The sequence below is a fragment of the Gossypium hirsutum genome, chromosome A05 (assembly GCF_007990345.1).
Source record: "Gossypium hirsutum isolate 1008001.06 chromosome A05, Gossypium_hirsutum_v2.1, whole genome shotgun sequence".
Classification (NCBI taxonomy): domain Eukaryota; kingdom Viridiplantae; phylum Streptophyta; class Magnoliopsida; order Malvales; family Malvaceae; genus Gossypium; species Gossypium hirsutum.
The window spans coordinates 47,768,107-47,840,195 of NC_053428.1; the positions used below are offsets into that span (position 1 = coordinate 47,768,107).

Consider the following 72,089-nt stretch of genomic DNA (forward strand, 5'->3'; position numbering starts at 1 on the left):
ACCTTCCTTCAGTCGTGAACCCAAGTCATGGTATAGTTATAAGGAACGATCCTAGGGATGACATTTTGAGTGTAAACCTTGATGCGATGCTTGCACCTGATTCCTCGAGTATTTAGTTATAATACCTGCTCACCACTTGGAGGTAGATTCAAATTTTGGAGAGTTGTTCATAGGGTAACAGTTCAAAATAAGGCAGGCTGTGTATTTCCTATCAAGCGATATAACATGAAGGTGTTGGTGGACTACAAAGTGGCAAAGTCTACTATCACACCCCAAATTTGAGTAACCCAAATTTTACGCGCATAAGCGACAATATGTCTTTTATGTCGCACTCTGAAAGTTAGTTCGCCAAATTGTAGCTTCTGGCGAACTAATGTTTTAGGCGAATTGAGTATTCGCCCAGAGAAGTATATCAGGATTCAGTCTTGAATGTGTTCTTTAGTAAAGAAAGTAGATGATATATAGGAAAAGTAAGCTTATATAGGTAACTGTTAAATGTATATTACGCCTAGTTTGTTCCATTACTGTTAAAGGTAAGTCTTAGTAACTAAATCTGGTTATAAACCAACTAAACGGATTGGACAAATGGCATTTGGAAAATACTTTCATTTATGTTTTCTTCAAGTTCTATAGGCCATTATTAAGGGTATGTTCTGAAATTTTGGTACACTTGTCAAATTCCACTAAATGGACATGGATTATATATATGTGTGAGAAACGTTCGTGAGAATATTTTCTTCTTCCTTCAGAGTAATTCTTTAATTCTTTCTTTTCATAAATACTAAATGTTATTTCTAATTACTCTTCTTATGTGATATGGAAGCTAAGGATTCTTGAATAAGATTGAGGTGTTCTATCTCCTGGTAAGTCTGGTAACTTTGCATGTTACGAATAAGGATATTATGAAGTATATAGGTAGTAAGTTACGAATGAGAAACCCTGCATGGGGATTTTCTGTAATTGAAATGTTAGCAATCTATGTGTAAATGGGTTTAATGATGAATTCACGTTCTGTATGCAATTGTTGTTGCTGGTTCAAATTGGATGTCCAAGTTTGAAGCTAGTACCTGCAGTAGGTGAGTCTTAGGTGAGTCCCTAATATTTATTCCTTCATGTTTTTGTAGATAAGTCTTCTGTGATTGATGTCTAAGAAGCGGTGATTGTGTAAATGAATGGTTGCTAAAAATAAGTATGTATCTTTGATATTGGTCCCTATGAGTGTAGAACATAATAAACTGTGTGTATCAGTGGATATAATTTTGTGGAGCAACGACCTATATGTGTTTGGAATGTGTACAATGAGATATGATTGTGATGATGTGTGTGTAGTATGTAATGAAGTATGCTTTTCTTAAGAAGATGAGTTAGTCCACTTGAATGTGTAATTTATGATTGGAAATTGTTTGGGGAAATGGGGGTGTCTATGAGTTTGGAGAGGTTAAGTTGTGAGTTTGGTCATTGCGATGGTATACGATAAAGTTTGTTGGAACAATAAACACGAATTCTGATATGTAAATTCTGAAGAAATTCTATGGCTATGGCACATTTTGGAAAGGACGTATGAGCCGCATTTATCGACTAGGGTTCTCTGCATGTCCGAAACTAATGATGGGAAAACCTCACACGATGTGAGTTTAGGCAAATCCATATTGCAAACATGATAGTTATGGGGTGTCTGGGTGGCATTTTGCTGGCTTTTATGGCGTACTTTGATTTGGCCTTTATGGTGTATTCTGATATGGCCTTTGTGAAATTCTATTAGCCTCTGTGGTATTCTAATATGACTTTTGTAGCATTCTGCTAGCCTTTGTAGCGTAATTTATATGTCGCTTTTGTGGCGTATTTTGATTGGCCCTAGTGGCATACTATGGTAAATATGTAACAAGAATATGTTTTGTCTGAAGTTTTAATTTGTGAAGTTTGTGATAAATATGAATAAGTCTTAAACAAAGTATGATTCAACATATTCAATGAGAGTATTTGCTATAGTTATCTGCCAGCCTAGTATATGAGCATATTTGGTACAAGAGTTTGTCAATTCAAGTTACAGCTACTATGGTAAAATTCTGAGTTATCTAACATATTTGTTTAAAATTATGTCTTGTTTTAAAAACTGTTAGAATATATGATGTTCTATATATTGGATATCTAGTGTTCGTTACAAAGATGTGTATAATTTTTCCACATGATCTGGAGAAACTCTTACCTGTATTGTTATGCGTTTGGTTGAATCAAGGTTCAATTGGATTATGATTTGATTTATCAAGATCAGTAAGGGTATTTGCCAAAAGCATGACCAGTAAGGGTTTCTGCCAAAAGTATGATCAGTAAATGATATCTGCCAAGAATAGTGCTTGTGATTAACTGTTCGAGAATAACTATTGAAAAATGTTTTAAGGGAAATGAAAAGTGTGGTGTTCGAATGTCAAGACCTAGAGTTAGGTAATAGTTAAATGAATAAAGATATGGTATGAATTATGAGAGTTGCATAACTGAAAACAGGAAGGTATTCGACAAAGATAGATACAAGAAAGTCCAATTATTCAAGAGGAAGAATTTCATGAAAAGTTAAAATGGTAAGTTGTGTACATAACTTACTAAGTTCTTTTGAACTTACTAGTATTATGTTTATGTTTTAGGTATTGTTGTGTTAATGTAAATACTTGAGGAGATAATGCCAGGATTGTGCCAGAGAAATAATATAAGGGGGATACTATGCATACAATGGACGTATAGGAAGAACTTGCATTTAGTAGGACTATGCCATTTGAATCTGTCTTTTGTAATTTATGTGTTATAATAAAATTTTATCAAGACCGATACGATATGTTATTTGAAAATACTTCTTTTGTTCTCTAAATACGAATTTTTTAATCAAATTAATAAGAAATGTTTTCAGTAATGATTTTTGTCTTCTATTTCAAAAATTTTATTAAGTTTTTCTGTGAAGCAATACATAAAACCCGAACTTGGTGAATCGGGTAGGGTAGAGGGCGCTACATCTACACCGACTTTATATGTTTGGGAATGTTGGAAGGTTGAACAAGGATACAATTGGAAGGTTCAGGCTACATAATACATATGACTCAAATATGGACAATCTGAGGATTATAAGGTCCCCATATATGCATAGATGCACGTATGCACAAGACCACCGCAAACTGGATGCAAAAACAATCTGCAATTGCATCATGTCGTTGGTAAAAGACATTCTCACCATTCCTATGTCGTTCCTTATTGTTGACATGCAAACCCAATTCTAGTATAGGATGTCGTATAGGAAAGTATGATGGACTAAATAGATGGCCATGGAGAAGTTGTTTGGTGACTGGGATGCGCCATACAACAAACTTCAATGGTGGATATTCATAATGCAGAAGTATGTGCCTGGTACCATTGTTGATTTGCAAACCCTGCCTTGTAAGGGCCTAAATGGTGAACTACAACTGGAGAGAAGAATTTTCCACTAGTTGTTTTGGACGTTCGATCCATGTGTAAGGGCCTTCTCCCATTGCAAGCCGCTGATGCAGGTTGATGGCACTTGGATTTATGGTAAATATACACAAATACTCCTGATTGTAGTTGTATAAGATGGTAACCGAAATGTACTGCCAATAGCCTTCTCCATCGTGGAGTCAAAGAACTTCAAATCATTGGGAATTTTTATCTTATGAACTTGTAAAGGCATGTTGTCAGGTAAGGCAACATTTACATTATCTCCAACAGATTGAAGGGACTAGCTGCTGTGATTAGGCGTTCTGGGGTTCTATAGAGGTCCATATACTGCATCCACTACATCTCCATCAACTTTCACTGAGAGTAACAACTTGTGAACATGGGTAAAAAATCTCATTTTTAATTTTTTTTTAATATTTTGAATCACTTTACTAAAAGGAATGGTAATGTGTCATATTGGAATACATACGTAGGGTACAAGCTGGAACCACACCGGTTTAGGCATACTTTGGTGAGGCTAGAGGATGATATGGTGGGGGTAACGAATCCTTTACGAGAGTGTTTGAGTAGTATGAAGCCATGGTAATAAGCTCAAAGTTACAATGATGGGAATTGATATGGTCATATGACGACCAATAGAAATGGTTAACTCCGTCCTGAAGCATACACATCATTTTTAAATTATAGTTGTTTTCTCAGCTACATTTTACAGGCTGGCAACATTGATGTCAAGACTGGGATTGAGACATGTGAATCAGATGGAAGCAAGAAACATGTATTTGGAGGAGGTTAAGAAGGCCATGGAAGTTAATGCTCGGATGCCGAGGTCAATGAATGTATAACTATATTCCTCGGAACATAGAAACTTTTTAGGTGCAAGAGTACATCGACGGTCACGCAGGGTCCCGACTAGGTCCTACGGAGTTGATCTCTAAAATAAGCAGTGCGAATGCTAAAGGTTCTAAGCCTTCGATATCTGTAACGATCCGAAAGTCAATGGTGTCAAAAAATGTAGTTCCGGAACCTCATTTCTATAAATCAAACTTGTAAATATTTTATAATATTTATGGAACTATATGAAAAGTAGATTGAATTTCAATCAGGTAAATTTGGTGAATTAGGGATTAATTAAGGTGTAGGGGCTAAATCACATAAGTGGTAAAAGTGTAATTTGCTTATGAATCTATAATTAGAACTCATGTAAGGGGCTTATATAGTAAATATACCCTTAGTATATATAATGGTCAGTTGGGTAATTAATATTATGTATGTAAATATCATAAAATATTAGTTAATTTTATTATAAAATGAATTTTAATTAAATAAAAGAAAAAGATGTTCACTTGGGTGGAATGAAAGAGAAAACATATTTTCTCTTTACATTTACAGAGCTTTGAAACAAAGAAAAAGGGGAGAAGACGAACAGTTAGAGTTCCAAGTTTTCAAGCTTCAATTTGGTAAGTTCAATTTAGTCATTTTCTAGTCATTTTTATGTTTTCGGGGAATCCATGGAGCTTAAGCTAGTTGACCCATGTCTTATTTTTTGGTATTGTAAAAGGTTGAGGATGTTACCATTGTTGTATAGTTGAAGTTTTAGGTGTCAATTTGATAGATTTTAAGTTTAAAACTGAAAAAGGACTAAATTCTAAAGTCAATTGATGATTTTGTTCAATAGGGACTAAATTGCAAAAATTTCAAAATTTTTGGTGGAATTGAGAAATAGGAGGTTCAATTAGGATTAGGATGAAATTGACATGAAAAACGGAGGCTAGAATTGAAAGCTATGTTAGTCTTGATTTTAGGGATTAAATTAAATAAAATGCAAAAGTTGCATAAGTTAGCAATTGAATGTAAAATTGTTTGTGTATTAATAATTTTATATGTTTGTCTTAATCCATAGCTAACACCGACCCAAATTCCTTGAAAAATAAAAGAAAAGAAAAATCGTTGACGAATAGCTCAGAGTTTACAGTTTGTGTTTCTATAATCCAAACTAGTTTGTAATTGTTACGTATTGAATTTTTTGTGCATGGTAAGAACATAAGGTGAGACACTTTGTTATGATGTGATACTTTGGGATTGATTTGAATTGAATAAGTTTAGGGAGGACTAAATTGAATTTATGTGAAAAATGTGTATGTTTATATAAATGTGTAATTGAATGTATATAGAGATAATTGATATTGCCATGAGTATGGATAAATGATTTCATGATGAAAATATATGTGAATTGAGATGTTGATTGATAATAATTGAGTAATGAATACCTTATTAACTGGTCGGACAAAGTCAAATATAGTTAGCATGCTATAGGATAGGAAGATTTCAGGGTTATTTCAATTATGAGTCAGCGAGGCACTAGGTGCCAAATTGCTGCGATTATACCAATTAGACACTGGATGTCAAACTTATTGGTAAGCGTTAGGTGAAACTATTTACTTCAGATTTATCCGATGAGGCACTAGGTGTCGAACTGTGTGTTGGTTGGGTCCGTGTATCCGTCCGAGTCCAAGTCCAAGTCATGTTAATAGGCAAATAAAAGATAAAAATGAAATGTTCATAATTGAAATGATGATAATGAATAATACCTTGAACTCATGAGATTGGAAAATTGAATATGAGATGCGATATTTGATATTGCGATGGCAAATGGATAAGAAATGGAAGAAAAATGTGAAACAGAATGTCTATTTGTGAAATGAGTTGAAAAATGATATATATGTTCATTGAATACATGAAATTAGAATATGAAATGGAAAGTGCTACCTTATGAATTGAGATAACAAATGATATGTAAAATGGATTTACCATGTCTTTAAATTAGTAAATTGTGTTAGATTTGAACAAAAAAATGTGTGAATTGGTATAATTGACATGTTAATTGCATATCATCATTTATTTTTAACTTAGGCATTTTAAATAAATTATGTTATGTTTTAATATTCAGATTATAGAAACACCCCTGATTTATACTCAGTGTACGATTTTGTTTTTCGTGCACAGCTAGATTCTTTTCAATTTAATCGTCAACTTCAACATCCAGCAGCAATATCAAATTCAAGTGTTGGTGATGTTTTTATTTTGGTCATGGCATGTACCTAAGGTACCATTTGGTTATACAATGTTCTATTTGGATTTTATTGACATTGAGAATCTTGTGTATATATATATGTGTATGTATATGTGTTCGTAAAGTTGTAACATCCCAAAATTTGGGTTAGAAGTTTTGAGGTTTGTGGTTAAGATCAATGAGTGGGTTGAACCTTTGGGTTCAACTTCGCGTTTTAATGTTAGAATGGGCTTGTTGGTCTAATGGTTAGTTGTGTGTTAGTGTATCTCTGGGTCCCGTGTTTGAATTCCTGTGAGTGTTTTTGATAATTATTTATTTTTATTTTATTTTTTAAAAAAAAGGAAGTTAATTTTAGAATAGAAAATAAGTATATTCTTCATCTTTTACTTTTATTTTTTTCTTCCCATCGTTCTTTTTCTGTTCTCTCCAATTTTAATTGCGTTTTTTCTTGCTTATTCTTTTTTTCTTTGTAATTTTTATTTATCATTCCGTAAAAAAAGATTGATCATGTGTGTTTCGTGTTATCGGACGGTTAATCCTTGTTGTTGCAATTCTGATTTAAGGTTTGTTTCCGAAACTTTTTTTTTAAGTGTTAAAGTTGTTGATGGATTGCATGATATTCGGCATATTTCAGTATATTTCTGGATTTCTAAGGGATAGGGACTGTTTCGGTGTCAAAAACACAAATTTCAGGCTATATCGATGTGGTTTCGTGACTATATAGGTGGCCACACGGGTGTGTGCCCCATAAGGGTGGCTCACATGGCCGTGTAAAATTGAGAATTAGGGCTTTTGGGTGAATTTTGGTTCCACACGGCCTAGCCACACAGGCATGTGTTCCACATAGGCGTATGAGATCTCTACACAGCCATGTCTCCTCTGTTCTTAATTTTTAGCAGTTTTGGATAGTGAGTTACATGGGCTGCTCACACGGGCGTGTATAGCCTTCACATGGGCGTGTGGACCCCCACACAGTCAGGGCACTTCCACACGGCCATGTGGCCCTATTTTGCAGAATTTTTTGTTTTGATTCATAAATTGTCTATTTTATGTTTCTGTGTAATCCAGCCCTCGGTCAAGCCTCGGTAAGTGTGTTTGGTACTCAATTTAGTTTGGTTTGTGTATATATGTGCATTTATGGGCTTTAATTTTATTGCTCGTTTATGTGATGAATAAGTATGAGTTTATTGTTGTTGTCGTAACTGAATATTAGAATACAAGTGTAATCAAATCTGAATCTATTCCACTGGAACTGTTAATGTCCATTTCTGTATAATGACTGCATAATGTGTGCATTGTTACATAGCATGAAAATTTTGAGATCTGGTTATGAAAAGAAGGAAGACAAACTTAGCAATTTTAACTGCGATACTTTTGTATAGCGGTTTACCGCACTATCCTATGCGTATATTAGCTCAGCTGTGTACAGTTACTCAAGTGGCATAGTTCCACGTTGTGGTGTGTTGGGTGGATAAACCTATTATGGTTCTACGTGGTGTGCATGGTAGACGGGCCTACCATAACTCTTATGTGGTGTGCTAAATGGACGAAGTGGTGTTTGGTTGGTGGGGTGGGATTTTGACTTGTGCATTTGTTCGCATCTGAATATACGTCTATTTGTCAGAACATTTTTTCTGTTTGTGTGAACTTCTGGTTATTGACAATATAGTTAATGACATATAATATGACCTATTTTTGTACATGACTGGAAAATCATTTCTGTGATTTGATATTCTATTTGACATACCGACTAAGATTTTCGTAAGTGATATTTTTTATGCACATGCTTGTCTGAAGTATTTATTGTGTCACTCCGTCTTTTGTCGTCTATTCATGTTTCAGACTCACATTGAGCTTGCGTAGCTTATCTCTATAGTGTCTTTCCTTTCAAGTACTTTCCATGGTTTGGAGTTGGACTAGGCATACCGAAGGTCTCAGATAGATATAGTTTGATTCGGTTTAAGTAAAATCTCATAAGTTTTATATAGTAAACTTTAAGTCAGTTTGTAAGAAGATTATACAAACTATGGATTGAACTTTAGAAACTCTGGATTTTTTTTCCAAATGTTCGACATCGGATTAATATTGTTTCAAACATAACAAACAAAAAGGTTTTCTTGGTTTGAATTAAAGTTTTTGCTTCCGCCACTTTTGGTGGCCAATGTAACTTCTAAGATTCGGTCCAAACTTCTAAGTCGAGTTTTGGGCTCTTATTTGGTGGTGATCTTGATGAGTAGCTTAGGCATGTATGTTTATTTGCTTAAATGGTGATTATGTGATGTGCCATGAAATAGGTATAGAAAGATGAATGGTATGCCTATGTTGAGATGAAGTAAATTGGTAATATTACTGCATGCTTATAAGGCTGAATTTGAAGTTGATTGAATGACTAAATTTATGCAAATTTGTTGGTTGTATTGAACTGCCTTGGAAGGCATATTGGAATGGTTTGAATGTGGTGTTTTGGTTCATTTTGAATTGTTGAATTGAGGTTTCAATTGTGGCATATTGGTTAGGCACTTAGGATCATTTTTAAGTGATGTTTTTGGCATGATTTTGATGCTTTTGAATTGGTTGAGAAATGATATAATACTTGCTTGTGGCTTAAGTGAACTAGGACAAGAAAGTTTGTCTTGAAAGGTTTCTTCAGGTATACATGGTCATGTGTCGTACACAGGCATATGACATAGATGTGTGGTCTATATGTTTTGGATGATAATCAATGCACACGACCACAGCCTGTTACACGACCCGGCGACACAATCGTGTGACAACTTTTGAGTAATTACACTTTTTACCCACATGGCCTTAATGAGTTACACAGTTTGTTCGCACGACCATGTGACTCCAGCTCTACATGACTTCAGTCTGTTGCACGGTTTGCCTACACGGTCATGTGTCCCATCTTCACATGGTCTCATCCTTTCACACGGTCAGGGACACAACTGTGTGACCCTTGTTTACAAAATTTTACCAACTTTTTGTATGTATTTCAAATTTATCCTTGATTGATATCGAGTTAATTTTAAGCTTTAGTAAGCTCGATATAAACCCGAAATTGATTGAATCACATGTTATATATGATCATATGTGGAAAATTGATATTGAATTGAAATTTTGAACTATAATTTGTATGTAAATGTTTTGTATTTGTCTGTAGAATTTTATTAATTGGTTTCGACAACCAGACCAGGTAAGGGGTGTTATAATATCCATGTGCACACATCCATGTAGCGTGTGAGTCTATCAATATGAATGTTGAACAATATATTGACGAGGTGTACACGTTAGAGTGCACATTGCGTATTTAGGGGAACGAGTTTATCATACTACGAGACATCTCGACTTGGGAAGTGCTTTCGCCTGCATTTCAGTTGCTGCCAAACCAGGGACTATGTAGGGTACCCAAAGTTTGACAGCAAATCACTAGGATTCTTGGTTACACGGATATTAAGGAGATGGTCGAACCAAAGCGTTACGAGCTGTGTAGAACAGTTCGCCATAGTTGAAACAATTGTCAACATCATAACTACCATGCTGGTCAATCTTCACAATCGAGGGAAAGCTAAAATAATGTACCCGATGTTCCATTGTACTACCAATTTTTTAATTTTATCATTCTTTGTGGTTAATTTGTTATTTAAAATTGGATTTTGTAAATATTCCTGAACATTGTAATATTATATAAAGTGAAATTTTTATATGAAATTTTTATTATTTTCATTATTATTTATATGAAAATATTGTAATACTAGATAAAGTGAATTTTTATATGAAATTATTATTATTTTCATTATTATTTATATGATTTTTTTATTTTTATGAAAATAATGTAAAATTTGATAAAGTTAAAATTTTTATATGAAATTTTTATGTTTTTCATTATTATTTTTTATATAAAAATATTGTGAATACTCGATGTTTTGGAAAATCAGCAAAAAAATCATAACAAAATTTAGAAAAATACAAGTACAAAAAAATATAATTGCAATGTTGTACAAATTCTTTTATCGTCCAAATTTTAAAAATATCAAAATTCTTGGGAACCAGGACTTGTACGCAGAGTGAAAAGTTGCGGCGACCTCCATCAACGTCAGGATACGACTTCGCAGTCCATATCCTCCTTACCCAAACCAACACACTCATCATCCGTTGTTTATTGAGGAGTATTCAAGAAACTAGTAAAATCGTATGTCGGATCAGCCAGGGGGATGGAGTTTTGCGAATACAAGGGTGCCGAGCCAAATATATCCTCCATCATTGATGATTGCGATTGCTGATAAGTAGAACTGAAACCACCCATCTCCATATGATATCTGTAGATTTCAGACCCCCAAGGTTGTGGCTCGGGCTCCACAACAGTTTGGGCTATACGAGACCGGTGACCTCAGCAGCAGCGTGGTTCACTCGATCGTACTTGTTGAGACCCTTGTCAATGCAAGTGTTTCGAAACTATCATTAACTACCCACCATATAAATATGGCAACTCGTGGTCCATGTACCAATGTTGGTACTCGACCAAAGGCATGAAGTTAAACATACAAGACTCCAACTGAGGCCACCTCTTGTACCGGGTGTTTCACAAGGTAATATATTGTTTATGTTTGACTGCCTAATTCTTTCCTTCCTTTCCCATGTGGAAGGTCTGACACATGTTGTATGCACCCAAACTATCACAGAACCTGATCACCATTATGTCACTCCACTGTTGAAAAGTTAATCACTGTGCATTGATAGTCCACAAAAGTGCATGCTGCTGAATCCGCGGTAGAATACAACCACAACGCCTGCACCGGAATAAGGCATCCAGATGAACTACACAATATTTTGAATTTTGATTATTACGTATGTCAAATAACATGGTCAAATTAATTAAATATACTAAAATTATTCTAATTTTAAAAAATATATTACATTGTTTCCGGAGTACGCCTCAATCATCTATCAGTATACCATGAGTGTCTCTGACTTCACATAAAAAAAATTTTATATTGAATAAGTTTTCATATTTTATTTTACCTATTTACATGTGGCCACACTTGTGGTTGGTGACTCATTGATGCCAAAAACAACATCTTGCATAGAGCCTAAGACTGCAGCAGTATCAGGTAGCCGCTAATATCTTGTGTCTCATGCTTTGTCGCTTGACAAAGCTCACGATACAACATTGCTAATACCACTGAGCCCCAACTATAGGATTAAGCATTGTATAGATCGCCCAATAAAGGCAAGTACATAATGTGGACTTTATTTTTATTTACGTTCGTCATTAGTAGCCCCTATTAGCTTGAGTATATACGCTCGAGCAATGCACATCAACTCGGACTCAATGGCACTGCTCGATAATGTTTGGAAAATTTCTTTCAACCATGAAAATTTAAGAGTGGTAAATTTTTCTTCCCTATCATCGGGTAAGTGTCCAAGCAACTGGTAGTAAAGTGCTGAAGGTTCAACCACTTTACTTGGACACATGACCACAACCCCGTCAACTGGGAGTCCGAGTTGAATCGCAACGTCTTCTAGTGTGATGGTGCACTCCCCACACGACAAATGAAAAGTGTGGGACTTAAATAGGATGAGGAATCAACACTAGTAGAAGGAACCAAACATGTTGAATGAGGAAAACTCAGACTACTTACTCCCTATTTTGAATAACGCAATGATGTAGAAACTGATTTCAAAACTATGGTTGTATTTAACAATAGAGTTGAAGCTATGCAGTCTGCTACTAACTAGAATCCTTTATTACCTTCTTTGATTGATAAATGTAACATGCTCCTCCGTCCTATGAGTTGTTGTTGCCAGAGACATGTTTTCTAGGATGGGAACAAGTGTGTGAATGCTTTAGCTAGTTTAGGTAATAACCTTCAATTGTCATTACCACTAGATGGGCTTATGAATACCTTATAGTGAACTTAAACACCCAAAAATTAAATTTTGAGAATAAAATTGGCAATCACCCTTTTATGTCAATATCCATTGAAGATTGAGAGATTTGTACAATTGAAGTCTCATAAATTCTCTTTAAATGTACCATTTTGGACCATGAAACAATGTTGATGCAATCAATGCCCAAGAAGTAAATTCTAAAAAGAAAAGTTGGCAACTTGGGCATACCTCCGTCTTCAAGTTCTATTTGAGAATTTGTTGAATCTTAATGAGTTTCATTGATCCAATAAAATTTCATAAGAAAAAGTAACATCCTCAACAAGAATTGATAAACGTGAAAAATCACAATTTATCTCCACCTACCCAAGTGTGTATAATCCTCTTGCCTTCCTCATGATTGGGATCGAGAACTATATACAAATTATACAAATCAAGTAGTACACAACCTAAAAAGTCACCCCCAATATGATGCGTAAAGGGAGCAACATTACAAATGCGATTCTACGCTACAATTCCTACATTAATAGAAGCCCCCATGGTATCATCTTGGGTGTCGGTGGTGGATGTGAGAAATGGACAGTTGTCTTTGGAGGAGGCATCATCGTGGATCAGGTTGGGTAGTTGGATTTTCTTTTTCTTTTCTTTTTTTTTTTGTATTAAGGCCCATGAGTTTGAACTTCATGTTGTGGTTGGTGGAGGGAAATGACAGCTTTAGGAATGAAAAAAGTAAAAGATTTTTATTTGAAGGGTTAGATGATGCAACCAATAGTTGTTTGATGGAATACAAACGAAGAAAATTTAAAAAATAAAAATAAAAGATTGATAGCCGATGGAGGAAGAGAGAAGAGAGAAATAAAATGAGAACAAGAAGAAGAAAAAGAGAATGAAACTATAAAAACAAAAGGAAAAGGAAAGTTAAATGAATTAAATTGCTTAAAAAGAATAAATACATAAACTAATTTTACAATTTAACCTATTTTTTATCTGAAATGATGATATTAATGTGTCAGATCAACTTGTTGATACAACATTAATGGTAACTAACAACTTAGTGACCATAACGTAACAAATTTATTATGTTAGTGACCATATAATATTTTTTAAAGTTCGACGACAAAAATGTAATTTAAACCATACATGTGTACCAAAAAAAAAGTGTTTATATATATAGGAGTGTTTTGCTAGTTATTTTTTAAATTAATTTTTAATATTACTCTTGCATTGTATTGGATATGAATATAATTTTTAATACGTTTAATGATCGTTTCAGTTACTCATTTTTATTTTATTTTATGTTAGTACTTAAACTATTCTCTGTTATTTAAAATGGTCCACAATGTTTTTAAAAAAAAAATGGACATGTGGTGCTATTAGAACATACCCCATCAATCATCTTTTATTTTTTTTTAATATTATGTATATTATATTGAGTAAAAAAAGTAAAAAAAAAATCATATATAATATTTTAAATTTTTAAATTTTCAAAAAATCTATTTAAAAAATAAAAATTTTATAAAATATATAAATATATAAGTATAAAATTTTAAAATTCATAATATTATATAAAAGTTGAAAATTTTATAAAAATGAAAAAAGTTATTTATATTTTAGAAAATTGCTAAAAGAAAGCTTAAAATTTTAAAAATATATATTCTAGAAATTTTATAAATTTTTTTTTTCAAAAATTCTAAATGCTAAAAATTTAAAATAATGAATAGAAATATCATAAAATAGAAAAAGTTTAACTAAGAAAATATGAAGTCTAAAAATTGAAAAAAAATGAAAAAGTTTAACTTAAAAATTGAAAAATTAAAATATAAATAATTTAGAAATTTTGAATACTTTTTAAAAATTGAAAATATATATTGAAAAAAATATTAAAATTTGAAAATATTTAAAATTCGAATTGGTCAACCAGGATCAACAATTGGTCAAAGTTAAAGTTATTTTTTAAAATATTTATTTTTTATATTTTTTATAATTTTAAATTTAAATTTTAAATTTAATGTTAAATTAAAATTAAATGAAATAAAGCAAGTTGTGTTTTTTTTAAAAATCTTCCAAACTACTTGAAAATAAAGGAGAAAGAGAAAATAATTGGACATTTCGATTTATAGTGGTCCGATAGAGAAAATAATTGGACATTTCGATTTATAGTGGTCCGATCCTAATTGCCTACCTACACTACTTTGACATACCTCAATCAAGGATTTCTCAATTCACTATAAGAACTGGCACCTTTCAAGGAGAATGTATAACCTTTACAGCTCTATTTTTTTTACAAGACTTACATAGAATCTTTTCCCCTAGATTTTATAGCTAAACTAGAACCTTTCTTAGTTTTTTGTGGCTCAAATAAAACCCTTCCAACTTATAATTGGTGATATGAAAGAAAGTAAACAAATAGACCTCTAGGTCCTCTACAAGATGCGTGTTTACAAAAAATAAACTCTCAAAGAAACGAGATGAGAGTGATAAAAGATCTAATAATAAGTTTCTAGAGAATATTTACAAGAGAAATGAAAGAACGAAGATTTGAAGACTGGATCTCTTTTTAAGTCTTGAAATGTTTTTTGAAGTGTATTTAGACTAAGGAACAAGTTTGTGAACGTTTATGACCGTTTGGGATGAATTCTAACTGTTGAAAGCATTTTTTGAACTTAAAAATTATCCCTGCAACCCAAGTCTCAAGACTTGGCAAATGTCTCGTGACATACAGACTTATGTCTCGAGACATATAGGCCAATGTCTCTAGACATGCAACCCTTGAAGCAGAATTTTGCATTCAAACTTTCATGTCTCGAGACTGGACTATCAAAGTGCCTTAAAAACATTTTAAACACATTAGAACACTTTGATATTAATTAAAAAATATTTAGATAAATTAAAACATGTTTTTGAGTATATCGCAAGTCTTTGAAAAATGTTTGATAAAATTTTAAATCATATTTTTACCAAATGACATAGAAAAAATAATATATATAATTTATCTTAAATGTTATTACATCAAAAACTTAACACATCAAAGTTAGGAGTGATCGTTCGATCAAATCGAGTGAAAAAATTTCGAGTTAATCAAGTTGACGAGTCCTATTTTATCATCCTAACTCGAGTTGAAATTTTTTCGAAACAAGTTGAGTAAAATGAAATTCAAGTCGAATCGAATTGAGTGAAATTATTCGAGTTAAATTAAAAAATTAAACTTGTCAAATTAAAATCTTGTTACAGTATAATTAATTCCATGTTGGAGCATATACATTTCAAAACTTTTTCAAAGAAAAAAAAATACTTTAGTATTATAAATTTGAAGTTTTTTTGACAAAAATAAACTTAAATCATTAATTAACCTTTAGGCTCCAAAATTATTATTTTAAAAATTTTTAAAAATTTTAACTTCTTTATAATTTCTTTATAATTTTTTTAAAATATAAATTTTGAAATTTTTACAAATATTTTGAATTTTTGAAAATTATTTTGATTATTTTAAAATTTTTGTTGAGAGAGACTAATTTGTTCATTTTCAAAATTGACAGTGACCAAAGAGGTATTTACACCAATTTGTTATTCGAATTGTAAAATTCAACTCGATTTGAACTCGAAACTCAAATCATTTATTTGAGTTGACTCAAATAACTCGATTTGATTAGCTTAAAGTTTAATTTTTTTCAATTTTTTCGAATCAAAATAAATTTTGCATACCCTAACATGTTATAACAATTTTCAAATGCTTATATTATCCAATCTTAGAATCTCAATCTCTCTTTTGAAGCGAGGACTTATTAATCGAACAAAAAGACTGTTTTCTTGGCTTTTTTTATGATATCCTCTACATCTCCCTAGTGTTGCCTGATTTATTTGTGGTTCATTTTTTCTAGATCGGTTATTATATATTTATATTTGATTTTTCATTAATTTTACTGGTAAAACTTCCTTTGCTCTCAGTTGCAAAAATTGCTTGGCACTGCTCTCATGATTTCTGGGTTTTGTTGAAGAACTGAGGAAGGGGGTGAAGATTGAGAATAGGAGGAAAATAATTAACTTTTTAAATTTAATTTATTTTTTATTTAATAAGAGATTGGACCAAATCATCCATTCGATTAGATTGATTAAACTGGTTAATATTTTAATCTTGGAAAGCTCACTTGCTAGAGGACTTTATCGTCAATACTCTCAGTTTGATTAGGATTAATCTTATGTCTAATATATCTTGCATACAGATTGAGCTAAAAACCTCGTATTACGACTGGGGCTGAACATGCCTCACCTTGTTTCTAATGAAAACAACTCACATTTTCTATTTCTAGATTAGCTTTTCTAAGACTTTGGTTGTTTGATCAACGTATTTAGACTACTCAAGTTTGGAAGTTATTAATGACATGACAAGTTGAAAAAAACAATGTGAAAGAAAAAAACTTTTCAAGATTTTTTATTTCATAAAAGATTTCACATTGCATTATTTTCTCTACTTAAATATTAAGCCTTTGTAAATTTTCAAAATAAGGAAAAATCCAAAATAATTGTTCGTAATAGTTTAAAAAATTGTTAATTTTTTAGAGAATTTAATTAAATGATATTATATTAATTTAAAAATTAGCACTTAGTTGATTTGAGGCAACTTGTGTTTTTACCATATCAACGAAGTCAGCAGTAGTTTAAAATGAGCATAATATGAATGGTGCATAATATTTGTTTTTTAAAAATTAATTAAAAATTAAGTAATTAAAACAAAAAAAAACTAACAGTTAAGTGACAAACAAAATTAAAGACATAATTAGATCATGAGGAAAATTATATCAAATAAATTTTTATTTTTAAATAAAAAATTTACTTTTCATTAAAAATAAATTACTTGTTATAACGTAACTCACCTCATAAATAATTTACTTCTCATACAACTAATAGCTTTTAATTCAAGACAAAAGTTACTTAACATTAATTTCATATAAATTTAGAAATAAAAACTTATTTGATATTAACCTAACTCTTCAAAAATTTATTTGGTGCAAGATTTATCACCAAATCTTGGTTGCATTGTGATTATAATTTCAAAAATCAAATAGACCCAACAAATTGTAGAACCAAATAGAGCCAATCCAACCAATAGTTATCGATTTGACTGGCTAGTTATTCTTATTTCTTGCTTAGATAGGCTTAAATTTTTATAAAAGAACTTACAAACCAGAAACCATAATATCTAACCAAATCTAATCGAATTTGATTGATTTCGATTAATTTTTTATATATGAATAACAGATACGAAAATGTCTATGACACAAATACTATCAATTTTCTTTTTATTTAGAGAGTTGTATTCCTATATATACTAAGGCCTAGATATACGAACATGAATACCTACTAAAAATAATCAAAATACCACAACTAGAAAAAACTCAAATAAAACCAAAATCAATTGATTACAAATGATTTACTCGGTATGTGAACTTTTGGTCACTCAGATTTAGATGTGAAAGTCAATACTTCAGATGCAAAAATGCTTATGACACAAGTAGAATCATTTTTTCAGTTTGGAGCGTTTTTCATGTATTATTGTTGTATTTCCATACTCTTGCGTACATATGTGATGGACATGAAACACAAATACTTAAAAGAAAATGAATAATTGGAATAACATAAATTGCAAAACGCTTCTCAAAGAAGGGGAAAGAGAAAGATGAGATCTAACAAATCATTGATTCAACCACCAAATTCATTTAAAATTTTTCAAAAAAAATGTAGATTTTTATAATTTATACATAATGTTGAAAAAACAAAAGATTTATCGTCCTATACAAACAAAAGGCACAAACTTTAGGAACGATAAACCCTTATAAACCAACCATGATCACCCAACCTCAGAACAAAACAAACTACCCTATTATATAGGATTCAAACTTTTTTTCTTTGAATAAAAAAATAATTAATATCATGAAAAAAAATAGTTCAAGAAAAACACTTTCACATCGCCATGGCAGACGTAGATGCAGACGCACATGTATGCTCATCAAAGAAAAATAAGACAAGCAGCAGCTTCAAACCAGAAAATGAAGGCGTCGCTGGAATTGGACAGAGCACGAACAAATACCTGCCATTAGAAGTAGCAATGATAAAATACCTAGATAGAATACTAGATCCTGACAAGTTCTCTAGATCATTCAGGTTTCAAGTCACCCATATGGACAAAATCATAAAAGACCCAAGAAAAGAATGCATATATGTACGGGTAAATTGTTTAGGTTAATGTATAGGTTTTTTTTTGAAGAATCAGTAGCATGGCAATTGTTCATGATAATGTCAAGGCCAGCTCCATGAATAGTATTTTTTTTCCTACATGTCAAACATGATGCGGAAAATGAACCAAATCCAAGTGCTTCAGATCTTACCTCTCAGCAAAACAATAGGGATAGATCATTCTCCTCGACAAAGAAACATTTAGAGCTTAAGTGATCAGAAATCAGCTGTTAGGGACAAATGCAGCGAGGGCATTAGCATGTGCGGGTGGAAGGTTGCTTAGTAAGGGTTGCATCTCTTGTCCGTAAACTGAAAGTAGGTGAGAAAATGCCCCTCCTACTTGAGCTTTAACTTCTGGAGTTTCAGCTGGAGATACCAGAACTTGAGCGAAAATATTTACCAACTCAGGTACATGAGAGAGTATCTGTTTCACGTGCACAAGTGGGAAACAAAAATCAATAAAAGATGCACTTTTAACAGTCTCCCTAAAATTGCAGTCATGGTAAAATGAGGGTTTGTTTTTATCTTCAGGGAAAGCCAAGCGCACAAGTTCTCTAGAAATAGAGCTCTGATCCTGGCTCAGGATTAACACTGAAGGTATGCTTAACAGATGCATTCCAGTTCACAGACTCCAAATTCACATTAGTATTAATTTCAGCAAGTTTGCAGTCGTGGTAAGTGGAAAAATACCTGGGGGTTAGATGACAAGACAAGCATAGAGACACAATTATAAACAGCCATGGACTCTTCGTGATCTTCTTTTAATGGAAGAACTCTCAGAAAAACAGGAAGAACCTGAGAAATGTAACCAAGATATGAAGATAAAAACAGAACATCAGATATGGAGAGGGCAGGGTGATGTTGTAGAACAAAGAGAAATTGGAAACAGACAAGATTAACCTGGTTCAAAGGGATGGATTGTGGATGCACCATTATCATCCTTGCAACAGCACCAGCTGCATTATCCCTGACAGCATCATCTGGCTCTGATTCCCCAAATAATGGGTAAAGCCCACGCAATATATCATTGTAATATCTATATAATTGATGACAGGAAAAAACTGAAGGCATGAAAATTGTGGAGAATACATAAAACAATGACATTATAGGTAATGAGTTTTGATGGGTAAAAAATAGTCTCCAAAGTCTGCATGGCATTCGAAACATAGAAATAAAGGAAAAGAGGAGAGCAAGGAGGGACAAGTGCAGAATAAGGATACTTCAAAGTTGTCTCTCCTCCATTTTTGGCCAGCTCTCCAGCACAAAATGCAGCATTCCTTCTATTTGTTGCAGATGGCGAAGCTAACTCTTTAAGCACTAGGGGCATCAGTCCCTGAAACACACAAAAAAGTTTTAGTAAACTGCAGCATATCTGAAAACCAACAAAGATATTAAATACTTTTCATGTAAAAAACTAAATACTATTCAACAACTAAAACTTCAAAAGTAAATTTTATAACAAAATGCATGGTTTTTCTACAGACCATTTATTTTAAAATTGCTATTGCATTTTGTTATTATTTTAAAAGACTTTAGTCAACATTTTTCTCCCTATGCTTCATGTTTGTCCTATAGCAGCCTTTTAGGCAACAAAAAGCACATGATAAAAGTGAGAACCAAATAAAGCCTAAACAATTGAACGTTATGATTAAATTACATCAATATAGCTTGCAATTGGAGCACCCATGTCCTGTGCAACTTCAGCAAGACAAGCAACCACCATAGTCCGATCTGGTGGAGGACGTGAAGCTTTCTGCACTTGCCAACAAACAAATATAAGATGCTAATTATAGAAATCATAACTTCATACTTGACAATTATACCCACCGCAAATTTCATCAAAGGTTCAAATAGTTTTGCAAATATAGGAGCAAAGTGATAACCCATTGACTTAGCAAATGCAGGTAAAAGGTCCGAAACTGCATCCATAAGAATTTCATCATGTTCAGTATCATCCTCATCATCAATATCACTTCCATTCTCTAATTGCTGACAAGCTGATTCCTCTCGAAGCAAAGTCAAAGTTGCATCCACAAGCCGAGACATATCTGAAAACCAAATAAATGGGAATGAAATTCACAATAAATATCCACATCTGAAAGATTTTTGCACTGAAGATTCCCAACAGGGAGCAGTCAACTACTTACAAGGTTCTAATGCCATATAACCATAATCCTTGATAATATCAGCTATGCTCATACAAGCATTGGCAACAACTTCCTTGTCATCGTCTTCAGTCATGGTCTTGATATAGATATTCATCACCATATCTACAAAATCAATGAGCTTAATCAGAACTCTATTACCAATTGCAAACCAGGGGAAGCATAGAAATAAAAGATTTTATGTTAATACCAAGAACTTCTTTCGCCTTCACCGACCCATCCTGCACAGCAGAAAACATTAAACTCATATCAGCAGTCTGAGGTCACTATTCACCGTGTATCCATGCATAATACATTTATATGTACATATTTGCATGCATGTGCTACTGTCTGACTGTCAATAGTCTATGCCAGTTTAGGTACACGCTATTCTGGGAAAAAAGCACATGTACCTGCATGTACATGTGCAGTTTCTCAAACCAATTAACTCATAAAACAAATTTACCAATCTAACAGAGGGGCTTCAATAACTAAAAGCCTAAGTGAAGGGCAGTTGGGTGTATTCAGTGAAAAAAATATTTGTGCTCAAAGGCAGCCAAGTTTAATACACAAAATTCCAAACTTCATTGGAATGGATAAATATCCAGCACAAATCAAACCCACAATAATGGTCAGATCACATGAAAGTAAATTTATTCGTTCATATTCCATAAGGATTAATAATTATGCGGAAAACTTGACAACCAGAACATTTACCCACCCCTCTGTTCTGACCCTTATTTTCCTGCATTCTAGCGGGCAGAAACTAAGAGAATATTCCACCAGAGATGTCAATGAAAAAAACCAGAGAAAGGAAAGAAAACGAATAAAGCCAATATAACTCACATTCTGGCACTGAAAGATAGCATGTGCTGCTGTTAAAATATCTGCAATTTCAATCAAGGAAAAAAGTTAACTGTGAGATTTGCATATGATGAATATATCAATGAAAGAGTTAATAACTATTAAACTCATGAAGCTGGTCAACCTGCACGCAATCCAAATGCAATAAGATTTAATATTGCATACAATGGAAACAACAGTTGCTTCAACAGAAGCAAGAAACTAAATGTTCAGTCTCAGCAAATCAGCATCCTACTCCAAATTTTAACATAGTCTAGAGTTTCTCGAGACATGCAAAAGAATTACGCCTACCACAGTGGCACTTCATTTTCTTTTTGGATGATAGTTCTCTCTCCCTCCCTCACAGATCATCATGGTGAGGGCATCATTAGGTTCTAGAATGTTCATCTTTTAAGGGGAAGAGAGGAGGTGAGAGTTTGTCGATGGAGCCATGATAGCAGACCAAAGGCTAAAATGATTACTTTCCAGAACAGAAGACAAGTTAATTGCTGTAGACGGTGGCTTTTTTAATATAAGAGTCACTATCAAGGACAGCAATAATCAATTTCTTTCCATCTATGATAACCAAAAATGTTGATAATATAAGTTGGGAGGTACATAATCCAGATACAAGCATGGTACTAACGTTTCAAAGCAATGATTGCCTGAAGCCGAACATCTTCATGAAAGTAACCAGAATGTCTCTCCAAAATCTTCAGTGATTCCTCCAAATAGCTTAGAATAATTAAAGAAGGCAGAGTAGATAGGAAACCACCATTTTTTTCTATTTCCATTTACATTCACACTTAGGGGCAGGCCACTAAAGAATCTAAACAATATGTGAGTTCTAACTCATTTTTAAAATGTTGTGTGGTCTAAAATTTGAAAGCCAAACTTTTAATATCATAACTGAAATCCTTTTTGAAAGTATAAAATTAAATTTTAGAAGACTGAATCCAGCCCAGTATCGGATTAGAACCTATAATATCAGAAATAAAATGTTATGGCCGATCAATAAATAAATAAATAAAATGATATAAAGGATACGGAGCAAAAGAGCTTTTTGTATGCTGAGCAAATAAGCCAAGAGCTTGAGTTGCAGCAGCCTTTTCATCCAATACCCCTGTTCTTATACTGATATTTCTAACTCTTGGTTCATCATGAGCTTCATCATCCGATGAGACTTCACCAAAACCATTAATATTCTCATCATCAGATTCATCAATGTCTACTGCAGACCCATCGTCAAGGTTGCAGGATGAAAATGCTAGGGGTACAACATGGGGAAGATACTGCTCACAAAATAAAACTAACATGAATATAGGCATCTACCAAAGGACAACAGAAATTTAATTGAAACCCATTCACACCTTCACAAAGCCATCAGCCATAATTTCTGCAACATTGCTGAAGAACCCATGAGTGTACTCCCGAAGCTCACTGAATTCTAAACCAAAACCCTGAGGTGATAGCAAACATAATTCAACAAACAAATCTAGGAGATCATATTCATTTGAAGATGATTAGAAGAAAATGGCAGTGAAATTACAGATATTGCAGCTTCTACAAAAGCAGGTAAAATTTGCTCTATCCTTGCTCTTCCAACAGACATTGCAACAATTCCAACAAGCTCTGTAGCTCTTGCCCGGGCACGCAAATCCTCATCATTGGTAAGAACCATGAATACTTTCATCATCTCCAGAACCCTTTCAGCATATGGAATGAAAGCTTGTTCAGCAGCAGCTGCAACGGAACCAATTGCAGACTGCACCAAGTATTAACAAATAAATATATATTACAGAAATAAAATCTGCAATTATATCAAACTCGCTGTTAGAACTTTGAAGAGTTCAATCATATAAGTAAAACTATTTCATCATCAAGTCACAAATTGACCTGTGAATATCAGCCCAGGATTCTGCATTTGTATGTTCAAATTTTCTTTCCTCTTCAGTTCAAAGAAAGATAGTAGAGCATATTTGCTTACCATGCATGTTTCTTGCAAATTGCGGGAACTATTTTGGAGGGCAGCCAGTAGCTTTCCCATTAGAGGATCAAGAAAAGGCAGAATTTCCATGCCCATATCTTCACAAAAAGCCGCCAAAGCGTAATATGACTTTTCCTGTATAAGGAGAAGTATGTACTGCTTGTAAATATTACAGAATTTTAAAAACAAACATTAACATGCAGGCAGGCATGTAATTACAAACAACTAAAGAGTGGTTATACCAAAACTTAAAAAGCTTTCTTTTTTATGTACCTTCACTTCATCAGAGACATCCTCCAGAGCTGCGAGAATGCATGGAAGAACACTGGCATAATGAGAGATAATTTCAGGCTGCAAATGTTCTGCGAATTGGCCCAATGCAAAAGAGGCAGCCCCCCTAACCATTTGCTCTGGGTCCCTCAATGCTCCTAAAACAATCTGAAGAACAGGCTCCAACTTATCCTTCATCAGCTCTGCACAACCCTCTGAAACAATACCTAATGCTGTGACAGAAGCCTCCCTAAACTTCGGATTTCCATTCTGACTGCTTACAGAAGCAAACTCAAACACAAGAGGAAATACATGCTTAGGGAGATTCATGGCCATTGTGTCAATAACTTCTGCAGCAGCTCGATCAGGAGCAAGATCATCATCTTCATCCTCATTGGATGATTCTGCTAGCAAAGGGCACATTACTTGCAGAATAGATGTGACCAACTTCTGCTTTTTTAGGGAATTGGCTTTGTACTTAGCCAGCCACGAAATTATTTGAATAGCCTGACAAATTAAACAAAAGTAAAGATGCAGAGCATGAAACCAAAAACAAAGGCATCACAATAATGGACCAAAGGCATAGCCTATGAAAGAATTGCACATGATGATTAACTGACAATAGCTAATACTTAAAATTATCAAAGTAAAAAATAATTAGGAAAGGAACCATCTTTTGCACCTGGTGGCGAGTATTAGATTCCAAATTCTGGTTTGAACTAACTTCAAGAGAGAACTGGACAATGGATTTAACAGAATCGCCAAGAAGGGGAGCAGGAGACTCAATAAGCTCATCAAAAATTTCAAAAGCAATAATAGCAACATCCTCCTCACCAGCAGAAAGGCATTGTCTTGATACATTTAAAATGCTAGGAATGAATTCCCGAAACTTGACCTGCATGGTAATAGAACTTACATTGTCAATTGCTGGACCTTGTTCTTTTCTACTAGAACTTGCATAAAAACTGTTAAAGCGCAAACAAACAACCGCTAAAGAGTAATATATTCCTTAGAATAAGATTACCGGAAGACCATTATGAAAATGGTAACTAGTTAAAACAAAACCAACCATTAAACAGACCTTACATTGCCAAACAGTTGCACACTGAAAAAGCATATAAAAGGATCATTTTCTGGTACATGGATGGGAAACAGGAGGGGAGGGAGGGGAGGGGGATAGCACTCAAGTCCAACCAGCATTAACAAAAAATCAGTTGTTCGAAGTTACATGCATTTTGACCAAAATTTATTTACTTAAATTTTCATCAATAAAATTTAAACAAACTGATTGGCTTCAGTTTCGATTTTTTTTTAGCAAAAGGCTAGGGGCACATGCACAAATTCAATATTTTGGGATCATATACTTTCAGATTCCCCCAATCAAAAAGGAAGTTCACCTTCCCGATTCCCTTCTCATTACAAAATATCCCAAACAAAGTGCAATAGACATCCATACTTCCATCTATCTTTTGCCTTCACCTCTCTCGTGACTTATATCAAATCTGGTGCTTTATAATCTTTTCAAGAATGGTAGTCCTTCACCAAAAGGTGTGTAAAAGGAATAGAATAAACCTGAGTTCATCAACTGAATCTCTTGTCTTAAATATATAAGCTTCATACAATGCCATTTAGAAACTTAATTCCTATAGAAGATTCTAATTAGCAAATATCCTTTCCCGCATAAACACAAATTAGTCCTTTTGAAACCCTTATTCCATCTTGGAAACGCAAAAGCAAAGTAACACATTCGCAAAAAAAAATTCACCTAGCAGTGGAAACAAACATCTTTGCGACACACACTTAAAACAGTCTGCATAATCAAAAGATAACCAGGTGCTTAGCTATAAAATAGTATGAAATGGAAAGATATGATATCATTACTGAAAAAAGGGAGAATTTACAGTTGAGAAAAAGTACAGAACTCACCACTTCAGCCCCATCATTTGTGAATTCAAGAAATGATCCCACTGCCCTGGAAAAAAAAATGTCTAAATCATGTAAACAAACCCCCAAAAGTTATTTCCTAACAACCAACAAGATCAGCAATAAAGTATCACGAGGGAAAAAAGGTTACTTTAGGGCAGCAACTCTGACACGATTGCTTGTCTCATCCTGCAAGCACTTGAGCAGAAGTGCTTGCAGGTCTGCAAAATGAGGTCTAAAGGTGCTCCCAATTGTTTCAGTCAAAGAGCTGAAAAGTATCAAAGCCACCTTATATCACCAGAAGCAGACAGATACATTTGTTAGTCCATAAAATGGAAATGGCATGAACTGGACACGAGAAATGAGAGCTGCTATCTAAAGAAAGCTGATACCTTGCAAGGTCCAGTTTCAGGCCAAAATGACACAAATAGGAAGACATGATTGACTACAACAGCATGCAAGCACAGATGTCCATTAAGGGAAGTTAATATGTCATGATAAACTAGATGAAGATCCTACAAATGGCTTCATGTCACAAGAAGTTTTCTTGGCCTATCAGAGCACCAAAAAATCTGTCATTCAATTTAAACTTAAACTTAAGATAACATGCATTATACCAGTCAAAGAACCCTTCATGCTAACTACTTTGTTACACTTTTATGAAATGCAGCAAATTGATATTTCTATTATTGTGCATAAAATATGCATTTTAACTCTTTTTCTACTGATAAGTATGATGAGCAAATAACATCATTTACTATAAGCTTGTACTAACTACTATTTCTTGGCTAGATTGCATTTGGTAAAGAAGCGCTTCAGATATCAATTTTGGCATAAATTGCATAATTGAACACATAAATATAAGACTTTCTTGATTACTTCCAAAATTCATGGATTTCTTGATCCTACTTAATAGTGAATTTTTTAGCAATGCAACAGAGTCAACTTTCCCGAAAACATAAATCAAAATATTACTTCTCTATGATCTTCCTGTGGACTTTGACTACACTGAAACAGAAACGGCAGCAGATCAGGCCATTCTCCAGCCGGAACAGCGTATTTCGCAACTATACTCACTACGTTCGCGCTGGCTCGCCTCACTGGTGGACTGTCAAAAATCAAGCCACCGAAAATCGAATTCAATTCCAATTGGAGATCAAAAGCAATAAAGAACTAATAAAAAAGTAAATTCCAATAATAAACCTATGTTCCATTGTGATGCTTTCAATGAGGGACTGCTTGACAAGTTGCTTAACCTGAGGAGCGAGCTTAGCCCAGTGTCCAGTGATCTTCTTCCTTAGGAGAACTGCGGCGAGTTGACGGACGTTGGGAGTCTTGGCAGTGCGAAGGTGCTGAACGAGAGCCGGAACGACTTGCGGATCCTTCGCCAGCCGCTTAATTTGATCCTCCGCTTGCCTCCTTGCATCGTTGTCTGGCATTAAGAATTGAATCAACAACAGTTCTAGGGATTGTGCCATCGTTGTCTCGCTTGAGTTTGAGTTGGAGGAATTGGAGATGGTAGAGAGGGAAATGGTAGTAAACCCTACTGCGGAGGCTCCTGCTGAATATGGTGAAGTGTTTTTGCTTCCCTTCTAAGTTTATATCCTTTGATGGGCTGAGCTGTTTTTGGGTCTTTAAAACGAGGGAATGTCATTCAGATTTTCTATTACGTATTTAAATACATTGAATATAATGTATTTAAATTTTTTGGGTAAATTGTTAAAATAGTCATTTTTGTTTGACTCAGGTTATAATTTAGTCATTTATATTTGAAATGTTACGTTTTAATCACTTATATTATCGTATTGTAACATTTTAGTCATTGAATTATTAATTTTTGTTAAATCATTATCTCAAATGAAAATATTAGGTTAAAATATATAATTGATCCTTATATTTTTCGTTTTAAGTAATTTAATTTTTCTTCTTTTATATTATTTTTTCTTTATTTTTTATTCACTTCTACTTCTAGAGAAAGTGGACACCAATAAGCTGATAGGTCAATGCCGGCACCAGCACAAAGGAGGAAGCCGTCATAGAGGGAGAGAGAAAACAACATGAGAAGGGAGAGGAGTAGAAGAGCTATCGCTGCTAAGATATATACTGGGCTGAGAGCTCAATGAAATTATAATCTACCCAAGCACTGTGATAACAATGAGGTCCTCAAAGCTCTTTGTGTTGAGGCTGGTTGGGTTGTTGAAAATGATGGCACCACTTATCGAAAGGTACCTAATTTACCCTTCTCTTCTTCTTTTCACTACTCACAAAAGGGTAGATTTGTTCAAACAAAATGCAACTCTTTTCCTTCTCTACTCATTTTGTTTTAGTTGTAATTTAGTTGGATCTGGTTCCCATACCAATTTTAATTAGTTTGGTTATGCTTTCTGGGTTTTTTTTACTTGATTTGCTTTATTTCTGTTTGGTTTGGCTTCTGTTTGATCGCTTGGAATATTGGAAAAATCAACAGAAAGTCATACATGAAAACAATAGTTCCCACTTAAAGACAATAACTGTTGGAACTGAAACTTTATTAATTGGACTGTGAACAAATTTTCTTGATCAGCTTTTGTTTTTCCTGTATAATCCTCTTGAGCATTAATGTGTTGATTAGTTTTGGTTTTTCATTGGATTTGTTGTTTAGGGATGTAAGCCACCTCCGATTGATATAGCAATCAATTTAGCTAAAATTACCCCATATTCTTCCCAAAATCCTAGTCCTTTATCTTCTGCATTTCCAAGTACAATTCCTTCATGTCAAGTCAGTCCTTCCTCCATTTCCTTCCCCATTCCCACTAGGGCTGCTGCAAATAATTCGTCTAGTCTCATTCCGTTCTTTCGAAGCACCATTCCTTCGTCTCTTCCTCCTCTCGGAATCTCTAATAGTGCCCTTGTGACACCACCACTTTCTTCTCCAACCTTCAAAAATTTTAGGTAACAAGTAGAAAAGAATGGAAAATAAAGAAAAAAAAAGGAAAACTAAAAGAACATAAAAGAAAAAATTAAATTGCTCAAAACAAAAAAAGGACCAATCGCATAATTTAACCTAAAATTTTCGTTTGAAATGATTATTTAACATGCCACGTCAGCTTACTATCACACCATTAATAACAGTTAACATCTAAGTGACTAAAATGTTACAACACGATAATGTAAGTGATTAAAACGTAACATTTCAATACATATGTGACTAAAAAGTAACTTGAAGCTAACAAAAGTGACTATTTCAATAGTTTACCAAATTTATTTTTGAACATGACAATATTTAATTTTTTCTTTAAAAACGTACATCCGCAATTACAAGTTTATAAAATTTAGTTGAATAATGAAGTACAAACCGAAGCTCAACATTACATCTAAGATCCATGCAACATGAAGCACATCGATAACAAACTTTGCCAATCTAGGTTTATAAACAAAATTAATAAAATAAAATAAAACCTACAAAAGTTTGAGCCTCATTAAACAAATAAAGATAAACCTAGCTTTCATGAGTTAACTTAGTAATTATAAGATATTACTTTTAAAAATATATAAGATAATTATCAAATTCAACAATAATATTTTTAAGACCCATTTCATGAACAAGCTCCTAGCCCATGAAAATTGCATAAGCCATAACCTAAATAACTTGCGCACACTCGCATGGAAGCCTTGTGTATCCTCCAAGCTCCATGCTATCTCTATTCCGCATGATGGCTTCTAACCCAACAACTCGCTCGTTTAAGTCTAGTGCAACATCAGCATTAACCTTAAGGCAATGCATAACAATTGGCTATCAATGCATCTCTCTCATATGTTGCGGAAGAATTAACCAATTTAAGAGATTATGAATCTTATAGCCAGCACGTAAGCCTATTGCATAGTTAAGGGCAATATGCGTCAAGATATGTCTTCCAGTAATAAGTTCATTATTGTAGACATTTTAGAGTTGCCTTAAAGAACACCACTAAATTTTGAAAACCTCTTTTTCTAGAACCCTCATAGCAAATCAAGCTAGTTAATGCATAATGTGACATCAAAATGTAAAAGTGAATCAATAATACCTGTTGATCGCATCTCTGTATACGTACATCGAGTAAGGAAATATGCAAATAAATAAAGAAGTGCAGTGTGTACTGTAAGTGTGACAGGTCGAGTTGTAATATAAATGTTACAATGAAACATAAAGTATTCCAGGGATCAAATCCAAGAGAGATCGAGTAACTAAATCAATTAGAACAAACACGCATGTATAGGAAACTCTACTAAGCTACTCAAGCAACATATTAGTACAACAATCCAAAAATAAAGAGTTTTTAAAATTCCCTAAATGTAAAGGATTAAATATGCAATTATCCAATTAACAGTTTTAACAACTAAGCAACAATAGTGGTTGATCAATATCCATGCTCGTAGTGAATTTTAGGATTTAGAGAACTTAATTCCTAATTTTCCTATTTAATAAAACATCACCTTTCGATCTCAATTTTAATTCAAATAAGAAATTTAATCAAATTAACCTATTGGCCTTACTCAATTAAACCAAACTAACTAAATTACTATGCGATAAGGTCTCTTCTCGGTCTCACCTATCTAAATTGTCCTTTAAAGTTGTCAATTCTAAGTTTTTCATTTTATTCAATTTAGTTTAAAATTTATAGTTTAGTCTTTAAACTTAACATTCCCAAGCTAACATTTCAATTAATCAATCACTCAAGAATTTTAGTGCAAACCCATTAGGCAATTGTAACAATAGTTCAATTTCATGCAATAATCAAAGAAGAAAAATGTTGAAATTGAAAAGTTAAGAAATGTTTAAGATTATCACTGAAATACTTGATTTGATGTAAAGAGTGCTTCAATCAATCGAACAATCGAAAGCCCAACTTCTAAAATAATTAATCAAACAACGAAAGAAACGAAATTGAAAAGAAAGTGTTGAAAGATAAAAAACTTACAAAATAGTCTTAACAATATTTTTAAGGAAAAAAACTACAGCAAAAATATCAAGTTTTTTTTAATCTAAAAAAATTGACCTAAGTTTCTAACCCCCTCTAACTCTCTTCAAAAGTAGTATTTATAATCTTAATAATATTAATCTAATATTTACATAATTATCCCTCATTATAAACTTAATTAGTGGAACATTAACCCCAAATGCCTTTAGATTACCTTTTACAATTGTGCTCCGTTGGACTTGATGTCGTGCCATCCATAGGCTGATGTTACAGCTTCCTCAACAAGAAGGGCATTCGATCACTTGATGTTGCGACATTCAAAGTTGAGGTCGAGACCTTACATGGTAAATGTAACCTACCAAACCCGACCTAAACATTATGGTTGAATCGAGAAGGCCACACTGGATACCTTAATGTCAAACTTACCCTAATAATAGTTAAAAACCCTTAGGTACTTCTTTTTATAAAATCGTGGTTTCTATTGTTAGTTTTGGAAAACTTCCATTTACTTAGTCTAACCATGCTTAGATCAAATTAGCGAATTAGGTGAGTTTTTGTAAAGCCTTACTGACGGCGTTGCCTTTGAAAAATCATTTTGTCATCTTCTTAGTAGTAGAAATGTACCATTACTAGTCAAATTATTAATTTAGTCATATATCATGCATAGTCCTTTTAAACATATTATAAAAACCGTGTATCTATACCAAATATGTGTGTCATGCATGCATGAAAAACCCCAAAATCTCGAATAGTCCCAAACCACAGTTTAAAGAAACTTTACAATCCAAAACCAAATAATAATAATAATATAACCTAAAAATATAATTAAGTTAAAATAATATGACGAAGTAAAGTCTGAAGTCTGCCATACGTCCGCATGTCAATTCCAATCCTAAGTTCGATCATTATCTGAGACGTTGAGATAATGGGGTGAGCTTAATAAGCTTAGTGTGAGACTAAACGAGTATTAAGCATTCATACAGGCAATTTCATAGAGGTACCAATTGAACAATCAAACATTAAAAATAATAATTTTCAAATGCATATGATCGTGAAAAATGCACATGTGAGATCCTACCCATACCATCCGCTACACACCACGAGTTCTCCATAACCCGTCTGCCAAACTCCAACATATGTGAGCTATGCTCGATGTGGTAAAACCACCAATAATCAATAATGTAGTGAAACTGCCAAATATATAATGCGATATAATCGCCAATCCCCTCGGTACTCCAAATGCAGTGCACTGACTAAAAATATATGCTGACTTAATATGTCGCCAGTACTCCACGAAACTCCTCCGTCTACCACAAAATCCCATCCCAATGCACATGCAATATGTTATACAAATTTATTCACAATCACATTTCAATACTTTTTCACTTGTATTTGACATGCTCAACATGTCCTCAATAATCACATACTTTTAGAGAAAGGAAACAATGTTCCAATTTTCAAATTACCATTAAGATGGTATCCATCAATATCATTCAATTCACATACTTTACAAATTTCATTATGCACCAATAGCAACCTCACGTATATATATCATAGTAAATATTTTATGCATTTAAATCATGCATAAAACTAATATCTCAACAGTTCATACCATTCCATCAAACATTCTCATACCACATAATATAACTATGCATAACAATCTCAATTACACATTTATATAGTCAAACTAGCAATTTTGCCAACACATAAATTTTTTAAGGCTCGAAACGTACCTGGTTCGACCACTCGCAAAACTAATATTTTGGCTACTATGCCAAACTAATCAGCAAGCTAATTATCAAATATAACCTAACATTTATCATTATCAAACAAAATTTTCAAGTTTAGGACCCACACCTTATTTTTCGCTTTCTCGCAGCACCTTGGTGAATCTTCCAATTTTTAATAAACCTTTATATAATCCTAAACCAAAATTTAGTATAAATTAAATCAAATTACCACTTAACTAACTCCCAATTACCCACTTATGGCTTCAAACCAATTGTCAAATTAATAACTATTTTACGAATTCAACTAGTTCGATTCCTTACCTTGTATCGATACGAATCTTACATACGATCGTTCTTCGGCTTTACGGTTGATTCGAGGTGTTTGGATCAGCACCTTATTCCATAATATATTGGAAAATCAGTAGCTAATAACTATTCAATTCTTTCATTTAATCAATCCATAACATTTACCCTATAACTATGCCGAAGCAACAATTAATTTTACACTTAACTGCACTTACCCTCCCCGATTTGTGAGATTCGAATGCCCAAACGATCAAGAATGTTTTTCCCTAATTGACATGGGTTTAATAGATGATTAGGAGGGTTAAAGAACTCAAATTAAGGCTGGAATTAATTGGGCAAGATTCAAGAAACAAAACAGCCCCCTATTCTACACATATGCGCACGCACCACCGCCCATGGTGGTCGAAATTGGGGGTAAATTTTAAAATGATTTGAAACCTCATTAAAATCTAGGAAAATACATTTAAAACCATTTAAAATCTCATAAATTCCATATCTAGAAATTTAGGTTTTTAATGGACAAGATTAATTAAGAAATTGGAGAGAGAAGAGGCCTTACACAAGCTAGTCGAGAAAAATGGCAATGGCACTTCTAAGCAATGTTTGGGATCGATCTTGGAGTTCAAAATTTTAGATTTAGGGCTAATTTAATTGAAGAAAAATTTCAGAAATATAGAAAAGGAGATTGTGCACAATCTTGATGCAAAAGGAAGAAGAAGATGATGATAAAAGGGGAGGTGTAGGCAAAGACAACAATAGAGGAAAATGGGGAAAAAATAGAGATGAAGAGAGGGAGAGGGGGTTAGGGACAACTAAGGTAGAAGAAATTGGATTAAAAGGCTGATTGTTTTGATAATAAAATTGTATTTATACCTAGGTTTACTAAACTTGGATGCCAACACATAAAAAAAACCAAGGGAATTTGCAAAAAAAAAATTAATTTACTTTGTAAAAGTTGAGGCTTGAACTTGAGACCTCCAACTAACTTTTAAGCTTTAATATTTAATGACTAACCATTGGATCAATTCCCTATTTTTGATATATTTCTAAATTTTATGGAGCTAAATTTGGGATGTTACAGTTTTACCCCCTAAAGAAATTTCATCCTCGAAATTACCTGTTTCGAAGAGATGAGGATACTAAAGCAGAATCGAGTCCTTCGGCTCCCAAGTAGCCTCTTCGATGCCATGATTTCTCCACAGCACTTCAACTAATGGAATTTTCTTTCATCTTAGCACTTTGGTCTCACGTTCTAATATTTGAACCAGTTCCTCTTCAAATGATAAATCCGGTCTAACCTCAATCTCCTCAACTGGAACAATATGCGAGGGATCAGATTGATACTGTCTCAATATTGAGACATGAAACACATCGTGAATACAATCTAACTAGGTGGCAACTACAGTTGATAAGCCACAGAACCAACCTTTTAAGCACTCGATAAAGACCGATGGATCTAGGGCTTAACTTGCCCTTTCGACCAAATCTCAAAACTTTCTTTCATGGAGAGACTTTAAGGAAAACGAAATCCCCCACATTGAACTCAATGTCCTTGCGCTTCAAATCGGCATATGACTTCTGTCTATCAGAACCTGCCTTCAATCTTTCTTGAATTAATCGAATTTTGTCCTCAGTTTCTGTAACCAATTCTAGACCAATCAACTTCCTTTCGCCCACTTCAGTCCAACATAAAGGCGAGCGACATTTGCGACCATAAAAAGCTTCGTAAGGTGCCATTTGGATACTTGACTGAAAACTGTTATTATAGGCAAATTCTGCCATCAGTAAATGCTCTTCCCAATTGCCTTAGAAGATGATTACACAACTCTTCAACATATCTTCCAATATCCGAATGACCTTTTCTGACTGACAATCAGATTGTGGATGGAAAGCCATACTGAAATCTAATCTAGTACCCAAAGCCTCGTGCAACTTTTTCCAAAATCGAGATATTAATTTAGGATCCCGATCTGAAATAATCGACACTGGCATACCATGCAAACTCACTATCTCAGAAACATAAAGCTTAGCTAACTTCTGGAGAGAGTAATCGGCATGAACAGGAACAAAATGGGCGGACTTAGTCAATCTATCGACCACAACCAAAACTGAATCTTTCTTAGTAGGCGTTAAGGGCAACCCACTAACAAAGTCCATTATCACTCTCTCCCACTTCCACTGTGGAATTCGAATCGGTTGGAGCAACCTTGATGGAAACTGACGCTCAGCTTTAACCTGCTGGCAAGTCAAACTTTTGGATACAAATTCAATCACTTCAGGTGTAAGACCCGGCCACCAATACACTTCCCTCAAATCATGATACATCTTAGTACTATCAGTATGTATAGCATAAGGGTTGTTATGTGCTTCCTGAAGTATGGACTGTCTCAAATTCTGATCATTAGGTACACAATATCTCCCCTTAAAGCATAAAATTCCATCAGAATTAATCCCAAAGTCCTCAACGAACCATCCTCGACCTGTTTAAACTAAGTTGTTAGAGTTTCATCCAAACTCTATTTATCCTTGATTTCCTGAACCCACGTAGGCCTTACTTGCAATTCAGCAAAGATACCCCCATCATCAAAAAGACTTAAGTGAGCGAACATAGCCCTCAAATCAAACATTGCCTTTCTGCTCAAGGCATCAACTACAACATTAGCCTTTCTAGGGTGATACTCAATCGTACAATCATAGTCCTTTAACAACTCAATCCACCTCCACTGCCTCAAATTAAGTTCCTTCTGGGTGAGTAGATATTTGAGACTTTTGTGATCAGTGTAAATAATACACTTCTCACCATACAAGTAGTGTCTCCAAATTTTGAGAGCAAAAACAACAGCTGCCAACTCCAAATCACGAGTCGGGTAATTACATTCATGTGGCCTAAGTTATCTTGAGGTATATGCTGTAACTTTACCATCTTACATTAGAACACAACCAAGCCCAACATGCAAAGCATCGCTATACACAACATATTCCTTACTAGATTCCGGTTGAATTAAGACGGGAGCCTTTGTCAACACGGACTTTAACTTTTCAAAACTAGCTTATTGTTCATCTTCCCACTTAAATGGAGCATTCTTCCTCAATAACTTAGTCAATGGGACTGCTATTAAGGAAAAACCTTTGAAAAACCTTCGATAATACCCAGCAAGACCCAGAAAAATTTTAAATTTCTAAAACATTCTTTGGTTACTTCCAATCTAATATAGCTTCAACCTTCCTGGGATCTACGCGAATACCCTTAGCTGATACCATGTGACCTAAAAAATCACTTCTTTCAACCAAAATTCACACTTACTAAGTTTGGAAAAAAGTTATTTTTCATGGAGTATCTACAAAACTGCTCTTAAATGCTCATCATGTTTGATTTCTGTCTTGGAGTAAACAAAGATGTCGTCAATGAAAACTACAATGAACAGATCAAGGAAAGGTTGGAAGACACGATTCATAAGATCCATAAAGGCTACTGGTGCATTGGTCAACCCAAAAGGCATGACAAGGAACACGTAATGTCCATAACGAGTCCTAAAAGCAGTTTTGAGAATATCAGATTCATTCACTTTGAGTTGGTAATACCCAGATCTTAAGTCAATTTTGGAAAAGACAGTTTCACCTCTGAACTGATCGAATAAGTCATCAATCCTTGGTAGAGGGTACTTATTCTTGATAGTTAATTTATTCAGTTGCCGATAATCAACACACAACCGTAAGGTTCCATCTTTCTTCTTTACAAATAAAGCTGGTGCACCCCATGGCGAAACATTGGGTCTAAAAAACCATTATCCAATAGTTCTTGCAACTACACCTTCAACTCCTTAAGCTCTTTTGGTGTCATGCGATAGGGAGCGATGAACACCGGTGCCATTCCGGGCAACAACTCAATTCCATATTCCACTTCCCTCTCTGGAGGTAACCCTGGCAGTTCATGAGGAAACACATTGGGAAATTCCCTAACTGTATGGATACCTTCAACTACAAGGTCAACGAAGCTTGCATATCAGACATAAGCCAAAAACGCTTCATACCCTTTTTGAACCATCTTTTCTGCTACTAAAGTAGAGATTATGTATCACCCCTAACTCGTATCCGTCACCATAATATGGTTACGAGACATTACTGATCAAAGCATAACATATAATATACATTTCTCATACAAGATTCAATTTCACATAAATATCAAACTAACATAATCATATTGTCCCTTATAAGGTTCTACGAGACCATAAAACATGCTTAGAAGTGGTTCGGCACTAAACCAATATCATTTGAAAACTTTGAGAAACTTATAAAAATTTCAAACGGGTCACACGCCCGTGTGAACAAGCCGTGTGCCTCACATGGCCTCAGACACACCCGTGTGTCTAGGTCGTGTGAAAATAGGGCATACATACTGACTTGCACCACACGGTCGGAGACATGCTCGTGTGCCTTGGCCGTAGGAAATTTGGAGAGGTTACTGACTTGGGTCACACGGCTGGCCACACGCCCATGTGCCAGTCTGTGTGTCACACACGGCCAGTAGACACACCCGTGTGTCTAGGCTATGTCATTCCTGTAGGGTATATTGACTTGATTCGAAGGGCTACCCTAGGGGAAACACGGCCATATAGCATGACCGTGTGTCACACACGGCTGAGGCACACGCCCGTGTTTCTACCCGTGTGGACAAAATAAGCTATTTGCAAAGCCAATTTGCCACCATTTTCTCATGCAATCCTAGCAATCAAAATGGTACCATTTCAATACATTTATAGGTAGCCAAAACATGCCAATTCATAACAATTCATGCCAGTTTATAATCAACCATTTCACTACTCAAATCCATAACAAAAAACATACCAAATCAATATGCCACAATCATCAAACTCACGTAACTTCTAAATGCATTTTTATCACTTTTCCATCAACTAAATCATTCTTCTCAAACATATCCATTCATCATCTATAAATGATACCAAAATATACCATTCTTCAAGCATTAATACATCAATTTATAACTAGCCAAATGAGCAACCATTTAGCCATATTAACAACCATGGCAAACATGCCAAATCACATGGTAATTTATAAATAACATATATCACTTATCAAACACATAATTCAAGCGAACTTAAATGGCCATACACACCATCATTTACAAGCCAAATCTCATGGCTAATATTATATCTCAAAACTTATCATCAAACTACTAGCCTATACATGCCATATACCATAAGCTTCAAAAGTACCAACAAGATGATCGATAGTGTGATGATGTTTCTTGACGATCCCCGAGTCTGAGCTAGCTTCGATAATCTAAAAAAAATAAGGAAAGAACACAAAATGTAAGCTATAAAAGCTTAGTAAGCCATATACAAATAAAGTCATCATATAAATAATTGCATATCAATTCAAATATGCTAAGCATAACTAAACATATACAAGTTCACAAACATTTCTCATTGTACACATATTCAATATCATAATTGAATTCATCAGATATTTCCTTTTTAATACTCGTATCAATCTCTTACGTACCTGAGTCACTTAACTCATTCTATATTCTTTCTCGACTTGACTTTGCCTGTTGAACCATTCAGAATCGTTAAGGATACTCGACAATCGCATATAACTTGTACAATGCCATATACTAGATATAGTCATACATGTTATCACATATCGATGCCACTGTCCTAGACAGGGTCTTACACGAAATCAAATAACGATGCCAATGTCCCAGACATGGTCTTACACGTAATCACAATACAATGCCAATGTCCTATACATGCTCTTACATGTAATCACATCTCAATAACCTAATGTCATGACATTTGTATTCTATACTATTCCTAAGGTTCGTACGGAACTTTCAGATGTCATAACTCTGTCGATTCTTACTCGTATTTGCTCGTCCAACATTCATAGAAATTCAATGACAATTAAACATGTATAATTCAATTTAAAGACATTTATTTGCATATAAACTTACCTCGTATTAGGGATTGACGTATCAGTCAACTATTCAACAACTTTTGATTTCTCCGATCTAAACCCGTTTTCTTTCTTTTAGGATCTATATGAATTCAAAATTAAATCATTTAATTCCTATTCATTCAATTTCATCCAAAAATACCTATTTTGGCATTTTTACACTTTAGCCCCTAAAGTTTCACATTTATTCAATTTAGTCATTATTTCATAAATACACAAAATTCATGAAATTTCATTAAAACCAAGCTAGCCGAATTTCATATAGGTTCCTAGCAGCCCATATTTTTCATTTATTTCACATTTCAACACCTTAATTTACAAATTTCTCAAATTAATCCTTAATATGCATTTTTACTAAAAATCACTTTACGAAACATGTATATCAAACACCAAGCTTTCATTTTTCATCTTCAAACACTCAAAAACACATAGATTCATCAATGGAAACTCATAAAATCTTTAAAAAATTTGAAAATTAAAGCACGAGCTAGCTAGTACTCAAAGCAACGATTACAAAAACATAGAAATCATTGAAAACGGAAGAAAAACGGACCTTCAATTGAGCGTCAACATGGCCAAACCCTAAAACATCATCTTTGGATTCTTTTCTTTTGATGTTCGGTTATAAATGAAGGAAAATAAAGATGAAAATGCTTTTGTTTTATTTAATATAACTTAATTAACCAATTTACAATTTTAACCTTAATATAAAACATTTAATAACATCCATTTAATGCCCATTTATGTCCATTCCCACTATCAATGGTTTATTCATAACATAAGGACCTTTTATTTAAAAATCCATGGAAATTAAGCACTTTAAACAAGTAGAATGCAACTTTTGCATTTTACACGATTTAGTCCTTTTTCTCAAATTGAGCTATTAAACGATAAAATTAACTCACAAAATTTTCACACATATATAATCACATGTTATAAACACCAAAAATAATATTAAAATATTTTTTTGATCTCGTATTTGTGGTTGCAAGACTACTGTTCTGATTAGCTAAAACCGGGCTGTTACAGATTATATTAGATAAATAATTCTGACGTTCCCCTACCATAATAACTTCTTTCCCAGACTCAGTCACTAAAGTCACCCTCTTCAATGCACAATCTAATCGAACTTAATACTCAACCAACCAGTCAATCCCCAAAATCAAATCAAATTCATTGAAAGGAAGTTCCATCAAATCGGCAATGAATACCTCTCCTTGAACCTCTAAAGGACATCTTTTATAAACTTTATTCACAAGTGTGGAGGATCCTAAAGGACTAACTACAATTACAGTGTTTTCGGTTTCCTTTACCATAATCACCAATTTTATAACCACATTACAAGCAACATATGAATGGGTAGATCCTATGTCAATCAAAGCAAAATAGGGTATCGAGTAAATAGTGAAGGTACCTGCTATTACATCAGACGTATCTCTATCATCCTGGCACCTAGTTGCATAAACCAAGGTAGGTTGTCTTGCCTCAACTCGGTTCGCACCTTGTGCTGGTGCTCTCTAGCCCCAATTACCATTCTAATTTCGATTCTGATTACAGCCCCTCTGAGCACATTGATTACCTCTCTTATTTTGACCTACAGCTAGGGCTTGATTATGAGCCAGAGCTTGCACCTGATATTGATGACAAGGACAATCCCTAATCTTATGCTCTATTGAACCACATACCAAACAAGCACCCATCCTCCTCCAACACTGGCCTGGATGATGCCTCTGACAATACTGGAAAACATGAATCTGCCATTCTCTAAGGTCTACTGCTTCCCTATTCTGCGATGACCTAGCCTCTCTGGCCCGCTTAATAGGTCGCGGATTTGGGCCATTAAGGCCCGTTTCTCTTTTGGGATAATCCCTCCGTTTCCTTTTCCTCTCGAGCTCTACGCATTTAATCTCCTTAATAATTTTGGTTTTCTCAACCAAAGCCTTAAACACACGCTCTTGGTGTGGAGCTACGTGAACCTTGAGATCATACCTTAGACATTCCTAAAAATAGAAACTCTTTTCTTGCTCAGATGCGACCATACTAGCTGCATAACGGCTCAACCTTAGAAATTGTGCCTCATACTCAGAAACTGTCTTGTCTCCTTGTTTAAGTTCAATAAATTCCAACCATTGGGCCTCCACATAATGAGGGCCCACATACTTACCCTGAAAGGCCTCTTGAAAATAAGCCCAATCAATACGCTCTGGCAGCATTCCTCTAACCATTGATTGCCACCATTGATATGCTTCGTCCCTTAACAGAGACATGACACCCTTAAGTTTCTGCTCTTAAGTGTATTCCTAATCCTCCAAAATTTGTTTAGTAGTTTCCATCCAGTACTCAGCCACAGTAGGAGTAATACCAGCAATACCCCTAAACAATTCTGCCCCACTAGAGCGGAGCCTTTTAGTAACCGTCCAAAAACTAACACATCCTATTGGAGCCCTAACAACCCTATTGAAAGCCATCAATAAAGCCTGAGTTACTAGATCATTCCCAACATGGTCATCATTCACATTCTTAGTTTCTATATTTCGGCCCTCAGTGGTGGGTTCACTGTTAACCTCATTCTATTCATTACCCAATTCTGGCCCTAATGATGCAGTTGACTCAACCGGAGCCCTCAAAGGTTGCCCCTTACAACCCCTCCTACCATGAGTTATCATTCTATGTGCATTCATTTTGGTGTTTTATGGACTACAATTTTACAAGTAAGAGCTTTTAGTACCTTGTTTTAGTCTTTTATGCACTCACATTTTATAATTCTTTTATAAAAGTTTTATGCAATAGTCTCTATAGTCTTAATAGATTTTCAGTATTATTTTTATGGACTTGGCATCGGACCTTCGAACTTTGTCGTTTCCTGTATAAACAATTTCCAAATCCATTATGGTTTGTTTCCCCCAAGATTTTCCCTTTTCATGTATGCATGCATGCAGACAAAATTAAGTAGATTTAAAATCTCAGTCTGAGGTTTTGAACCAAGGCTCTGATACCACTAAATGTAACCTCTCAAACTCGGCCTAAACATTATGGTTGAATTGGGAAGGCCACCCTGGACACCTTAGTGTCAAACTTACCCTAATGATAGTTAAAAACCTTATGTACTTCATTTTATAAAACTGTGGTTTCTATTGTTAGCTTTGAAAAACATCCATTTACTTAGTCCAACCATGCTTAGATCAAATTAGCGAATTATGTGAGTTTTTGTAAAGCCTTACTGATGGCGTTGCTTTTGAAAAATCATTTTGTTATCTTTTTAGTAGTAGAAATGTACCATTACTAGTCAAATTATTAATTTAGTCATATATCATGCATAGTCCATTTAAACATATGATAAAAATGTGTATCTATACAAAATATATGTCATGCATGCATGAAAAATCCTAAAATCTCAAACAGTCCCAAACCACAGTTTAAAGAAACTTTACAATCCAAAACCAAATAATAATAATAAAATAACCTAATAATATAATTAAGTTAAAATACTATGATGAAGTAAAGTTCGAAGTCTGCCATGCGTCTGCATGCCAATTCCAGTCCAAAGTTCAATCATTACCTGAGAGGTTGAGATAATGGGGTGAGCTTAACAAGCTCAGTGTGAGACTAAACGAGTATTAAGCATTCATACAGGCAATTTCATAGAGGTACCGATAGAACAATCAAACATTAAAAATAATAATTTTCAAATGCATATGATAGTGAAAAATGCACATGTGAGATCCTACCCATACCATCCGCTACACACCATGAGTTCTCAAGAACCCGTCTGCCGAACTCCAACATATGTGAATAATGCTAGATATGGTAAAACCACCAATAATCAATAATGTAGTGAAACTGCCAAATATATAATGCGATATAATCGCCAATCCCCTCGGTACTTCAAATTTAGTGCACTGACTAAAAATATATACAGACTTAATATGCCGCTGGTACTCCACGAAACTCCTCCATCAACCATAAAATCCCATCCCAATGCACATACAATTTGTCATACAAATTCATACACAATCACATTTCAATAATTTTTACTTTTATTTGACATGTTCAACATGTCCTCAATAATCACATACTTTCAGATAAAGGAAACAATGTTCCAATTTTCAAATTACCATTAAGATGGTATCCATCAATATTGTTCAATTCACATACTTTACGAATTTCATTATGCACCAATAGCAACCTCATGTATATATATCATAGTAAATATTTCATACATTTAAATCGTGCATAAAATTAATATCTTAACAGTTCATACCATTCCATCAAACATTCTCATACCACATAATACAACTATGCATAACAATCTCAATTACACATTTATATTGTCAAAATAGCAATTTTGCCAACACATCAATTTTTTAAGGCTCGAAATGTACCTAGTTCAGCCACTCGCGAAACTAATATTTTGGCTAGTATGCCAAACTAATCAGCAAGCTAATTATCAAATATAACCTAACATTTATCATTATCAAACAAATTTTATGAGTTTATGACCCACACCTTATTTTTCACTTTCTCGCAGCACCCTAGTGAATCTTCCAATTTTCCTTAATAAACCTTTATACGATCCTAAACCAAAATTAAGTATAAATTAAATCAATTTACCACTTAACCAAATCCGAATTACCCACTTATGGCTTCAAACCAATTGTCGAATTAATAACTATTTGTAACGCCCCAAAATTTCTATTTCGGCTTTTGTTGAAATGTGATAAATTTGTGTATCTGCTTTAACTGTTAAGTGTTCTGGGTGTGTGTGTGTAAGGTCCAAAGTTCAAGCCTTGCATTTGGTAAATTTTGGTATTTTTCTAACTTAAGCCTTATCCTTGCTCAGTAGGCTTAAGTTTATTTGTTATTGGTTGATATTAGAATGGGCCTGTTGGTGTGGTGGTTAAGTGGAGGGTTAGTTTGCTGAAGGTCTTGTGTTCGAGTTCTTGCGTAAGCAAGGGAATTATTTTTGTTATTAGCGTCATGTAGGAGTTTAAAGTAGTCAAGATTCTGAGTGGGTTAGTGGGGGAGAAAATTTAGGGATATGAGAGCATAATTTTGGTTTGTTGTTATCTTGTCTCTTTCCTCCTAAATCCCCAAAATAATTCTGATGTCAAAAATTTCTTCCCTTCTTCCTTCGCTGTTTTCTTTTTCTTTCCCAACCATTGTTTTTTTCTCCTCTTTCGACATCACCTTTTTGTCTTTTCGAAAGTATTGCTTCCCTGGTCATAGTAGTCGTACTCATTGGTAAGTGAGGATGGTATTTTTGTTTTGAGTAGGGAGAGTTTTTCTTAGAGCTATTAAAATATTTTTCTTTTTCTACCTAGTAACAAACTGGTGTTTTAATAGTAGCAAATCAGGAGATTAATGATTTCTCTCGTTCAGAATCGTAATCGAATCGTCGGGGTAATTGTGTAAGTGTTGAATTTTAGTATTGGTTTTGTAGTTACGATTTAGTTGTGAATTAAGTTTGGCATTAAGTGTTGGGTTGTTAATTTTTAGGTTTCTGGAGGCTTGGGAGTGGTTTTGCATAAAAAATGAACCAGGTGTGTACTCGAATCGCAAGAAAAAGCGTTTTCAGTAAAAGTCGAAAACCTTTCTATCAATGCCAGAAGGTCGTGTGTAGGCTGTGTGGTAGACTGTGAACCATAACACAAGCGTGTGATTGACGAGGCTAGGTTGTGAGCACAAGACACGGCCGTGTGATGGAGAGTTAGGCCGCATGCAACACACGGGCTAAACTGATTTGGGCCTGTAGGCCACACGGGCGTGTGGGTCCACATGGGTAGTCCACATGGGTGTGTGGGGTTTTGGGCCAGGCTGTGTGTTCCACACAGCCAAGGCCAAATTGAGCCGTATGGGCCACACGGGTGTGTAGACCCACACGGGCAAGCCACATAGGCGTGTGAGCCCATTTAACTGAAATGTGTTCTAAGATTTCACGGGTCGCCCAAGTCGACTGTGAAACTACCGTAAGGTCAGTAAGCACTACTTAGACCCTTAAATATGTGAGCTGTATATATAATGTGTGTACTGAGCATGATGATTATATGAATGAATGCTAAAATGTATGTATAACTGATATTCATGTATTAGCATGTCATATACTGGATGTTGCATTCTATTGGGTTGGGATGTTGATATTTGGAGGAAGTTTACTGAAAGGCTCTCAAGCCTATTATCTGGTAGCTCAACTGTAATTTACTGATTATGTGCCGCATTCTGTACTACTTGGAGTATAGGGATGGGTGAGTGTTTTAAACCCCACATAGAGTGCAAGGATGGACGGAGATGGTGTGTAAAAGCTGGTTGAGTAGGATTCTGTTACTGATTAATGTATATCTTCTACTGTTACTGTGATGGGCTTAGGCTCTAATGCATATCTGATACCGAAACTGAAATAGACTAAGGCTCAAACTGCTACTGAAACTCAAACGGGCTTAGGCCCAGACTGCATTTAACTGATAACTGTTGCTTGAATGTATGCAAGTTTTCTGTGGGGATTACATACTGAGTTTACGTAAACTCACCCCTTTCTATTTTATCTGTACAGGTAATCCCTATACTTAGACGGATCGGTGCAGCAAAGAACTTGACGGTGGCCACATGATTATTGAACTATTTTAATTTCAGTTATGGTATTTATTTCCTATTTATCTTCTAGGTTATTTTCGATGTAAATTGGACTTTTGGACTATTGCTTTTACTTTGAATTTTCACTGTTTTCATGGATTTTTAAACTACAAACTCAAAAAAAGCTCGGTTTAGTTCAAAACGGCATTTTCCTAACATGCGAACTATTTTCTTTAAATATCACTATTTTAAAAGCTTCATCAACAAAATATGTTTTTAAACGAATCAATCAATGAAGAAGTAGTTTTCAAAGGAATGAAAGATGAATAAAAGCTAATAAATAGAAACGATTTTAACTTGATACATTTGATTTCAAATTCCAATTCATGTGACATCGCCACCATCACGTCTAGGCTGGATTTGGGGTGTTACACTACTTTACGAATTCAACTAGTTCGATTCCTTACCTCGTATCGATGTGAATCGTAGTACGATCATTCTTTGGCTTTACGGTTGATTCAAGGCGTTTGGATAAGCACCTAATTCCATAATATACTAGAAAATTAGTGGCTAATAATTATTCAATTCTTTCATTTAATCAATCCATAGCATTTATCATACAATTATGTCGAAGCAACAATTAATTTTACACTTAACCACACTTATGCTTCCCGATTTGTGAGGTTTGAATGCCCAAACGATCAAGAACATTTTTTCCCTAGGTTTAATAGATGATTAGGATGGTTCAAGAACTCAAATTAAGGTTGGAATTAATTGGCCAAGATTCAAGAAACAAAACAGCCCCCTATTCTACACATATGCACACGCACCACTGCCCATGGTGGCTGAAATTGGGGCTGAATTTTAAAATGATTTGAAACCTCATTAAAATCTGGAAAAATACATTTAAAACCATCTAAAATCCCTAAAATCCCTAAAATCTGGAAAAATACACATAAGCCTTACACAAGCTAGTCGAGAGAAATGGCAATGGCACTTCTAGGCGATGTTTGGGATAGATCTTGGAGTTCAAAATTTCAGATTTAGGGCTAATTTAATTGAGGGAAAATTATAGTAATGTAGCAAAGGAGATGGTGCACAATCTTGATGCAAAAGGAAGAAGAAGAATATGATAAAATGGGAGGTGTAGGCAAAGACAACAATGGAGGAAAAAGGGAAAAGGAAAAAAAATAAAGATGAAGAGAAGAAAAGGGGGTTAGGGAAAGCTAAGGTAGAAGAAAATGGATTAAAAGGCTGATTATTTTGATAAAAAATTGTATTTATACCAAGATTTACTAAACTTGGATGCCAACACATAAAAAAAGGAATTTGCAAAAAAAAATTAATTTACTTTATAAAAGTTGAAACTTGAACTTGGGACCTCCAACTAACTTTCAAGCTTATATATTTAATGACTAACCATTGGGTCAATTCCCTATTTTTGATATGTAATGACCCAAAATTTACGGGTATCAGAAATCATGTTTCTGGCTTATTATTTCAGAAAATCAGGTTCGTAAATATTTATTAGAAATATTTACGAAGCTAGTTGAGTGATTAGTTAGATTTTAGTTAAGTGAATTAGCTTGAATTAAGGTTAATTTAGTGTAAGGAATAGATTGAATATAGTGAAAAAGTTAATTATAGACTAAATAAAATTGAAGGGATTAAATTAGCAAATAACCCATAAAAGGGAATAGTGCCAAATGTATGGAAAATATTATTCCATGTGTATGTATAATATACATATATTTATACTTAATAATTAATAATATAATATAATAATTTAATAATTTAATAATTTAATAAAATAATAAAATAAATAAAATAAATAAAATAAAGAAACAATAGAAAAAGAGAACAAAGAAGAAACGAAATTGGGGAGAAAAAGAAAGAAAGAAAAAGAAAAGGGAAAATAAGGGTTTTGAAGCCTCAAGCTTAATTTGGTAAGTCAATTAAGTCCCTTTCTTTATAATTTTGATGTTTTTGGAATTGATTTTGAAAGTTAGATGATTTTTAGACATGAGTTATGTTGAAAAAATTGTTGAATTAGGGATTTAATTGAATAAATTTCAAGTTAGAATTGATTAAGGGATTAAATTGAAAAGGAAGCTATAAGTTTTATGTTTGAGGGACTAAATTGAAAGGAACTTGAAACTAGGGTTTTACCATGGATATCTAATGTTTAAGGTAAATATGATAGGAAAATGAATAGTATGAAGTATGAATTGAGTGATAGAAGTAAAAGTGTTAATTAGGATTAAATTGAAAATTGAGGTTTGAATTAAATAGAAATTTAATTATTTATTGTGAATTATTGTTGTATTAATAGTATGAATTATTTAATTTCCGTAGCTAACATAGTACCAGAGACATCGACAAAGAAAGGAAAAGAGAAGGTTGACGAAGAGTAAACCGAGAATTATGGTTTGTATTTCTATAAACCGAACTTAAAAATTATTACTGCATTTATTATATATATATATATATGGTAAGTAATATAGAGGTAAGTAATGCTATTATTGTATTGAATCGAATTGAGTTGTGAATACTTGAATTGCAATGTATATTGACTGTTATCTGAAAATTTAAGTGAAATGAATACCCTATTAACTCGGGCTAGGTTGGATATAATTGGCATGCCATAGGATTGGAAGTGTACTGGGATACTTCGACCATTGGTCGATGAGGCACTAATAGTGTCGTACTGTTACTTCGACTTTGTGTTAGTGAGGTACCTCGTGTGTCGTACTGTTTTCGATGCTTCGGTTTAATCCGATGAGGTACTATGTACTGTACTGCTACTGTTTACTTCGGCAAAGCCGATGAGGCACAATGTGCCGTACTGGTGTGTTGGTTGGATCCGTATATCCGGAAAAGTCTAAATTATGTTAATAGGGGTAAATTTACTGTACTGGAAAACTGTATGACTATGCTACGGTACTGAAAATTATACTGTTATTGATTGACATATTATTGAACTGAATGTTTCGTTAAGAAAGAACTTTGAATATTAGTAATGCTATTAGATTTGAAATTAATAGTTTAATTGCATTTTATGTTAATATTTGTTTTAAGTGTTGGTTTGTAGAAATACCACTGAGTGAATACTCAACATACGGTTTGTTCTGTGCACAAGTTAGGTACGAAAGCGACTAACAACTCAGCATCTAAGCCAAGCCCGAACTCAAATACTTGGTGACGTACTTTATTTTAAGAAATGGCATATACCTACGTTATCTTTTGGAAATCATTTTGAATGAGAATGTTAATAGTATAAAAATTAATAATCGTTAATCCATGAATGCAAAGTTTATGTTTATATTATGGTCATTTATATAGTTTAATTTGAATTGATTCAATTAGTAACAAAGTATGCTGTTTGGAAGTTTTATGTTAAACATTTACTAATACTCGAGTTGGATTGTAATATTGATGATTTGATGTGAAATGGATGCATTTAATCATGTTATAAATTGGTTGAAAGATTGGATTGTAAATTGCTTGTAATTGAAGTTTGCAGGGTTGGTAAACTTGGTCTATAAGGTTCATTTTGAGTCTACACGGCATGGCACAAGGGTGTGTGATCAGACCGTGTGAGACACACGGTCCTTACACAGGCATGTGAGTAGACAAGTGTCTCCTGCATCTAAAATTTGGTAAACAGAATGCTCAGGTATGGCCACACGAGCAGAGATACGGACGTGGTCTCAGCTGTGTGAAGCATACTGCCACAGTACACGGGCATGGCATGGCGGTGTGAAAACTACACTAGGTTCGGATTGAAAATAAATCCACACGAGCAAAGCACACGGGCGTATGTCTTGGTCGTGTGAAACTAGTTTATTCATGAGCAACAAGCCAGAGAAGTATACAGGTAGAGGACACGGGCGTGTCCTAGCCATGTGAGTCTCACGGGGTGACAACACGGGCATGTCATAGAGACATACGGGCATGTCTCTAAACCATATGAGCGTGTGGTACTGTTCATTTAAAGATATTTTGGAAATCTTACGAAAAAGTTTATAAGCTTCTGATTGGGTTTCGGTTTGTTCTTAACATATTCCATAGGCCTTGAATGTACATAAAAAGGGTTAATAAAATATATTACTAACTATACAAAGTTTAATTTTTTTTGATTCGTGTTATAAACTATAGTGACTGATAATACTCCGTAATTCTATTCTGATGTCAGAAAAGTGTTAGGGGGTGTTACATTTAGTGGTATCAGAGCTATTCAGGTTTATTCAATTCTAAGATCAAATTGAGTACAAAAATGAGTCTAGAGGTACATGCCATTATTGAGTTAAATTTGATTCGGGATTGGATGTTGATTTATATATACTGAATTATTGTTATTTCTGTTTTCTAGTTAAAGACATCCGGTGAAAATATTGAAGAAACTGATCAAGAAATGTATATTGAAGAGGATGAACCATATGATATGAATGAATCAGAATCTAAAACACCTAGTGTAAATCTGGTAGGTAATCAACCGCCAAATGTTGAAAGGAGTGATACTAGAGAAAGAGATAATACAGAAATACTTTGAGTGATAAATGCTCTTCAAAGAGCAGTAGAAACTATATCTACTATAACTCCTACCCCTCCAACTCGACAAGCCCCGTTTAAAGAGTTGCGTAGATATGCAACTAAATTTGTACCAACTGAAGCTGACAGATGTAAATGATTTTTACGAGGACTGCGTGATGAAATGTCTATAGTTGGTGTCTCTACGGATTACTGAATTTGCATATTTAATTAAAAGAGCCAAAATGGTTGAACAAGTGTTGGGGTTAGACAAAAAACCTGAAATTTCTCATTCACTTGGGAAGCGTCCCAAAACTACAAGCTCTAATCCACAACTTAATATATCAAAAGAATTTTGAAGCGGTGGAAGATTTGGTTCTAATAAGATAGAAGTGACGAAAATCGTGGTAGACAGATTACAGTTTCCACTAGTAGCATCAGAGGGCCATCTAGGAATACTGAAATTTTAGAATGTCAACATTGTGGGAATAAACATCGGGGTGAGTGCTGGAGATTAACTGGAGGTTGTTTCCGATGTGGATCCACTAATCATTTTGTAAAAGACTATCCAAAGATTGATAAAGCAGCACCAACGGTATTATAGAGATCTGAATCTGCCTCCAGAGGCCGAGGGTCAAGTAGAGGTGGTTCAGTGAGTAGAGGAGGTGCTAGAAGAACAAGTGAAGTTGCCACTCAACAATCGGAAGCTAGAGCTCCAACCCGCGCATATGTTGTAAGAACTCGAGAAGAAGGAATGCACTCGATGTGGTGATAGGTATATTTCTATTACATTCAGAACCTGTCTATGCTTTAATAGATCCGGGGTCGTCACATTCTTATGTTAATATGACACTAGTAGAGATGGGAAAATTAAAACCTAAATAGTCTAGAGTAATAGTGGAGGTGTCTAGTCCTCTGGGCAAACAATGTTAGTGAATCGAATATGTCGAAGAAGTCCATTAGTGATTCAAGATAGAATTTTTCTTGTTGATTTATTGATTATGCCATTTCGCTGCTTTGGCATTATACTAGGTATGGACTGGCTATCAGAACATGGAGCAATTTTAGACTGTTATAAAAAGAAGTTCACTATTCAGAATGAAAGCGGTGATCAGATTAAAGTAAATGGTATTCGAACCAGTGGAACAGTTCATATAATCTCGGCAATTAAAGCCAGTAAGCTTCTTTATCATGGTTGTGCTGCTTTCCTAGCATATGTTATTAATTCATATTCGGTGGAAAGTAAATGTAATAAAATCCAAACTGTATGTGAATTTCCTAATGTATTCCTTGAAGAGTTACTTGGATTACCTCTTAATCGGGAAGTTGAATTTGTGATTGAAGTACACCCGGGTATAGATTCAGTGTCAATACCTTCATATCGTATGTCACTAACTGAGTTGAAGGAGTTAAAGGTACAACTGCAAGATTTATTGGATCGAGGTTTTATACGACCTAGTATATCACCGGGGAGCTCCAGTGTTATTTGTAAAAAGAAAGATGGTTTAATACGGTTATGTATTGACTACCGACAGTTGAACAAGGTGATTGTCAAGAATCAATATCCGTTTACCTCGTATTGATGATTTGTTTGATCAATTGAAAGGAGCTTCTGTGTTTTCGAAGATTGATTTAAGACCGTTCTATTATCAGTTAAAGGTGAAAGAAAGTGACGTAACAAAGACAGCGCTTCGAACTCAATATGAACATTATGAATTCTTGGTGATGCCATTTGGATTAACAAATGCTCCGGATTCTTTTATTGATCTTATGAACCAAATTTTTAGCTGTATTTGGACCAATTTGTAGTAGTCTTTATTGATGACATTTTGGTATATTCAAAGTCTGAATCTGAACATGATCAGCATCTTTGAATTGTTTTGCAAACGTTACGGGAGAAACAATTGTATGGGAAATTGAGTAAATGCTAATTTTGGCTGTCAGAGGTAGTATTTCTTGGTCATGTGGTATTAGCAGAAGGAATTAGAGTGGATCCAAAGAAAATTGAAGCAATTATGCAGTGGAAAACTCCCAAAAATGTGTCAGAGGTATATAGTTTTCTCGGATTGGCTGGGTATTATCAAAGGTTTGTGAATGGATTTTCAAAAATAGCTTTACCAATAACAAAATTATTGCAAAAGAATGTTCCATTTATTTAGAACGAGCAGTGTCAAAAAAGTTTTGAAACATTGAAACAGATGTTAACCGAAGCACCAGTGTTGACTTTACCGGAATCGAGAAAAGATTTTATTGTGTATAGTTATGCTTCTTTAAATGGTCTCGGATATGTACTAATGCAATGTGGGAAAGTGATAGCTTATGCTTCACAACAATTGAAACCACATGAACATAATTATCCAACTCACGATTTGGAGCTAGCCGTTGTGATTTTTGCTTTGAAGATCTGGAGACATTATTTGTACGGTGAGAAATGTTACATCAACACTGATCATAAAAGTCACAAGTATCTTCTATCACAGAAAGAATTGGATTTGAGACAGTGTCGATGGACAGAACTTTTAAAAGATTATGATTGTGTTATTGACTATCATCCAGGTAAAGCTAACGTGGTAGCTGATGCACTAAGTAGAAAAGCTGCAATCGAATTGAGGTCGATGTTTGCACAGCTTAATATTAGTGATGATGGAGGTTTATTAGCTGAATTAAGAATTAAACCAGTAATGTTCGAACAAATCAAGTTAGCTCAGTTAAAAGATGGCAAGCTAATGAAGAGAAAAGAAATAGTTAAGAGTGGTGTAGCAGAGTATTTCAGCATTGATGAACATGATTGTCTGAGATTTCGTAATTAGATTTGTGTTCCGAATGTTTCAGAATTGAAACAGTTGATACTTTGAGAAGCTCATGATAGTCCATTCGTATTACATCCTGGAGGAACAAAAATGTACCGAGATTTACGGGAACTATATTGGTGGCTAGGCATGAAGAGGGATATAGTGGAATTTGTGGCTAAATGTTTGACATGTCAGAGAGTTAAAGTCGAGCATCAGGTTCCAACTGGTTTACTTCAGCCTATTAACATTCCTGAATGGAAATGGGACTGCATCACAATGGATTTTGTAACAGGGTTACCATTGTCGACAAGTAAGAAAAATGCTATTTGGGTGATTGTTGATTGACTTACAAATTCAACTCATTTTGTAGCAATTAGAACGGATTGGTTGTAACAGCCCAATTTAGGGCCTAGTCAGAATAGTGGTCTCGAGACCACAAATACAAAGTTGGAGAAATTATTTTATTATTATTTTGGAATCATAGCATGTTCATATTAGTACATGAAAAATTTGGTGAGTTAATTTTGACGTTTGTGAGCCTGATTGTGAAAAAGGACTAAATTGCATAAAGTGTAAAAGTCCTAAATTGATAGCTAAAGGTGTTAAATAGCTAGAGAACCTAAATTAGGGGCCTTTAAAGGGCAATTAGACCCCTAGAAATAGGTTGGCCGGCCATAGGAGACATGTGTGGTTAAAAATTTCAATTTTTGGTCAGATTAGGTGACTAATTTTGACTAAAATAGAAAATAGAAAAAGGAAATGATATCACCCTATTTCCCATTTCTTCTTAGCTAAAAATATCATCCATTTTTGTGGTTTTAAGCTTAAAAAATTTGCAGCAACTCGAAGCACTCACAGGTAAGTGATCCTAATGGCTTTTCTAAAATATTTTTGTACTTTTGAGACCATTGAAGCATGAGTTTTCAAATGAGGGTGCTATCTTGAAAAATGATCAAGGGTTTAGGGTTTTTACATGAAATAATTTGTGTTGTTTTCTGAGTTTTTATGGAAGAAAATGAGCCTTGGTTGTCTTATAAACAACTTTTGTGAAAGGTGTTAGCATGAAAACACCTAAAGAGACTATTTTGCATAAGTTGCAAAATAAGTGATAAGTGTGTGAAATAGTGGTAATTTTAGGTTACTATAAGAGTAAAAAGAGTTCAGCTAAGCTTAAGAGGCAAAAGAAATTTGATAAAAATCGATTTCTGAGCATAGGGGGTAAAATGGTCATTTTGCCAAAGTCTATGGGAAAAATGATCATTTTACCGAAAATGTGAATTTTCAATTGCCTAATTGTAATTAGTGACTAAACGAGTGTATTTTGCTAATATAGATCAAGAATTGTTAAATCCGAACCAAGACTGGGGAAAGCCAAGCAAATCAATTAAACCGTATAGTCGCTACATTTTGAAATCCGAGGTAAGTTGTATGTAAATAATATAGCTACATTGCTACTATCCGTATTTAAATTTTCATTGAATAGATATGGCATGAATTCCTTGATTTCAAGATTGAGAATGTGTAAAGATCATTGAGATAGTAGAATTCCTATTGGGACCTTAGGAAGTAAACCGGATATTCATGCTGTATCACTTGGGTCATTTGTGTGAGCTAGTGTAAGACATGTTTGGGACATGCATCGGCTGCATTATGAGAGCCAGTGTAAGACCATGTCTGGGACATGGCATCGGCATTGAGATGAGTGCTAGTGTAAGACATGTCTAGTGTCACGGACTTAGGATTTTTGCCTCACAATCCGTGCGGCCTTAGGCAGTTTCTTGCTTAAAAAAACTCCTAAGTCAGCCTAACTCCCACAATTTGAGGATTCAATAGAATTCCCCTTTGAAAACCAACACAAACGAAAGCAACTCAACGATCAAACAAAGGCGAACGAAGAACGAAATAAGAACAAGCCACGAAATATCAAGAACACAAGAGAGAATAATGTTTGAGTGAATACTCTCAAGAACTCTTATTATTCCTCAAAACTCAAGTGATTTACAATGAGGGAAGAGGTCTCTTATTTATAGTTGAGCCTCCCCAAATCCAACGGTGCAAAATTAAGTACATCAACGGCTATGATTAAAGGCCACCTACCACCAAACCTTTAAGAATATAAAATCATATCTTCTAAGATTACATATCTTATCTAAGATATGTAATCTTATAAAATAATATATTATATTTGTCTAACTTGTAGATGGGCCTTCAATCTCTTCAAGCAACGGGCCGGTCTGATTGGGCCAAATGACCTCCTGCCTTCTTGATGGTTCACACAGATGTGTCATGGTTGCGGGCTCCCATGCGCAACCCATGACATTCTCCCCCACCAAATCTAGCGACGCCCTCGTCGCGTCCTCTGCATGGTATCGATCTATCTTGTCTTGGAATTGCCACAAGGCTTCAGCAGGTTCCCAACTTATCTCACTATCCGGGAATCCCTTCCACCGGACTAAGTATTCGCGCCGCGGTCGGTAGTGCTTACGTCTGACCATACGATTCGCTTCGATGTTCTCGACCTCTCGATCATAGGCGACTTTTACCCCCATTGGTGCTCGTTCAGACTTGCTTCGATTTGGGTCTTCTCCATCTTCATGGAATGGTTTAAGCATACTCACGTGGAATACTGGATGAACTTTAAGCTTTTCAGGCAACTCGAGCTTGTAGGCCACCTTGCCTACCTTCTTCACAATTCGAAATGGCCCCTCGTACCGCCGAACGAGTCCTTTGTGCAACCCATCATGTCGCAAAATCAGGTGTAGTTTGGCAAGAACTGGTTCACCTACCTGAAATTGTACGTCCCTTCGATTTCGATCCGCCCACTTCTTATTGCCCTTACTTGCCTTGTGAAGACAAGCTCTAGCCAAATCGTTTTGCTCTTGCCAATCTCTCGCAAATCGATAGGCTGCTGGATTCGGTCCCCCATAACGAGTCGCAACAGCATTGGGTGTAAGTGGCTGTTGTCCTGTTACTATCTCGAACGGACTCTGGTTTGTCGCCCCACTTCTTTGCAAATTGTAGGAAAACTGAGCCACATCTAGCAACTTTGGCCAGTCCCTTTGTGTGGCACTCACATAGTGCCGTAGATATATCTCCAACAACGCATTCACTCGTTCAGTTTGCCCATCGATTTGTGGATGCATGCTGGTTGAAAAGTTCAAGTTTGAACCCATTAACTTGAACAACTCCGTCCAAAATCGTCCCGTGAATCGCCCATCTCGATCGCTGATGATAGATTGTGGCACTCCCCAATACTTCACCACATGTCTAAGAAACAAGTGAGCAGCCTCCTCAGCAGGACACTCCTTGGTTGTGGGGATAAAAGTTGCATACTTCGAAAACCTTTCCACCACAACAAAAATGCTTGCAAATCCATCAGATTTAGGCAAACCTACAATAAAGTCCATGGATAAACTCTCCCATGGGCGCTCCGGAATAGGTAAAGGCTGTAGCAACCCAGCAGGAGCCTTCAACTCGATTTTATCTTGTTGGCACACCAAACAAGTTTTCACATAAGTCTCCACATCGTCACTCATGTGAGGCCAATAAAATCGATCCTCCAAGAGAGCTAAAGTGCGGTGCATGCCTGGATGTCCAGCCCATCTTGAATCATGACATTCCTTCATGACTTCCTTTCGCAGGTTCCCATGTTGGGGCACATATAGACGTTGTCCTTGAGTGTATAATAATTCTCCCTCGAGCCAAAATCGCCTCGTTTTTCCCTCTTTAGCAAGCTCAATCAAATTTTTGGCCGTGGAATCGTGGGACAACCCTTCTTGAATGCGCTCCAATAAGGGACTATTGGGTTGGCTTATCGTTGCAAATTCCATCTTTCGGCTAAGCGCATCAGCTACAATGTTGGCACTCCCCGGCTTGTACTCCATGCTAAAATCAAACTCTGCTAGGAAAACCTGCCAACGAGCCTGTTTGGGGGACAACTTTTTCTGGGTTAGGAAATAACTATTTGCAACATTATCAGTGAATACCACGAACCTGGAACCCAGCAAATAGTGCCTCCATGTGCGCAAACAATGCACCACAGCAGTCATCTCTTTTTCTTGGACCGTGTATCTCCGTTCTGTCTCATTCAGCTTTCGACTCTCGAAAGCAATTGGATGTCCTTCTTGCATCAATACTCCCCCAATTGCATAGTCTGAGGCATCCGTGCGTACCTCGTACGCCTTTGTAAAATCCGGTAAAGCAAGTACAGGTTCACTCACCATTGCTTACTTTACTTGGTCAAAAGCTTTCTCACACCGAGAGTCCCAGTCCCATACTTTGCCCTTTTTCAATAAGTTCGTCAAGGGTGTAGTGATCTTGGAGTAGCCTTCAATGAAACGTCGATAGTAGTTTGCTAAACCAAGAAAGGACCGCAATTCCGTTACCTTGGTTGGTGGCTCCCAATCGGAAATTGCTCGGACTTTGCTTGCATCCATTCGGATCATGCCACCTCCTACAATATGGCCAAGAAAAGGCACCTCTCGTTGGGCAAATGAACATTTTTCCTCTTTGACATACAGCTCATTTTCCCGTAGGACTTGGAACACCTCTCTTAGATGTCCAACATGCTCCTCAAGCGTCTTACTATACACCACAATGTCGTCAAGATAAACAACCACAAAGCGATCTAAGAAAGGTTGTAATACCTTATTCATTAGGGTGCAAAATGTTGCCGGAGCATTTGTCAACCCGAACGGCATCACCAAGAATTCAAAAGACCCATACCGAGTCACACAGGCTGTTTTGGGCTCATCCCCTTCGGCTACTCTCACTTGGTAGTACCCCGATCGCAAATCCAACTTAGTAAACCATCTCGCGCTACCAAGTTGATCGAACAGATCTGCAATGAGAGGAATGGGATACCTGTTCTTCACAGTGATCTTGTTTAAGGCCCTATAGTCAATGCACAATCTTAAGGACCCATCATGCTTCCTTTGGAATAACACCGGCGCTCCAAATGGGGCTTTGGAAGGTTTAATAAACCCGGCATCTAGAAGTTCCCTTAACTGCTTCCTCAATTCCTCCAACTCAGGTTGAGACATTTGATATGGTGCCCTTGCTGGTGGCTCAGTATTAGGCAACAACTCAATCTTGTGATCTACCTCCCTCTTTGGTGGCAATGTCTTGGGCAACTCTGTGGGCATTACATCTTGAAAAGACTGCAACAACTGCTTCACTTCTTTTGGGATTTCTTCCTCGAATTTCTCCTCCACATTGTTCTTTAAGGTGGCTAAATAGGAGACTTCGTTTCTACGTACTCCTTTGGCAAATTGGATTGCCGACAATGTTTTGCCTTCCATGTTTCCCTTTCTTTTCATTCGCACCATATAACGATGGTTCGAATCAGAGATCATCATGTAGTTCTCAGAAGGATGAATATACGCATTAAGTCGGTCAAACAAACTCAATCCTACCACAAAATCATAATCATCAAGTGGGATTACCTTAATGGTTGCCTTGCCTGTCCAATCGCCAAGTTTGAGTTCCACCCCTTTAGCCACACCCGTTATGGAAATACTTTCTGAGTTTACCGTTTTTATTCGACCCGAATCTTCCTCCACTTTGAGACCGAGTTCCTTCGCCATCTCTTTAGACATGAACAAATCAGATGCACCAGTATCAACAAGGGCATTCAATTTTCTGTCTGCCACGATGATGTCCACAAACATCAGCCCATTACTCGTCTTGTCTTCAACACCGCCCAATATCGTACCAAGACTTTTGGTGTCAGGATTGGCCTCTTCGCGTGCTTCCATAGCATTGAAAGCGGCCCTCTTTGGACAAACACTCAACCGATGTGGACCTTGGCAAAGAAAGCATCTCATTGGCTCTTTCTTATCCCCTGGTCTACCATTATAATTCCTTGGGGCTTCGCCACTCCTTTCTGTTTGCTCTTTGTCTCCCCACCATTGCCTTTGGGTCTTGGCTTAGGTTTGGAAGCATCATTATTGTCAAACTTTCTCCCACCAGCTTCGTAGAAGTTCTCTGCCTCAGCCATAGCTACAGTCAAATCGGTGATGCCTAGGCGGCGCAACTCTTGCTTAGCCCACATTCTTAGCCCATCCTCAAACATATAAAATGCTTCCTTCTCATTCAAGTCTGAGATCTGAAGCATCAGCTCACTAAACTCCCGCACATAATCTCGAATAGTGCCTTGTTGCGTAAGCCGACGTAACTTAGCACGAGCCTCCTTTTCAGTATGCTGCGGATAAAACTGCTTCTTTAACTCTCCTTGGAACTCCTACCAAGTCCCAATGGCCGTTCCTCCACGTCTCTCATCCGTGGACCTACGTCGCCACCATAAGAGAGCAACATCAGTAAAGTAAATCGAAGCAGTGTTTACCTTAGTGGCATCATCCTCAATGCCCATTGCTCGAAAATATTGCTCCAATTCCCACAGGAAGTTGTCCACTTCTCTCGCAGACCTAGCCCCCTTGAACTTCTCTGGTTTTGGAACATCTACATGGCGTTGCTTCGATCCTGAAGTCAACATCCCATTTTCCAGAGCGACCTTACAAATTGTGAGCTCCCCCTTAAGCTCAGCAATCTCCTCTTTCGTGGCAGTCACCAGGGCCTCAAGAGCTTCGTCCCTTACCGTCAGCTTGTCCGAAGTGGATCTAAGAGTGTCAAGCACGAATACTTTGCTGTCTTCCCTCAGTTCCTCCATACGGGTTAGGACCACTTCGAGTGTCTCCCTCATGTCACCAATAGACTCCTCGAGATTGACCACTCGATTTTCCAAGCTCGACAACATGTCCCTCGATCGACTAGCCTTCCTGGCCCTCCCACGGGTCTCCATTGGCTCATTCTCACCAACTTCTCTCGACATCCTTCAATAGTGCTTTCGAAAGACTGGCTCTGATACCAACTGTCACGGACTTAGGATTTTTGCCTCACAATCCGTGCGGCCTTAGGCAGTTTCTTGCTTAAAAAAACTCCTAAGTCAGCCTAACTCCCACAATTTGAGGATTCAATAGAATTCCCCTTTGAAAACCAACACAAACGAAAGCAACTCAACGATCAAACAAAGGCGAACGAAGAACGAAATAAGAACAAGCCACGAAATATCAAGAACACAAGAGAGAATAATGTTTGAGTGAATACTCTCAAGAACTCTTATTATTCCTCAAAACTCAAGTGATTTACAATGAGGGAAGAGGTCTCTTATTTATAGTTGAGCCTCCCCAAATCCAACGGTGCAAAATTAAGTACATCAACGGCTATGATTAAAGGCCACCTACCACCAAACCTTTAAGAATATAAAATCATATCTTCTAAGATTACATATCTTATCTAAGATATGTAATCTTATAAAATAATATATTATATTTGTCTAACTTGTAGATGGGCCTTCAATCTCTTCAAGCAACGGGCCGGTCTGATTGGGCCAAATGACCTCCTGCCTTCTTGATGGTTCACACAGATGTGTCATGGTTGCGGGCTCCCATGCGCAACCCATGACACTAGGACATGCATTAGCCTCGGGACGTAAGCCAGTATAAGACATGTCTGGGACATGCATCGGCTACGAGATGTGTCAGTGTAAGACCATGTTTGGGACATGGCATCGGCCTCTAAGATAATAGCCAGTGTAAGACCATGTCTGGGACATGACATCAGTATCTTACCCATGATTGGGCCTATGGAATATCTGGTAGTGTTCCGAATGGTTCAACGACGAGAGTTATAAATTTAAGTTAATGAGAAAAGTATAACCGTATTGTGAGTATTACAAGTACCTAAGTGATGCATATGTATAAGACGTGAACTCATTGTATATGCTATGTGATTTCTATGAAGTAAAGAGTAAGTCATGCTTATGCCCACTTTGGTATCATAAGTTGTTGGTAAATTGTAGAGTTATTGTTGTATATTTATTTATATGCAACTTACTAAGCTTTATGCTTACTCCCTTTTCTTTCCATTTCTTTTAGTGCCGCCTAACTAGCTCAAGGATCACCGGAAGTCAGAGATATCGATCACACTATCAGTTGGAACATTCGATATAGTTGGATTTATATTTTTGAATATGGCATGTATAGGATTAGAACTTATTTTTTTGAGTTTTGGAGATTTGGCCAAATTGTTGGCTTGAGATAGATCCCACACTTAGTGTTAAGCCATGAATGATGGCTAATATTTATTTTGAGTTTATAAAAGTTGCATCTACGTGGTTGAATGAATGTCTATTGTGGCTGATTTGATTTTGGAAGTTATGCTTGTTTTGGTATTGACTGGTATTTGCATAAAATTAAGTATGCAATGGTGGCAATGAGGTTTGGTAAATAGCCTTATATTGCCCACACGGGTAGACACACGGGCGTGTGTCTAGGCCGTGTGTGACACACGGTCAGCCCTATGGGCATATGGTCTAGCAGTGTGACCCCTGCATGTAAAAATTTCAAGTCAGCATGCATGTTAATAAACACATGGGCAGAGACACGGCCGTGTATCTAAGCCATGTGGAGGACACGGCCTAGTACACGGGCGTATGCCTTAACTGTGTAACAATTTAGGAATGCTGACGTTAGAAATAGAATACCTAGGTCTTTGCACACAGGTTAAGACAAGGGCATGTTGTGGCCTTGTGAGGGACATGGGACATTGACACGGGTGTGTGTCTGGCCGTATGAAAACCCCTGTAGGTGTGAATTAGAATTTAATTCCACACAGGCGTGGGACACGGACGTGTCCCAGGGTGCTTAAGCTGTGTAAGCAACACGGACCATCAGCACGACCATGTTGAAATGGTCACATGGGCGTGTTACCCTTCCACACGGGCGTGTGCCCTATTTTAAGGCAAATTTCTTAAAGTTGGTTTAAGGACCCATAATGGTTCTGAATAGTTTTTAACGGTCAATTTGGGGCTTGTAGGCCCATAATAAGAAGTTTAAAGTAGAAATCGAAAAAGTTTTAATTTGGATGAAGTCTCTGTGACTTGAGACTGTTTATATGTATAAGATAAAGTTAGGTAATGCCTTGTACTCTGACCCGGTGTGGGTTACGAGTATAGGGTGTTACATTGGTCACCCGAGAAACTTACAGAAACTTACATCCGGGAAATTGTGAGACTGCATTGTATTCCTGTATCGATAATTTCAAACCGAGATCCACGATTTACATCGAGGTTTTGGAATCTCTTGGTACTTGACTTCATTTTAGTATAGCTTTTCATCCATAGACCGATGGATACTCAGAACAAATCATTCAGATTTTAGAAAATATGCTACGAGCTCGTATCATTGATTTTGAATCAGGTTGGGAACGTTATTTACTGTTAGCTGAATTTGTATATAATAACAGTTTTCAATCAAGTATTCAAATAGCACCGTATGAAGTTTTATATGGTCGGAGATGTAAGTCGCCAGTGTGTTGGACAGAATTGAATGAAAAGAAAGTGATTGGACCAGAATTGTTTCAAGAAACAGAGGGTACTATCAAGAAGATTCAAGAAAGATTGAAAACAGCTTTTGACAGGCAGAAATCGTATGCAGATTTGAAATGTCGGAACATTGAGTATTCAGTTGAGGATAAAGTATTTCTCAAAGTTTCTCCCTGGAAGAAGATTCTGAGATTTGGTCGGAAAGGTAAATTGAGTCCACGTTATATTGAACTATACGAGATTGTGGAAAGAGTGGGACCAGTTGCCTATCGGTTGGCTTTACCTCTAGAATTACAGAAGAGTCACGAGGTTTTTCATGTCTCTATGCTCAGAAGATATCGATCAGATCCATTTCATATTATTTCTACTAAGGATATTAAAATTTGACCTGATTTGTCATATGAAGAAGAACTGATTAAAATATTAGCTCGAGAAGTGAAAGAATTACATAACAAACGAGTTCCCTTAGTGAAAGTATTATGGAAAAGTCATAACATTGAAGAAGCAACGTGGGAACTGGAAGATACAATGAGATCTCAATACCCCCATCTCTTTTCAGGTAAATTTCGAGGACGAAATTTATTAAGGGGGAGAAGTGTAATGACCCGAAATTTACAGGTATAAAAAATCGTGTTTCTGGCTTATTATTTCAAAAAATTGGGTTCATAAATATTTATTAGAAATATTTACGAAGCTAGTTGAGTGATTAATTAGATTTTAGTTAAGTGAATTAGCTTGAGTTAAGGTTAATTTAGTGTAAGGACTAGACTGAATATAGTGAAAAAGTTTAATTATAGACTAAAGAAAATTGAAGGGATTAAATTAGCAAATAACCCATAAAAGGGAATAACGCCAAATGTATGGAAAATATTATTCCATGTGTATGTATAATATACATATATTTATACTTAATAATTAAGCATGTAATATAATAATATATTAATATAATAATTTAATAATAGAATAGAAGAAATAAAAGAAATAAAATAAAGAAACAATAGAAAAAGAGAACAGAGAAGAAACAAAATTGGGGATAAAAAGAAAGAAAGAAAAAGAAAAGGAAAAATTAGGGTTTTGAAGCCTTAAGCTTAATTTGGTAAGTAAATTAAGTCCCTTTCTTTATAATTTTGATGTTTTTGGAATTCTAGAGACAAATATTACTTAATGTAAGTGGAAATTTTAAAAGTTAGATGATTTTTAGACATGGGTTATGTTGAACAAATTGTTGAAGTAGGGATTTAATTGAATAAATTTCAAGTTAGAATTGATTAAGGGATTAAATTGTAAAGGAAGTTATAAGTTTTATGTTTGATGGACTAAATTGAAAGGAACTTGAAGCTAGGGTTTTGCCATGGATATCTAATGTTTAAGGTAAATATGATAGGAAAATGAATAGTAATGAAGTGTGAATTGAGTGATAAAAGTGAAAGTGTTAATTAGGATTAAATTAAAAATTGAGGTTTGAATTAAATAGAAATTCTGAGGGGAGTGCGACACTTACGAGGTTCTGAATTGGGTCATGAATTGGTTTCTAAGACCTTAAGAAGGTTCTGAGGTTCAGTCGCAAGGGCAAGTTGAGCTCTAGGTTTATTGAGCCGTACCGAATTCTGAAATGAGTAGGACTGATCGCTTATCAGTTGGAGCTACCTCCAAAGTTAGACCGTATTCATGATGTGTTTCATGTTTCGATGTTGAGGCACTACCGCTCTGATCCCACGCATATTGTCCCTGTTGAGGAAATTAAGGTTAGGCCAGATTTGACCTTTGAGGAGGAGCTAGTTCAAATTTTGAATCACGATGTAAAGGTTCTTTAAAGGAAGTCTATCCCTTTAGTGAAGGTGCTGTGGCAGAATCATAGCACCAAGGAGGCCACATGGGAGCCTGATGATGTGATGCATCAGCAGTATCTTCACCTTTTCTGACCAGGTAAATTTCGAGGACGAAATTTTCATTTAAGGGGTAGAGTTTTAACGCCCCAAAACTCTTATTTTTGTTATTATGAAATTATGCGACAAATGTGTATCTGTTTTAGTGGTTAAGTATCTTGGGTTCATGTGTGAGGTCCCAAGTTCAAGCCATGTCTTTGGCAAAAATTTGGTATTTATTCTAAATCAAGCCCTATCTCTAATCAGTAGGCTTAAGTTTAATTATTTTCAAAATTATGTAAGAATAGGCCTACTGGTCGGGTGGTTAAGTGGTGTCTTGGGTGATGGAAGTCCTGTGTTCGATTTTCAGTGTTGGAAAGGGGGTAGAATTTTTGCTCTTGATTTTGGCTAGAGTTGTGTAGATGTTAGACTCCAAGTAGTGGGATGTTAGTAGGATTCGGGAGAGAAAAATAAGGGTTTTGATGTAGTAGGGATTTGGTAAAACTCACATGTTCTCCAAATTTCTCTCTTCAAGAAACTGATATTCCTTCTGCTCTCTACTACCACTTATTTTTATTTTGTTTTGTTATTTGTCACCGCCTCTTCTGTCCCTTCTTACTGCCGAGATTTTGCTGTAATTCCTCATTTCTCTGCTGTTATCTCCCTAATCCAACTTCTTCTTCTTTTGTACTTTTTGTTATTTCTCTTTCGTTGTTGGCTTTTGTCTATGATAGCTCGGTAAGTTTTTGTATTTTTTGAATTCTAATGTTATTCTGAATAATGGTTAAGGAGGGTTTTTGTTGTTTTTTAGGAGTGAATCGAGGGGCTAGAGATCAGCCATTAACATTTTAAGGGTGCAGAGTTCTTGTTATTCGAGCTGAGGTAAGGTTTGTGATGGTTAGAAGTCATTTGTCTCATTATAACTTCATTTAGTTTCCGTGAGTATCATTGAAATTGGACTCTAGATTATCGATTATAAGTTCTGGAGTGCTCGGGGATCATTTTAGCTTCAAGCGAAACCAGGTGTCTACCCGAGAACGCAGAAAATAGGGTTTTGGCGAAAGCCAAAAACCTAATTATCGATGCCACATGGGCCATGTGGTCGCCCGTGTGGTAGGCCATATGTCATAACACGGGTGTGTGGTCGATGAGGCCAAACCGTGCGCACGAGACACAGCCGTGTGATGACCAGGTAGGCCGTGTGCAACAAACAAACTAGACAGATTTGGGCCATTTGGGCCACACGGGAGGGTGGGCCAACACGGGTAGTCCACACGAGCGTGTGGAATTCTAGGCCAGGCCGTCTGATCTACACGACCAAGGCCAAATTAGGCCGTGTGGGCCATACGAGCTTGTGGGCCCACACGGGCAAGCCACATGAGCCTGTGAGCCCATTAAACTGAAATGTGTTCTAAGGTTGCATGGGTCACCCAAGTCTACTGTAAACATACTGTAGGGTCGGTAAGCACTACTTAGACTCTAAATATGTAAATTGTATGTATGATGATTATCTGCATGAATACTGAACTGTATGTATAACTAGAATTCGTGTATTAGCATGTCATATATTGTATGTTGCATTGCAATGGGTCGAGATGTTGATATTTGGAGGAAGAGTACTAAAAGGCTCTTAAGCCTATTATCTGGAAGCTCAGCTGCAAATTACTGATTATGTGCCGCATTTGATACTACTTGGAGTGTAGGGATGGGTGGGTGTTTTAAACCCCACATAGAGTGTAGGGATGGATGGAGATGGTACGTTGAGGTTGGTTGGGTAGGATTGTGTTTACTAATTGATGCATATCTGATACTGAAACTGAAATGGGCTAAGGCCCGAACTGCTACTGAGACTGAAATGGGCTTAGGCGTAGATTGCATTTGATTGGTAACTGTTGTTTTACTGTATGTATGTTTTCTGTGGTGATTACACACTGAGTTTACGTAAACTAACCCCTTTCTGTTTTATCTGTACAGGTAATCCCCAGAATTAGACGGTTCGGTGCAATGGGAGAGTCAATAGTGACCAAAAGTTTATTGAATGGTTCTTATCTCATTAATGGTTTTAATTCCTATTTATTTTTCTGGGTATTTTTGATGTAATTTGGGACTTTTGTACTGTTTACCATGTTATGGGATTTTAACTATTTTTCACGAACTGTTGAACTGCATCGAAACTCAGTTTTATTAAACGTGATGTTTTTCCTAAAAGCAAGCGATTTTCTATAAACATCACAGTTTGAAAGCTTTCGCTACAAAATAGGTTTTGAACGAACTAAATTAATGAGAAAATGATTTTGAATTTGACGGGAGATAAATAGAAGATAATAAACGAGAACGATTTTGACTTCGTAAGATTCCATGTGACGTCGCTAGATTCAGCCATAACGCTTAGGCCGGGTTTGGGGCATTACATAAATAGAGGCCTAAAATACCAATTAGACCATATTAAAATATATGTTAGTAGACGATTGATTAAATGGGGGCAATTAGTGTAACAACCCGATTTTCAGTGATGCTAAAAATGGTAGTTTTAGAACTCCATTTCTAATGTTTGAAGGTTATTACTATGGTTAATTAAATTTTGGCCCCTTCATTTTGTCAATTGGATAGTCAATTGTAGTACAACGACTAAATTGTAAAAGTGATAAAAGTTAATCGCTATGGATTTTTAATTAAACGAAGGGCCAATTAAGAAATTAGATGGTAATTATTTGTCCAAAAGGTGGTGGAGGCTAGTTGGAATCCACCAAATTTGCTAATCATGTTTATAGTTTAATTATTGAAGGTTAATTAAATTAATTAAGATTAATTAAAAGTCAATTAATGCATAAAAGATAAAAAAAAAAGATGACATTCTCATCATCTTCCTCCTTAGCCGTGAGAAAAAGAAACAAATAAGGGTTTGAAGCTTTCAAATTTCAATCCCTCAATTGGTAAGCAATTTCAAGTCCTTTTTCTTGTAATTTTTATGTTCTTTAGGTTCTAAGAGCTTGACTTAGCTAACCTGGGTATCAATTTGTAAAACTGTTGAAGTTTTCAAAATTTTCCATTGTTGAATACTTGATTAAATTGGTGTTGTTTTGTTAGATTTTAAGCTTAGAAGTGAAAAAGGAGTAGTTCTTGAAGTTTAATTATTAATTTTTGAATATAGGGGCTAACGTGAAAATATTCTAAAATTGGTATAAAATTTCTATAATTATGGATAGTAGAGAACCTTATGAGGATGTAATTGATATCGGTTTTGAAATCGAAGCTCAAATTTGAAAGATAGTGTAATTTTGGTTTTAGGGACTAAATTGAATAAATCGTAAATTTTTTTATAAATTGACAATTGATTGGGAATTAGTTGATTATTGATAGTGTGATATGTTTTATGTACATCTGTAGCTAGCATCGACCAGGATTTGTCAAGAAGGAAAGGAAAATCCAAAGTCATCGACGAGTAGCTCGAAATTTCTAGTTTGTATTTCTATGACCCAAAACTTATTTACTTACTGCACATTCATGATATCCTACATTATTTAATATTGAGGTAAGCTATTAATAATTATTGAATGAAATGTTATGGTCGAAATTAAGTATCGAGATAGGGATTAAATTGAATAGAATAGAAAGTTGCATGACTTAATTGATATAGGAAATTAGTGTGAAATTGAGCTAAAATATGTTATATTACATGATGAATGATGTTGAATTAAGAATGATGGGATGCGAATTAAACTTTGTGATGATATTATAAATTGGTTACTATATTAAATGTATAGTTCTATACTTCAGGTTAGCTGGTGATACATTATGATACTAGTTGAGATGCAAATTAACTAATCCTAGTATTCATCTTGAAAATCCTAATCAGGTTAACATGATTATATCAATGTGTTTTATGATTAAATGCAACCCAATTGATGTAATCATACGATAAAGTATGTGAATCAAATGAAATCGAGCCCTGGAGGTTGAAACATATCCAAACAAGTCGGAAGACTCCATAAATGAAAGAATTAGGTGATATTAGAAGTGGTAAATCAGAAATAGGACTGATAAGGGCATGTTTTGGTATTAATATGTTTAAAATGTAGTTATCATAAGCATAATGAAATATCCATACAGATTGTATTGAAGTGGGATGAATTGGTGTTAGTTTTGTACACTTAATATGTTCATATTGAAGATATAAAGTTTGGTAACTCCAAGTTATAAATTCATGGTAGATATGTGCATATAGTTATACATGTTTCTTAGGATAGATTTCTTTAATGTTAATATCATATATTTGAAATACCACTGATTTTATACTCAGCGTACAGTTTGTTTTTCGTGCATAGGTTAGGTTAAGTGTGAGATCCTGATCATCAACTTCAACATCCAGAAAGAATCTTGAACTCAGAAAAGTTGGTGTAGTTCTTTTGTTTGTTTGAAGGCATGTACCTAGGAGAGTCCTTTTATATTTTTCTAGATTGGAATGTTTGAATTAGAAGTGAATATGGCCTATAATTATATTATGCAAGGTTGGGAAATGGAAGTTGGTATAATTTGATTATATGTTAATGTTAATAGATGATGTTATATAGGTTGGAATGATACTGTGGCATGAATGATTAGTGCATTGTTGATATAGGTATGTTTGACCATGTTTGGAATGCTTAGGTAGGTGAATTGGTACTTTGAAGATGTGTTTTAATATGAAGTAAAGCAGTATATGGTTAATACTTGAGTAATGATCTTAGTGTTGGAAAAAATCTGGTTTGAAAATGATTTTATTGCATAGTGAAAAATTAAAATTTTGAAAACCAATCCAAATTATGATATTTATAGCAATAAACCTTGAACCGAAATCATACTTGTATTTTCAGATAAGTAGATCCTTGATGTTTTCTAACTTTCAACCAAAATTTTTTCTTCTTTATTCTCGTACCACGAACTGCTTCGAGTGTGGCTCAAACCAATTGAATATGTAACACCCCAAACCTGGCCTAAAAGTCTAGACCGAATCCAGGATGCTGCATTGATCACCGAAGCGATTGTGAGAAAATTTTACAACAATAAACCCCTTTATTACTTAGGAACATTTATTTCATAGCAAACCAAAAACCAATAGTAGTTTTAAAATTCTGTCCGAAAAGTTATCAATCTAAAATATACGAATATAGCATATAACGAAAAATTGTATCACAGTCTTATAAAGCCTTATAGTTCAAACTGAAACCAAATAGCAATTAAACTTATAGTTCATTCCTCCAAGACTACCTGAGACCTGCGTACTAAGCCCATCAACAGAATCCAAAATTGTACCTGAAATGGAAAACAAAATAGGGGGTGAGCTACTCGAGCTCAGTGTGAGATCAAAACCAATTAACTACAGAATCAGACACAGAAAACCAGTAGTAGTTCTGAAACAGAACATACTTACAGAGTTGTACAGAACCAATTGGTACATTCGTCTCAGATGTATCGACAGATAGTAGTGTTTCGTGCGTATTAATAACACACTCACAACACACAATTGCAAATACCATTCAGTCATAGTAATGATAATTCTCAAACAGTCAGTCAGTTATAGTTCAGAGTTTACATAATTCACATAAGTACAAGCACTATTCAGTCGAAGTGTACAACTAGACAATTGCACTCACAAGATAGTCAATAAGATGCATATGAATGTAGTTGAGTTAAAGAAAACCCACCTATCCAGCCAACACACCACTTCGTCCCCCATCGCTCCTCAATAGAACTATTAAGCTCATCCAACAAAATCACTCCATATAGGACCTTGAAACGCCCATCCAACCCTACACTCCATATGATGTCATCCCGGGTTTCCCGGCAACGATGGACATCAGCATTATTCTCGACCCTCAGGGAATTGGGACTGCCCATAACCCTCTAGGTATTGGGGCTAACAGTATGAAGATAAATTACCATTCACGTATATTATAAAGCAAAGCTAGCATATAAGCTGTACTGTGCAATGCGGTGAACCGCGGTACAGACATGCAGTATAAACTACCCGATCAGATAGTGGTACGTAGCGTAGCTAATGTACATGCGGTACAGTGTGATGCGGTAATCCGCTATACCATTAGGTTACTGTAAAACTACCAGTTCAGTCAATGGTACATAGCGTAGCTAACGTACATGCGGTACAGTGCAATGCGGTAATCCGCTATACCATTATCAGTAAAGTCCATGACCCTCAGGCTATTGGGACTGCCCACGTCCCTCTGGGTAATAGGGCTATCAGTAACTAGCAGATTAGCTGCCAGTTCAGTCAATCTTCCTTCTCTTCAAAGTCCAACCAAAAAACAATACATGCATATGTATGTACGCAGATAGATGTACACGATCAAAATACTAGTTTCAGACAGTTAATCAGAAGTAGACACTCACATCCAATCAGTCAGTTACAGAATTAGACATGTGCACATTCATAACTCGAGTTCAGTATCAAGTTTATCACACAACCAATTACAAATAACACACACATCAAGCCCAGATCAGAGTCATAATTACCCTCAGTAAAGCTCAGTCGAAGGTTGGAACACATAAAGTTGAGATTACACTTAAATTTGACCTAAATCATTATTTAGACAGATAGGGCCACATGCTCGTATGCTCCGGCCGTGTGAGGGTCCAAACGTCAGTGTGAGAGGTAGCACACGACTGTGTGACAGAGGCACACGCCCGTGTGAAGCGGAGACACGGCAGTGTGAACAGGCTATGTAACTCATTGTCCAAATTTGCTAAAATAAGACGCAGGGCAGACATGGCCGTGTGAGGGTCTCACACGCCTGTGTGCCTTCGACACGGCCGTGTATTCCAAAACATATGCCCGTGTGGGATCTTTAATCCCCAAATCAGTCACACGGCTATGTGGCCATGCCGTGTGACCCCAATAATCTGAATCCCTAATTTCCCCAAACTCACATGCCAGTGTGCCCATGGGACACAGCCATGTGAATTCTGACAAAATCCCCAAATCAGCCACACGGTCGTGTGGCACCCAATTTAGCTTGGAAACCCTACTTCCCAAATCCACAGCACACGCCAGTGTGGTCACTGGAGAGGTCATGAAACCACCCCCCAAATAGCCCGAAACCACCATCTAAGCCACCAGGACTATCTCTAATCTTTTCCCTATCAAAAATATATATCAGAAAGTGGCGGTTTCTCGTCACTTCGAATGTCTAGAACCCAAAATCTTCGGGTTAACACATAAACAAAATATGTCAAAACAGAAATTTTGTAAAAATGATAATGGGAAGACAAGGTTTCTAATCCCACACCTGTTATGCGATTGGAGATGATGACAGAGGAGCGTAATTCTAGCGGCTGCAGATGAAACGTTTCCCAAGCAATCACAACAATCCCAAAAGAAAAGCCAGAGAAAACCCCCAGAAAGAAAAAAAAAGCGAAACGTCCAAAAAGAGACCAAAAATAAAAATAAAGATAATAAAATCATAAAATAATTTACAATCAAATAAAATGAAATAAAAATAAGTAGCAGAATAAAAACTAAAAAAAATTCATCCAGAGAGCGCACGCAAGACTCAAACCCGGAACCTCAAAGTACACTAACACTCACTCAACCACTGGACCAGCAGGCCCATATTGACACTAAAATGCACAACTTAACTCATGTGTGCAACCTTCTCACTGTCACTCACTCAAAACCCAGAACTTCTAGGCCCAAAGTTCGGGGCGTTACAGAATCAAAACACAGAACTAGAAAAGTTTCTTTTATCTTTGTGGTGAAAATGAAAGTTTTCTATTCTTTAATAGAAACTGATAAAATTGTTATTTAGAAAAGTATATTTAATAATTTAGAATAAATTCTCTCTATTTTTCAGCAGAGAAACAACCTCTCTACGTTATGTAAATAGCTCTACCGGTGTCATCTATGTTTTTTCTCAAATTCAAAAGTCTTAATGGCTTGATCGAATCTTTGATTCCATGAGCGAGATGTTTCTTAAGTCCATATATGGATCTAAGTAGTTTGCAAACTTTATGCTCATTTCCTTTAGCTATATATCCAGTTGGTTGCATCATATAGAAGCTCTCTTCAAGATAGCCATTCAAAAAAGCCATTTTGTCATCCATTTGCCAAATCTCATAATTGAGAGTCACCGTAATAAATAAAAATATGTGGATTAACTTAAGCATGAAAACTGGAGAGAAGGTCATTTCAAAATCGATG

The 72,089-nt window shown here is 35.5% G+C and overlaps 1 protein-coding gene and 1 long non-coding RNA gene across 3 annotated transcripts; one reads left to right on the top strand and one right to left on the bottom strand.

The window, feature by feature from the left end:
- Window positions 1–18,104: 18,104 nt before the first annotated feature.
- LOC107955712 (importin-4) lies at window positions 18,105–27,462 on the bottom strand. Of its 2 annotated transcripts, XM_016891511.2 has the most exons (21): window positions 27,014–27,462; window positions 26,786–26,918; window positions 25,962–26,098; window positions 25,814–25,859; window positions 24,570–24,782; window positions 23,891–24,394; window positions 23,618–23,752; window positions 23,180–23,395; window positions 23,001–23,090; window positions 22,678–22,922; window positions 22,277–22,365; window positions 21,634–21,674; window positions 20,999–21,029; window positions 20,791–20,913; window positions 20,471–20,691; window positions 20,301–20,396; window positions 19,864–19,976; window positions 19,544–19,679; window positions 19,334–19,438; window positions 18,796–19,067; window positions 18,105–18,497 (listed from the first exon to the last, which is right to left on the bottom strand). In XM_016891511.2, exons 1-20 carry the CDS (start codon window positions 27,286–27,288, stop codon window positions 18,867–18,869), a joined length of 3,150 nt encoding a protein of 1,049 aa, XP_016747000.1. In that variant the 5' UTR covers window positions 27,289–27,462; the 3' UTR covers window positions 18,105–18,497; window positions 18,796–18,866. The 2 variants fall into 2 exon arrangements, with proteins under 2 accessions (XP_016747000.1, XP_040968377.1); XM_041112443.1 differs by lacking the exon at window positions 27,014–27,462 and having other exon boundaries at window positions 25,962–26,078; window positions 26,786–26,802.
- A 280-nt stretch (window positions 27,463–27,742) lies between these two features.
- Window positions 27,743–45,493, top strand: LOC121229171 (uncharacterized). The gene is made up of 2 exons (XR_005926817.1): window positions 27,743–28,035; window positions 45,307–45,493. It is a non-coding gene; the product is annotated as an uncharacterized lncRNA (long non-coding RNA).
- Window positions 45,494–72,089: the final 26,596 nt, after the last annotated feature.

Bases quoted from the DNA above. Each gene is read 5' to 3' on its own strand.
- LOC107955712 (XM_016891511.2), bottom strand. From the start codon at position 27,288: ATGGCACAATCCCTAGAACTGTTGTTGATTCAATTCTTAATGCCAGAC. The intron at 22,366-22,677 runs GTATCCTTTATA...AATTATTCTAAG, and splicing joins ACAAAAAGCTCTTTTGCTCC to CTATTTGGAGGAATCACTGA. The intron at 19,680-19,863 runs GTATCCTTATTC...TCAATTATATAG, and splicing joins GGAGGAGAGACAACTTTGAA to ATATTACAATGATATATTGC.